This window comes from Vigna unguiculata, chromosome 1 (assembly GCF_037176805.1).
Source record: "Vigna unguiculata cultivar grain cowpea cultivar isolate G323 ecotype 2 chromosome 1, ASM3717680v1, whole genome shotgun sequence".
Taxonomy (NCBI): domain Eukaryota; kingdom Viridiplantae; phylum Streptophyta; class Magnoliopsida; order Fabales; family Fabaceae; genus Vigna; species Vigna unguiculata.
Genome location: NC_140792.1, coordinates 46,846,040 through 46,906,987, shown reverse-complemented (window position 1 = coordinate 46,906,987; position 60,948 = coordinate 46,846,040). Strand labels below are relative to the sequence as shown.

Sequence of the window (60,948 nt, the reverse complement as noted above, 5' to 3'; positions counted from 1 at the left end):
GTATCTCATTCCTAATATTTATTATTCTTTCTTTCTCATTTTATTAATAACACTTAAATTGAATTTTTTTTTTACACGACTTCGTCCAATATATTTTTGTATTAATTATTTCAACTGAGATATTGATAACGAAAAAAAGAGAGGCAAACTTACATAAAAGAATAATTACAAATTTTTTGACAATAAAGGTAATTTAAAAAATATAAATTTATTATTGTAAACTGAATTAATTGTTTTTTAATTATAAAGAGTAATGGGAAAGAATATTATTATTTGCAATAGAAATGCATTCATTTTCTCTACTCAATGGATTTTCATTATGATTACCAAGATATGATCTGTTATCAATCAATATAAATTGAATGACATTCATTTTCCAGAGTTCTAACCTGAGTTGTGTCTCAACTTCGTCTTCTTGTTCTCTTATTCACTGTCGCCCTCAGAATTTCTCACTCTATCTTTATCTTCAGCTTTTCAGTTCAAAGTTTCAGATCACAACCGATCCACCATTCGCCACTTTATCTCGCAAGGTATGCTGAAAATGAAATACTCACTTTGACTGCGTTAACTCTATACTATTTCGTTTCTCTCAACCATACCAAACAGATTCATTCATGCGAGGATTTTTTAAAGCTTTCAAAATTTGTTTTTTCTTCTTTGGTTTGCTCGAACTTTTTGTGCTCATTGTTGTTAATGTTTTTGGTTGACACGAGTAGCTCAGGTTATTGTCATAGGCAAATCTAACACTAAAAGTAGTCACTGAAGCCGATCCAGTGCCTTGCGAATTTGGAATTGGTGGTGAATTTAGATCTAAAAGCCACAACAATGTCTTTTATCGGAACCCAGCAAAAGTGCAAGGCTTGTGAGAAAACGGTTTATCCCGTTGATCAGCTTTCTGCAGATGGCACTGCTTATCACAAAGCTTGCTTCAGGTGCTCCCACTGCAAAGGAACATTAAAGGTATTTCTTTTGGCGTTATTAATATGATTTGTATTTTGTTTGTTTTTGTTAGTTGCATTATTTATTTGATGGCTTATTAATACTGTTGTTTATTGATATTTGTTAAATTCTGCTAAAGATTCTTGCTTTTTGTTTGACGCTGCCTTGCATCCATGTAAAATTTCGACGGGATTTTCAGCTGATTAATAAAAAGATATTGTGAGTTTATGATTTTATCAGAAAAAGAATTGGGATACTACCCTCATTATCTTTTTAGAATTTGATGAAGCTAAGAATTTTTGGAGTCTAAAATCTTCACTTGCTTCTTGTAATGGCACAGATCTGCTCCTTTTACTTCGCGTCTGAAGAAATAAACTTTTCTATAGATACTTACAGGTGAAAAATATAAGGAAGTAAAATGCACTGAACATTTCCTATAAGCTAAAATCAACTTATGCACCTTAACGGGAGGAAGCAGTTATATGATGAAAAACTTCTCTAAAAAGTGAAGTGCTTAAATTGATTTTAACTTATGAGAGAAACTCAATTCGTTTTACCTTTTTATTTTCTTTCCATATGAGTGTTTATGAAGTTTATTCAAACATGGCTTTAGTGATGTTGGACACTAATTGAGTTAGCATTAGTGTATTTCAGTTTAAAACTTTCATACGAATTATTTGATGACTCTTTTTGTTTCAGCTGAGCAACTATTCCTCAATGGAAGGTGTTCTTTACTGTAAACCTCACTATGAGCAGCTCTTCAAGGAGACTGGCACCTTCAGCAAGAACTTCCAGTCACGTATGTGTTATTCTTTTTCTTTTTGAGGTGAACCTGTGTTTGTGTGATTTTTGAATCAGATGTCGCTTTAATTGGCCACATTTTCATTTTGAACAGCTGCAAAGTTAGCTGATAAGACTACTCCTGAGCTGGTAAAAAGCTTTCTTTTGCAATTTTCAAACTTCATTGTGATAAACAGGTCTGCAGCATTTGGTATTATTGAATAACTATTGGCATCTTTTGTTTTTTCCAGACAAGGTCACCTAGTAAAGCTGCGAGCATGTTTTCTGGCACACAAGAAAAGTGTGCTACATGTGGGAAAACCGCTTATCCATTGGAGAAGGTAGGATTCAAAAATCTTAAGCAAAAATACTTGATGATTGTCAATATTCATGATGAAATTGCAAAATATTTTGTTACAAATTGGGCATATGGATGTTCAAGTGTTAGGAGTCTTATATCGAGTAGAATAAACTACTTGATGTAGTTGTCAAGCCTTGAGACTCTTTTATCTAATGGACTAGTATTTTAGGTTTGGACTCCCCTTTTGTTCTGGTAAACTTGATTCTGTGAAATCAAGTGTGTTTACTGCCTCAAAATAATACTGTGCAAAAGAGGAGTTTGGACTTCATTTTCTTTTCGGACCACAGCTAGACTCTGTATGGCTTCCTTATCGATAATTGTGTGGAGATAAATTTTCATACTTTATTTCTGTGCTTAAGATGATGAAACATATATCCTGATTTAGTTCATAATTCTACAGGTCAAGAAAACAAATATATATTTGCTTGTGAATAATTGTGGAGCTTCTTCCTCCACCCTCAAATAATATAAAATTTCCATCTAACGAAATCCATGCTGATAGGGACATATATACCCGGCAATTTGTGTTTGTGGTAATGTCAAGCTCTTGTATCAGTTTCTTCTAGTTTTCTGTCAATAGGAGTGGAGAGTAGATTGGCATTTGTTTTGGAAACTTTTCAAAATTCATAGATTTTGAATGAGAATTGATTGTTGTGTAGTATGACATTGTTTTAGAAAACTGTTTTAAAGCCAAAAGGTAAGAAGGGAATCAAACATGACCTTATTCATTACCCCCTGAAATTCATACTGGGGGTAGCTCTCTTAGAAAACTTGTCCCATTGGTCCTGTTTAGATAAATTTCTCCACAAATACTTATAAAAAAAGGAAAATGAGAATTTTTTACTTGAGAGAACTAGCTCCGCTGGAATGAAAGTAGATAGTACATAACCAAACTGAAAAATCTACCGACTTTATCTTGAATCAGTAAAATGTAAGTGTAATCATTATAAATCTGCAGTTCTGCTCTTAACCAGAACTAGAACTTGAACTTGGTTTTCTTGTTACTATTATAAACGTGTGTATCTTTTTGTTTGATTTTAGGTAACAGTGGAAGGGCAGGCCTATCACAAATCATGTTTCAAGTGTTCACATGGTGGTTGTCCCATAACCCCATCGAATTATGCAGCCCTTGAGGGCATTCTGTATTGCAAGCACCATTTCTCCCAGCTCTTCAAAGAGAAAGGGAGCTATAATCATCTGACAAAGTCTGCATCAATCAAACGGGCGGCGGCAGCAGCAGCAGCCACTGTTCCAGAATCTTGAGTGTTGGTTCCTTCTTCTATTGCCTTTTCTTTAACAATACATTTTGGTCTATCAAGCAAGTGTTTGTATGTGTGGCTTTTTTTTCTTTCTTCATCGTTCTCTCGCGACTTCATCATTTCTGATATTTTTTACCTACACATGCGTGGCGTGCAAATCTTGTGTGGTTTATTTATATAATGGACATTACGTAATGACTAATGAGTGCGTGATTTGCGAGATTATCATTCCAATTTGATGATATTATTGCCTCCATTACATTTTCTATCTAGTTCTATCTTATACTCTATATTTGTATTCTTGTTGGAGGTTTTGGTATTTTTCTGACTTGGGTCTCATAATGGCAAAGAGTTGGATATTTTGGGAATCCAACCTAAGTTGAGATCATTTGGGAAAAGATACACTAAAAATATTTAGTAGAGTCATGGAAAAGTTTATATTAAAAATAGCTATATCAGTCTTTTTGTATGTTATTCAATTTTTTTGGTTTTTATTTAATGTGAGGATCAAACTCGCCCTTACCAAGTCTCATTGTTAACAAGTACCCACGTCGTCGAGCTGCATAAATATTCCGAGAGGGAATTTTTGGCCTTGCATGTGTTTCATTTTGCTGGAGTAAGATATTCATGGATTTAGAGAAAAACAATTATGAAGGAATATATAAATTTTGGACCATTTGATTAGGAAAAGGACAAGGTTAATAATGACCATGGTTTTAATTATGTACCTATGTAGCTTAACTTACAATTCAAACTGCACTAAAAAACCTTGGTCCATTTACTGACCATAGGTTTAATAAATTAATACATACGGAGCACTTAATGCAGCCTCTAAAAATGGCTAAAAAAAATTTGAACTTAGAAAGATTTCAGTCAATTTGAATGACCTTACAAATAAATGATTGACAAAAATAATTAAACTTATTTAATATGATATTGTTCATTCTTAAATTTATATAAATGTAAATTATAAAATAAAGAGGTCAATGTTAACCTTATCCACTATATTAAAGGATTAAATTAGATTTAAGTTAAACTGCAACGGTGTACCACTTTTGATAAGTCACATCTAACCATTTAACAACTCATTTCTAATTAAGTAAACGTATTATCAATGTTAGAACATCTCCAATACGGTTTCCAAAGTTTTAAATTTAAAATTGATATCTTATAAGAAATTGATATTGAAATATGTCAACATGATATGACAAGAATATTGAGAATAATAACATTAAATTTTAATAATTAAATTAACTTTTAAAGATAACGAACTGAAATACCAATAAAAATATGAATTTTATAACATATCACCATTAAAACAAAACTGGTAAGACAGTCTTATAACCTCATTCTTATAAGTTTTAATGATCAGTTGAACTATAAAATTAATTTAGTCGACCAGATTCAGAACTAATAATGCATTTCAATAAATAATTGATAAAATAAAAAAAAAAATTCTTTCTAAAAGACTTTTTAATTCATATATTGAATTTAATCTTTATATTTTATTTTATGTTCTTAGACATGTTTATAAAGAAAAGTTACCTTACCAAAGTATAATATTGTATTTTCAACATTTCAAATTTTATTTTTCATCTTCACTATTTTCATAAATTTTTAAAAGAGAATATAAATATATTTAACTAAAATTAAATTAAATATATTTAAAAATAATATATAAATTTATTTTCTTTCAATCTTATTCATTAGTATTTGAATGAAAAAAAATTGAACAGTACGGAAATGATTTAGTTTTTTTGGTTAATTCACAGTACATAGTGGCTTATTACGATGTCGTTTATAGAAGACAGGCGGTGTTGCCGTTAGCGGCGGAACCAAACCCTAATCGGTACCAAATGTTGGAAGCACCACCATCTTCCCCGCTCCGAGACCTTCTTCTCCGTTCATCGACCCGACTATCGGAGTCTCTGGCCACTGTCCCCTACACTCCACACCGAGCCTCCAATGTCTCTGTGAAAGCCTTTCTCGAACCCCTCCTACTACCCACAGCCTCCGTCAAAGACCTCGCTCTCGCCTGCGCTCTCCTTTGCTCTTCCGCCTTTGATTATTCCGGCATTCTATCATGGATCCCCAGCCACCTCTCCTCTCTCGCAACCTCGTCCTTCTCCGAGCTCTCCTGCGCTTATCACGCCGAACTCGGCAACGGAAATCGTGATGTCGTTGTTCCACCGGAGAAGAGGTTGGTACTGGAACTGTTGCCCGAGGTTTTGCCACTTTTGAAAGAGAGAATTCAGGAGAGCTCCATAAATAAGTCTGATGAGAGCGACGAGTTCTCCGCGGCATCGGCGAGAGTTCCCGTTGGGTTTGCCATTCTCGCTGCTTTTCAGTTTAGATGGTTTATTACACAGGTTAGATATCGGTACTTTGGTTGTATGATATCACAACAATAAAATGAAGATAACAATTTAATAGTTCAATTTTTATATACTCTTAGTAGAAAATATATTCTACATTTCCAACGAACTAGAAATTTCGAGGGAATGCCTTTGAAAGTAGTTAAGAGGTTACTGTAGAAGTCAACCGATTATCAGGTTGTGACTGGATGGTTTGTAAAAAGAACTCATGCAGTGGATGCATGCATTAGTTGTCCATGCTGAGACATAAGACAATGATTGGATTTATGACAGGTTGATTATCCTCATTTGGGTAAATTGTGTGGATTGGTGATTCCTTGTGCACTGACTGCTGTTGATCATTGGTCCGCCGTAGTGAAGGTATGTGCTGTGCTGTAATTGCAATAGAAGTTCAAATATAATCTAGTGAATCTTGAAATAGTTCTGTTCGTAGTGAGTGAGTATTGTTATCTTGTGTGACTTCAGGGTCAGGGCATGATTAGCCTCGCACATATTGGGAGAAATGTGGATGGAGCTGAGCTTGGTGGGTATGTGGACGCTGTTCTAGATGCCTGCTGCCAGAACACGGCTTCTGATGACGATATATGGCATCATGTGGTTGAGGCGTCGGTAGTTCTTGTGACTCTTACTCAGAGAAGTAATCCCCGTAGTCCTTGGTATATTCATCCATCTCCTTTCTATTATCTTTCAATTGTAGATGTTATAGCTTCACGGGAACTTTTTAAAGATTTTCACGTTTGAATTCTGTTGGGAATTCTGTCATTCAAATAATTCGCTATCTGAATAAGCAGGAAAGTGGCTATTACTTTGCCATGTCCTCCATCTTTATGCAGTTGGTTCTTGAATATTGTACAGACTTACTTGAAACGTAGTTTTCACTTCTCAGAAATTTAAAATATCGTAGTACCCGTTGATTTAGTATTGATGCTTTTCTTTTAATTACAATGGAATAACAAATTACAAGCTCTGTTTATATATAGCAAAGGAAGTTTTGGCCTTTAATGGATCAAGGGAGCATGAATTTTTTAATTACTTTTACAAACCTTTACAACGTTTGGTTAAATGATCTCGATCTCATCAAGTAGAGAGTGAATGAATATAGTTTTTATTTACTACTTGCTAGGGTGTTATTTATTTTGGAAAAAGTTATATAACTTCCCTATAGTCCATACTGATATAAGTCAGCAAGTTTCCTCAATCTCTAAGGTGTTGGAGTCCTTTTGTTTAAATTGTTGGCTCTTTGAAGCATATATTACATCTTGTTTTCAATATATCATTATCTTGAATAGGTTTGAGAGGATGCTAAATGAGATGATAAGTCACTTGGAGCGCCAGCCCAGAAATAAAGAGCGACGAATTGCATGGCTTAAATCTGCTGATTCACTATTTGATGGAGTTGGCCTTGTTCTTTTAGCTCACTTCAGGCGCATTTTCCCATTATTTTTTCAGTGGATGCATGCAGATGACAATGAGACTATTATTTTGGTGAGTACTTTTATATCTATTGAAACTCGACACTTTAAAAGTTTATCTTACTGAACAAAAATCATTAGTTGTAACCAGCATTGCTGAAATAGATGTACGTTCAGAATAGTTGAATTGTTTTAACTTGGAAGATGGAAAACGTTTTGACTTTGACTTTCCTTTCGTGTATGGTTTTGGCATTGAGGAACATATATGCTACTTTATTCTTTTAGTAATTGGTAAAAGGAAAAAGAGTACTTTCTGATTAACTCTTTTGTATATTTTCATTCTTCAGGTTCTAAAGTGTACATATATAATTTTGAGACTGACGTGGATAAGGAACTCACCATTTTTTGCAAAGTAAGTTAAAAAAATTACCTTATTCAATATTTATTTAAGATAAATGTGACATTTATGTACTTGAGAAATAGGGATTAACTTCTGTAGCACTATAGCTTATCTTTACTTGACTGTGTCTTCATCCTTATCATAGTCAAAAACATTATTCTGTAATGATCTGATGTAAATATTTTATTGAATTAATGTTATGAATATTTTTTTTTCCTTTTACAAGATGAGGCCATAACTTATGTTTCTGTTTGATGTTTATGACATCAATGAATGCTGTTTCTTGACATAATTTTCAACGGTTCTTGATCTCCAATTCTAGACAAGGGTTGCCTTAGAAGTTAATTTTACTGAATCCATCCATCAATACACTAGAGATTTAGAGTACATCAGCAGCAGTCCTTTTCTTCCTATCCTCTTTCTACGATAATTTTGAAGATACTGAAATTAATCTTGGTTCCCACTTATGTGGCCAAATCCTGGGTCCGTGAGTTCATGGATATAAACATCTTTATTTCTATGCTATATGTACCTTGTTAATATAATTCATTTCGAGCACATAACTTCATTTTCACTTCAGATTGGTAGATGAACTTGCTGTTGTGTATAAGGAGGCAGCATTGAGAACAGCTCGGGAAGATATTAGAGCAAATATATATCAGATACTAATCCTACTTCAAGAGTAAGGCTTTATTTTTTGATTGATTTCTTTGTACGAGTGATATATTCATACCCTCATTTAGTTCATGTCCTTCTGTGTATCCAGAAGCAAAGGCCTGCATTTTGAGGCGGCTTGGGACAAGCATCGATTGGATCCAGACTTGACCACTCTTAATCTGTCATTAAGTGGAAGAAGTAATACTAAGACTGTGCCTTCAGAGGATTGTCTTCAGCAGGTTTCGGTACCCGTTCAATGATAAGTTTATATTATTTCAATGTTACTGCAATTTGAGTTCATACGGGTACATGTAATTAATAGTAGATATCTTGGGGGCGAGAATAACAAACATGCAAGTTTAATTTTATTTTATATTTTTTAAACTCGTTTTTTACTATTTTCAATTTCAAAACATCTCAGAAATCATTTATTAAAGAAATTCACTGTAGATTTTATCATATATTAAGAAACAAATATAAATAGTGTTAAACAAATTGTGTAGATATTCAATTTTACAACTCTTGCTTGGAAACGTCATCTGCAGTTTTATGGAGTGAATGGCATTTCATCTTTAATTAATCTGGAATAATATATAATAGGATTTCTTCAATGTGTTTATATAATAGGATTGCTACATTGTTTTCGTATTTTGTCTTTGTTAATATTTTTAAATTATAGTATACAATTCACTAGGGTACTAATTTAAATAAATAAATAAAATTTAAAATATGCACATTGTAAACTTTTCAAATTCTAGAGGAAGAAACTACAGAAGTGGAGAAAGAAATAAACTAAGAAATGTGGTATTCAGTAATGACAACCATGGAAAAACTGTCCTAATACACTTAAACATATTTGAATATCGCTTTCGTATAGTATTTTAATTTATTCCCCATATGCTTTATGCGTGTTCGAATAAACTTTTTATGGTCTCATGTATTTTAGCTCGCTTCAGGCGTATTTTCATGTTATTTCTTCTGTGGATTATGTTTAGGGATGTCAATGGGACGAGTAGGGTACGAGTAATAGTTTTTCTGTACCTTATCCGTTGAATAAATATTCATCCGTATTCGTATTCATACTTGTTGGGTATCTGTTACGTAACTATTTGCATAATTTTTTAATATTTATGAATTTCTACGAGTATCCGCATGTATTTACAAAAAAAAATATATTTAATAACATATTTTAATCGTAAATTCAAATAAAATATAATACATACCATTTATCGATTTTAAACAAAATTCAAATAATATTTAAATAGGGTTGAATGGTTGTTTACAAAGAAATATTTTTTTTTTTAAAAAACTACTTGATAACAAAGTAACTTATTCAAAATCAATATGTTAATATTTCAATTATATTTTTTTTTTAATTTAAATTAGAGTGTAGTGGGTACGAGTATTCACTGGTACAAATACTATTATACCCGTCCGTTAACATACAGATATTAAAAATATCTGTATCCGTTACCTGCATGTATTCATTTACAATAACTATTTTTCTACTCATTACATATTTTATCTGCAAATACCTGCATGTATACATTTTTCTGACATCCCTAATTATGCTCATGACAATAACGCAACTATCACTTTCGTGAGTACATTTTTATGTATTGGAACCTTGAACTACAAATTTTAAAGTTTATCTTACATAAGTAAAATCATTTGCTGTAATCCGCAGAATTGAAATAGATGTACACTAAAAAAATAGTTCTAATTGTTTGAGTTAGCAGCGTTGACTTTTCTTTGATTTTACTCGCTCGACAATGATGACAGCTAATGCAACAACTTTCTTCTTGGATAGAATGAATAAACAAAAATTTCATTTCTGATTTCTACAGGCGAGTTAAGGAATACGGAACTCACCATGTGTTTCATGCAAGGTGTGTATAGAGATTACCATATGTGCGATTAAAAATTAAAAATCATGGAGCGTGAATAATTAATATGTAAAGATTGTTTATATTCTTTGTTACCATTCTCTGGTTCAAAATATCTCAGAAATGATATTAAAGAATTTGGAAGATGAGCAAAAATATCAATTCTATCATTAATAAACGAATGTAAACATATGGAACAATATAAGTGTAGATATCCAATTTTACAACTCTTTTTCCTCCAATAATAAATGACAAAAAGTACTCGATTATTGCAACTTCTGTTCTGTGGATCATTTCTGCATCTTTGCTAATACAATGCGGAAACCTTTCAATGAGGCCTGGCGTGTGGGTAAAAAATGTGTATTAGAGTCAGAAAACTCTGAATTCAGATTACTAGCATGCTAATCAAATTTGCCTCTTGAAATGGTGAGGTTGCCTGTGTAGTAATGAAAAGTAAATGTCGTGGAGTATAGCTAAAGGTTGTCCGTTCAATGCTTGCTGAAAATGAATGATGATGTATTAGATCACTTGCTTCGCTTTTTGGCTTCACTATAGAGTATAACTCCAAACACTGTGAGTGAGTAACCCATCATTCCAGTGACCGAAACTGGGTTTCTGAAGATTAGAATTGAAACTACTACTGCTACAGCTCCTTTAGCATTTCCTAGAACCTGCATGAGGCCAACTCTTACATTATCAATCCAATTCAATTTAAGAATAATCATCAGAAATTAAACAGACAGAAAAACTCAAGCAAAGATAAAATCAAATTTGACGGACAGCATAACAAAGCACACAGGTTTCATCAGACATCCTCATTTGAATCACACAGATTTCATCAATCCAAAAACATTTAGTGGTACACAATTAATCAGAAGGGGGAATACAAAACAAAAGTCAATGAGAACTTTGAAAGAGATATAGATTTGGTTTCTAAATGTACGTTTCCATGAGAAATTCCCAATAACTCACTCGTATCTTCTTGCAAATGTACACATCAATCACCCTAAATTCATCAGGGATAACATGGCAGGAGGTATCAAATAAGATCAAAGTTATATGGGAGTTCAACAGATTATGTTAATACAGTTCTAGCAATGTTTGAATGTACTGGCCTAGTACTAGCTTTAGGGATCCAGCAGAAAGTTCTGATTGACATCCCCTCAATAAGTTTATAATAACTATTTATGAAATCTCCGGTAACCACACAATCTAGAAACTAGGAAAATTGGATATTTATTAATTTTGAGAAACTAGATTGAAAATGAGAAATACTAGACAATGTAAAATATCACACATCTGAAGTGATTTGTTTTCAAAGAATTCCAATTCTTAAACAAAAAACAATCATGGAAACAAGATAACTCAACCACTGATCATTGCAGAAGAACTAAGAAAAAACAAAACAGTGACCAAGACAATGCCGATATGGTGATACATATCCTGTGATTTGACAACAAATTCATTTGACAACCACCAAAATCTGATGTCCCAACTACCAACAGATGAGACAACAGACAGTTTGTTGGAGTGAAAAGTACATTAAGAAAATAGAGGAATGGAAGGCGATTAGATAAATCCGACTTACCTGAAGGGTCAGAGCACTGGTATGTTTCGTGACCAAAAAGTTGGTCAGGTTGACAAAATATGCAAGTGCCGAATTAAACAGCAGATACCAAATGATCTTGGAATCATCTCTAGCAAGAGCCAACGTGATGCCAACCACATTCTCTTCCATTATAAGTGTTGCAGGAAGAAGGAAAACCACAGCCGTTGGAGCCATGTAAAGCAAAAGGTTCATAGAATTCAGCTTCTCTCTGCCACACAAGAAATCTGTCAATACCATTTCAACATAGAACTTGAACACTCTAGAAAAGCATAGGGATAATTTAACCATAATTAAACTATTCATTTGGTGTATATAATTGTCCTATTTTAAGTTTTAGTCCCTAGAAAATTGTAAACACCAGTCCTAACACACAGATAAAAGTTAAGCTTTTGTCCCTAGTTAACATCAAACAGGGACCAAAACTTGCCGTTTAAAGCAAATAGTTAAAACATTAATGGTTAACGAATCACTGTAGAGTTTCTGAATTCTTACCCTTCAGAAGAAAGCAAAATCCCTTGTAGCACTGATTTCAGAGCCCTTGCGCCTGTAGCCGCAACACATATAATAAATCCAAACAGATGGAAACTAGGTTCCCCCTAAGGCCAAATAGAACAAGACACAACACAAACATCAGATAATTAAATATTTTCAATTTCATGTTGAACCAATCTGAACATTAGAAGGATGTGGGATTATGAGACATACCCCACTGGCAATGATGACTCCAGTAACAACAGGAACAAGGGTGAGGTAAGTAAGCCAAGCCTCTCTCTTGAAGGTCATAAGGTAAGCAAAAACGGCAGTGAAGAAGGGCGTGGTGGCGCCAATAGCCTGGTTAAACGATACGGGGAGGTAGCGCAGAGAAATGTTCCCAAACACAACGGAGACACAGAAAACTAGACTGAGAGCAGAGATCTTGAAGAACTGAACCCTGGATCGAATGGTTTGCAACGGCACTAGCTTCATCCACGCGATAGCCACGTAACTGAGCAAGGAACACGCCGTCATGTGGCACATGGTGAGGAAGATCGGGTACTTGAACCCATAGTTGCTGAGCAAATACTTATTCAAGAGAAGCACCCCAATGTTGGAGGAGTACCACGCCGCCACCAGCGCTACAGTGAAGAACCGGTTGGAACCCTTCATTCTGTTGATGCCTTCGATTTGATCTTCAGAGCCCTGCGGTTTCAGAGAAAGGTCAATGGGGATCTGGGCATTGAAGAAGGGTTTAGCTTTGAGTGGGAACAATCAAGACAATGATAAAGGGGTTGACTTTACAAGCCATGGATCTGCAAATCCATGGCTTGGGGTCGGAGAAATTAAGAATAGTGGTAGGTCTTGGTCGGAATTAGAAATCTGGGTCCTGTGGATGACAGATGAAAGAAATGTGTGCGTGGGATGTGCTTGCAACCTCTCTGCAACTCAAACTGGACCCAAACGCGGATACAGGGAGAGAGGAAAAGAAAAACAGCATTTAAAGCTGCACAAGTAAGGTGTAATAATATTACTAAAAAACTATTTGTTATATTATATGATATTATATTATGTTATATTATATTATATTAGAGTATTAATGTTAATTATGATTATTATACCAAGGTTGTAAAACCAAAAAAGGAAGCACAACTATCAGTTATTGGGTAGTTATTTGATTGGGGCAGATTTGCACTGTTTACTAGTTTCCTCTGTAATTATGGTAAGATGTAAGTTGCAAGAAAAATATAAAGAGAAACAGTTAAACTTAGGAATGTTTTATATGGGTTGAAATGAATGCCTTTTACTATTTTTATTGCTAAGATCTTTAAAAATCTGTAATTTTTTAAAATTACTTTCTGTCAGGGTGAGAAATAAACTATCTTTAGTACTTAAATATCTTAATTGGTACCATCTTTTGTTAAGAAATAAGGTAGATGTTGCGTGGTCAACTGTTGAATGGAAATTTTAAAAGATTAAATATATTGTTTGCAAATGAATAAAGGGTAAAGAAGAGAATAAAAGGGTGTGGGCTACGGAATAAAAATATGATTCGAAAAATATATTAGTATTATGTAAAAAGATGGTAATAATATCGTAAGAAACAAAACAGATGAAGGAATCAAATCTGGATTGGGATGATGAAAGGAGTGCACGATCCATGATCCATCAACAATTAAGAGATTTTGTACAACTGGATGCACCGGTGGAGCGCGTGATTTGTGTGTGGTGTTACATAAAATGAAAAAAAATAAAATTATTAACTATTATTAATTAGTAGGACTGAATAAGTCTAACTTAGACGTGAAAATTGGACTAATAATCTAGAATAATATTCGTATTGTTGCTGAACTCAACGCGCTTATTATGGCAGGAACTTGAAGTTTGGCAGAGTTGACCAGAAAAGTTTGGCGTGGGAGGTGTCAAGAAGTGAGTCCAAACACGTCCTTATTTTGTTTTCTACGTTTTTATTTTTTCACTTTTTGTGAATTCAATATACGTTACTCACAAATCACTCTGAGAAAGGGGTTTTGCATGTGAAGTAGCATTATTTTCTCCTGTTTCCCTGCAAAAAGTTTGGGTTTGTTCCGATTGGGATTGTCTGAAAAATGGTGTTGCATGATCGAAGATCCATCAGAAATTGAGAATCATTCTAAGATAGTTTCGGAAAATGAATTTATAATAACTTGTTATTTCACATTGAGAACGTGTAAACACGCACCTTAAACTTGATTTTGGATTCAGGAGAATTTAAAGTCCATTTGAAATCGAAAGCAAGGAAAAAAGTCACTGTTCTCTCTGATTTCCAGGAAATACAAGTCCTCATGGAAGATCACAACATACATTTTCTAACATTAAAATAGAAGTTAAAAAAATTATATTTAGTGGATTGAAATATATTTTTTAATTAATTTAATCTCGTTATCTTAAAATATATTTAAGATGTACATGCAATAAATATATTTCAAATTAATGTATTTTATTAAAAAGTAATAAGTAGCTAAGTAAGATTGTTTCAGAAGATGATATATTTAATGTTGAGGCCTGTCACAATTCATGGAATCGTCTTCCCTCAAACATTTGTTACTTATGTAGTTGCTGCAGATTGGAACAGAAAACAAAACAACATTTTTTCTCGAAATGTCCTCGTCAAACTTGAACAATTGAATTCATTCATGGACTTGGTCTATGCTAAATTCATTATTAGAAAAATTAGTTTTTGTGGGAAAGGAGGAAGGGACCAATTTATTAATAAATAAATGGATGCATAAATATGAAGACTATAAATATAGTTTTAGGACTTTCATTTTGGAGTTATCTAGTATGTCAGAAATAGATGTCAATATTTCATTCGTTTTGGAGAAATAGATGTCAATACTTAGGCTTTTGTATGTCTTTGTCTTTTTGCAATAAAAAAACTTCATTATTATTTATTGTCTATGATAACATACTTCAATCCTTTGTGGGCCATATTTGACATGGGTCCATAATTCAATTACTTGTGGATCATATTTAATGTGGCCCTTTGGGCTATTTAGTTTTGTTTGAGCCTTTTTTTTGTCTCTCCCTTAAAATTTATGCATGCCTTAATTAAGTCGTAGCAAGTTCATTTAATCTTACAAGAACAAGATTGGTAACAAAAGTTTCTCATTTTCGTTTAAAAATGAAGTTGATAAATAGACTTTCTTAGGAAGTAAATTACGTAAAAGTACGGTAAATTTCACTAAAAAAACTACAGTACATAGCCAAAATTCAAATATGATTTTTGTCATTGAAGAGTATTATAAGAAAAGTTGTCTTTTTTTGATATTTGTTGCTTAGGAAAGAAACACAGTATTAACTAGTGAATAAAAACTTGTCCTCCTGCGTTTAAGTATGCAACGCAACGACTTTATTTGTTATTAGTAATGCACCTATAATTAATAGGTAACTTTTTAAATTATTTAAATCTTAAATTTTTATTTATTAATTAGGGTTACATAAATTTTATTTATTGAAAAAAATTGGTAGACTAATATTCGTCTGAGACCTTTAAAAGGAGAATGAATGGAAGAATGGAAAGGGCAGAAGGAAAAGAAGGTGAAATATAATAAAAAAATAAAGATAAAAAGGGGAATATGTGAAAAATAATATAAAAAGTCATATGTAATAATATTTTTTTAAAATAACATTTAACTTCACTAATATGTTTGGTAAGAAACTAATATTTAGCTCATAATGTAAATGTATAATACTTTTATATTTATTTATTTTAGGCTAAAATCTTATTTTGTTTCTCTAATTTTAAAAAAAAAATCAATTAGATTTCTAATTTTTTATTTGCTTTAATTTAATTCTTTAACTTTTAAAATGATTTAATTAAATCGTGATTCATTTTAAATTTTTGTTTTGATTTATATATCAAATCACTTCTGACCAATAAAAATTAATTTAAATATTTAGATTTTTTAGATAGAATGACTTAATATATAAATTATAATTAAAATTTGAAGTCAATATAAAAAAAATCTAATTGAATATTTTTTAAAAATACGTAACTAAATTAAACCAAATAAGAACTATGATTCTAATTAAATTTCTTATAAAAATTAAAGGATAAAATTAAAATTTTAACCTTTATTTTAATATTTTTAATAAAACTCAAGTTTTTAAAGTAGGTTACCGAGGAAGGCCGAAACATAAGTTAAAATTGGATTATTCACAATTTACTAATTTTCGTAATTTAAAATTGAATTATTCACTATTTAATCTTTAAAGCTCTCTTTTGTAATTTTTCTATTTTTTCAGTTTGTGTATAAATTATCTTCAACTCATGTACAAATTCTTTCCACTTTTAGTTTTGTTTTTCTTTGAAAATGTTTATAAAAAATAACATCTGAAATTTCAAATAAATTAGAATTATTGTATCATTACCGGATATCTTTCATTTTATCTAAAAAAAACATCATATTTAATAAACTTATTATTTCCATTCCGTCTCATGCACCACACACGACTTATAATACATTTTAAATAGTTCACGATATAAATATAAATATAAATATATATATATATATATTTTTATAACAACGTATAAATATGATGTCCTATTTTTTTTTAAATCATAAGAAAAATTATCGCGGTAAATACCAACTAATTCTTCTCCTAAAATAGAAAAATTAATTTATAGTTGATTATGTATTCTGTCAACATCTAGTGATTGTGTTGTGATAGTATAAAATCTATGAATTTAATCATTTAAAGGTAAACTCGGTGCTAATTTATTCGTTAAAATATTTATACGGACAGTATTTAAAAAAAAAAACTTTAAAAAGAATCCCCATTTTGATTTATAATAACTCGACAAATAACCAATTAGTGTTAAGACTTTGAATAGGAAGATTGGTGTTAAGTTGTTAGTAAAGTATTGGATAAAGAATGGGATATATTTTTAATAATTGATTTGTTGAAGTATTATGATAAGAAAAGTTTCCTTAATTATACTTACCTTTTGTGGTGGCCAAGGTTGAGGGAGAGAGATGGCTCCTCCTTCTGAAACTTTCACCGCCACACTTCTACTCCTTTCACCACCGGAATTTGAAGAAACAAACAATGAAGCCTTCTCCATCTTCCTACTCGGAACAACTGATGCTAAATTCACCTTCTTTCTTGCATATGAGAGTTCATGTTTTCCCCTACCTGTTCAAATCAAATGATCATTTCACTTTGTTGAACACAAAACAAATCAGGAAAAAGAAAAAAAAAAAAAGAGATAAGAGGTTGGATGGTGAATTTGATAGCATGGAGAGTGGTACATGCCGGTGGTGATAGCTATGAAAGTTGGTGGAGCAATAAGAGCAATTTGAGCCATTGAAGAAGCAAGTCCACGAATCTGGGTAAGCTTGCTAACTGTTAGAGAGTATAGAGAGGGAAAATGAAGAGTTTCAGTAGAGAGAAAAGCAACAAGAAACCGAACAAGGGCTCTTTTTCAGTACTGATTCATGGGTGACAATGATGTGTTCCTCCCTCTATCAAAAACCACATGAATCAATCAACACTTTAACATGTACAATTTTATATATATTATAATTAATGAAATGAATTTTCTTACATAGATTCTTTATTATATTATTTTTATAATAGATGGATTCGACATTTTTCTCTTTTTTCCTGGTTTAGTGGTTTTTAGTTTAATTAGTAGAATGAATCTTATTTCTGTTTAGATATTTTAGTTTGATTTTCAGTTCTTTAATTAGTTTATTTTTTAAGAGAATATTTTAATTATTTTTTAAAATAAAATAAAATTATTAATACCGTTAATTTTATTTATAACTTTTTTATTAAATTTTAATTTAAATATTAATACTTAATTTTTTAAATTATTTTAATATTAATAATTTTTTTTTTCAAAAAAATTAATTAAAATACTTTTGAAAAAGTTAAAATTTAACATATTTTAAAAAACAAAAATTTAACATATTTTTATTTTTAGAAGCGAATACCTAGATATTTGAAACGAAATTAAGTAACATTCCACCGATTAAATCTTATTTTTACTGCCGTTGCTCAGCATTGTTCAGTGATGAATATCTAAATTGTAATGAATGGAAAGATTATGTGAAACTGTTCTCAGACCAGAATTTTTCAGGGAAAAAGTTATTGAGAGAAAAGAATTCGAGATTAATGAAGAATAAGAATAACCATTTTAAATTACTGGAATGGATTGATGGGACCAATCAGAATTCTGAAAGATATTTTCTTTTGGTTGGAATTCACCTGAAAGGAGGGTTTTGGTCCATGAGAATGAAAACCTGAAGTTATTTAGAACAATAATGAATAATGCTGACATGACATCTTACAAATGGGGTCATCTTTGCAAATGGATATTCGAATATCCTAGGTACCATATTATTATTATTTTTATTAAATATTTAATACGATGATAAAATTTACTTTTTATTAAACTTTGATATATTTTAATTTAATTACGGTAAAAAAATTACGTGTTAAATATATTTTTCAACTAATATTAAAATTAAATATTTTTCAACTAATATTAAAATAAAAAGTATGAAAAACTGAAAAAATCTTAAACGATAATACAATCAATTTTGTTTCACGAAAAAGAAAATTAAAGTAATTGAATTGAAAAAAATATATTTGTTCATTATAAATTTCATGACCAAAATATATTAAATTTTTTAATAAAATTGAATTTTAATTTTTCGTCAAAAGTTTAATATCTAAATTTATATTTAATTTTTTTTATTAAGAAAATGAATATAATTATTTTTATTATATATGAATAAATAGTTTTATTAATATAGTTATATCTAAGTATTCTAAATATATATAATTTATAGATATAATATTTAAATAAAAAAAATTAAATGATTAATCAGGTATATTGTAATATATATGATATATGTATTTTAGAAACAAATATATTTCATCTATCCTCATCTATTCTCTTAAACAATATACCTAGAAACAAACACAACATAAATACTTTATATACTTAAATCATTCATAATCTCTGGCTGACTTAAACATATAAAGCAATTTACAAGTGAATTTTCCTCTTTCTTTAAACTTTGTCCTCTTTTGCTGAATCATACATCAGGCTACTTCGAATGTGAAATTTTCGTTGGTGTCAGGTAAAAACACCAATCATATAAATGTACTAATATCAAATTTAATATCTCATCAAGATGGTTACACTTTTTTTTATTTTATTTTATTAAAATATGCTCTTTTATCTTCACCTTCTTTAAACTAAAATACAAATGTTGACTTAAGTTCAATACATTGTACAAAGTAGATGGAAGGAATGAGTTTTCGAGGGAATACAAATTACACTTTTATAAAAGTTAACGATAGTTTTGTGATTAAAGTAGAATGTGAAAGACCTTTATACTTTCAGTACATTTAGATTAAATCAAATGATTAAAATGATGTAAAATATGTAAAAAAAAATAGAAAAGAAAGAAAAAATCAGTTACAAGAGAAACTAAAATACTCGGCCCCTCTTTTTTATTGTGTTTGAAAAAACAATTCAGTTACGCGAGAGACTAGAATACTGGACGTGCTTCTTTTTTTTCTTGTGTTTTTGCGAAGTGAGTTTGGTTTGGTTCTTAATTACTGGGCTTGCGGATCCAACATAAATATATGACTATGACCTTTTCTTCCCATCGGTCAAGCTGATTGGGGTGTTGGATTCTCCTTCCTCCGAACTTCATTCACGCATTCAACATCAACATGATCTGATAGATCGTGTTTCATCTCACGTTTCCATATCAGGTTTTCTCAAATTTTCTTTTCAAACTAACTCATTTGAATCTTAACTTGATCCTGTTTTTTATTGAAACAATAAGCATCAACATTTTTTTCTTATTGGTTTTTGTTGGAAAATCTAGGATTTTGTGTCATCCTTAATCGTCTGTTTCATAGCATTGTCTGAATGTTGTTGTGGTTTTGTTATTCAAACATTATTCCTGTTTTTGTATAAATTGGTGCGAGTTAAATGTCTGTCCCGGTTCTGTTCATCCTTTCCCACAAATGTAGATTCATTTACCGCTATTTATTTTCTATCAGGAAATTTGGATTGTGGAATTTTAGTTGGTGCAATGCATTCATGTTCTAGTATTTTTAATTAAAAACAGCAGTTTAATTATGGTAATTGAGTGAGGTGCACCTGGTCTCCAACTGATTGTAAAACAGTAACAAAGAGAAATTTTTTTGTTTTGTACCACCAACCTTCAGTTCAGGGAAAGTGAAGCATTCAATCCTTTGGTAATAGGTTTCTTTTGAGCTGAGCTCTGTGAAAATGAAAGCATACTCTTATTCCCTTTAACATGTCTATGTAAAATGTAAGTTTTGTTTGGACCAGTTACGTGATAATGACATGGTTGGATTTGTTTTCCATGTAGGGAAATGGGTTTGTGGACTTTACTTGAGGGGTTTTTACTTCTTGCAAATGCAATGGCAATTTTAAATGAGGGTCGTTTTCTTGCACCTAGAGGATGGGGTTTCGCAGATTTCTCAGTTGGAAGGACTAAGTCGTTCAAAGGCCAGCTTATAGGTCTCATTTATGCAACTCAGTACCTTAGAGTTCCCCTCATACTTCTCAACTCCATTTGCATCATTCTCAAATTGGTGTCTGGATGATACTTCACAAGGTGAGACTGAGATGTCTATTTCAAGCATTTTATTTATGTTTTTTCAATTATATGTTCATGCATTTGTTGACTGTATGTTTTTTCAAAAGAGATCATTCAAACAAACATTTGTTGTTATGAGAGTGCCTTGAGCTCTTCATCTAGTTCAATAAAATATGTGAAACTGAACTTCCATGTGTCTTTTAAGATGAAATCTACATTTTCCTTAAAGTCATATTTTAGCCATTTGAGTTAGGAAAATGGCGTTTTTACATCATACTACATCATTATGTGTTATTTATTGACTTTAGTTTTCTTAATCTTTTTCATTGTTGCACATAACTGTTAAATAAAGTGTTAGAATTCTTGTTTGGTTTGGAATAATAATAGCCGAGGTTTATAACCATAATCAATCAAGGTTGATGATATGAAACTAACCCTATAGTTCAATGAAATCAAGATAACTGAGTCAACAATCCTTAGCATTTTCTTATATCCATCACTGATGAAGTTTGGAGAGTATATAACTTATCTTCTCATTTAGGTAGAGATATGAAAATGGCATAGTCATGTATATTACATTTGTCATATATATTATTCAAAAAGAGCCTAAAGACCTTAATTTATTGATACAAGTGCCTATTTCTTAAATATTGCAGGTTACGAGTTTTTGTTAGATGATTTCACGAAGGTCTTTAAGATAGCAGGCTTACCAAATTCTTGTATAGAAATATCAACTAAAGTATGTCTCCTATTTGTTTGATATTATTTATTACCACCAAATAACGTTCTTTAATGTATTAACTTAGTTAGGCTAAAATGTGGGACATTATGATTTTAAATTCAGTGTTGTATTCAGTTTATTGAGTATTGATTATCATTTTCTTTATTTTATGTATTGTTGATACTTGCTTACTTGCATGACTGAGTTGATGTTGATAGAGTAACTCCGTCACAAATATGATCAATTTCGTAGCTAACCGCCAAATATGCATATCTTCTGATCTGAGTGACCAGTTTTGATTAAAACTAAAAGGTTTCCTCAACTAAATACATGAATACATTGGTACAGTACAATCTCCTACTAGGAAATTCTATGCTTATCTTTATTGCTAAAACAAAAAGTACCTTAAACACTAAAAACTATGGAGTTGCTATTGCTGAAAGAATAGAAGGAATTTAATCACACATCAGCAAAAACATGGTAATTTTTGGAGTCTACAGCAATAAGTCGTATGGCAGCAATTGTGGCTACAAAAGACATGATGGAAAAGAAACCAATGTTTAACCAGTGCCAGAGCTTTTGCGAGGTTGTTAGTTTGTCCTTCTTTGCCTTAAGGTACATATGGTTTGCAAGAATAAATGTAAGGGGAAATGTGCTTATCGCCCCCGTTAGACTCATGAAATCTCCAAGGAATGGCAAGAAAGCCGACACAAATGTGTTAAAAGCCAGGTAACCACCTCTTACCACGATTCGAAATGACATGTTTTTAACATTCAGTGCGCTTCCTTTGATCCCATATTTAGTATCCAAAAACTCATACATTGGACTTGCAAAGATCTAATAGAAGCAGAACAAGAATTATTATCAAGTCAAGCCAAGGAAAAAATTGATGTAAAACATTCAATAGTAATGAAAAAGTCTAATTTAGATGTATGTACATGCAATGCGATGACCGATTGAAGAAAGGCTGTAATATTGGCAAAAGCCTTCACCCAAACTGGACCATTTACACTGTTAAGCAAATACACCGATGTCTTGGATCCATAAGCCCAATATCCTGTAAACGTAACTAGGTACAACGGTAAAACTCCAACAGTAAACTGAAAGTACAGTGCCCTCATCATGTTCTTCACAACTGGCTGCCTAATTGTTGCCTGCGAGTTATTTTATAACCAAATAAAACTCAATTTCTGGAACATAATATGAAAATTCACAAGCTTTTATCTAACCTGTATCTCAGGAAGCATGCCTGTATTAAATGCAAACACAAGGTTTGCAGATGCCCCAATTATGGTGAATACTTTGCTGAAACCATCTCCTAGAAGGTTGTAATCACGAGGCGGTGAGTGTAATCCTGGTAACGTTCTACTGGTTAGTGCATAGTCTTACAGGACAAGTCTTTCACAGTATATTCGACACGACAAAGTAAGCATAAGACACTAGTCATGAGTTTTATATTGTTTGTTTCACTAGTCATGAGTTTTATATTTGAGATGTCACTGTCAGAGACTAATAGTTATAATTTTTGTCTCAAACATGATTCCATTGTGTGTTGCTTTTTACATTAAAAAAAAAAGTAGTAAGAAGCCAGTTGACAAGTGATCGTGAGATTAACTTGCGGGGATAAAACATTTGAGACACGAGATATTACCATCCTTAAGCGACAACAAAAATGCTATGATAATGTATACTAGACTGAAGATAGTTGAAAATCCAAGCCAAATTCCGAGAGCTGAAAGATGAGGAATGCAGATGGCAAACATTGCACACACGAGTCCAGCTATGGCAATACAATAAGGAAGTTTCAATAGACCATCATCCCTGAATAGAACATAAGTAGCCTGTACCACAATAAAACAAAATTTGGTTCAGGATAAAAAAAACTTCAATAGATATCAGTTTCAACAAAGCAAAAAAGAAAAAAAAAATGAAATAAGTTCAATGCAATCTATAAATGACTGCAAGAGACTTATCAGTTGTGGAATAAGTTATTAAGGAGAAGAATCCAAATCTAATTAAATGGCAAGAAAATATATACTTTGCTCAAACAATCTCTCTTACTTTCAAGGCTGAACCGGCCAAAATGATGTAGCCAGTATTTATCATAAAAAGATTGACATACTGCAGAGCCCATGTGAGAGAATAGGCCTTCTTACCTGCAATAATGAAATGAACATAAGCCTCAGGAAATAACACGGAAAGCAAAGTGAAGTGATGAAAAAGTAGGTAATGTGTCTTACCATACACAAATCCAGCAAGATCTCTATACCTAATATGCCTTTGTCCTCCATGTTCATGGAGTTGAGCAATTAAAGCATTTGCATAGAGTGATATTATGGTAGCAAGAACTAGACCAACCACACCTCCAATCCATCCCAATGGAACCATAACAGTCCCTGAATATCCAAGCACATAGGCACTGTTGATTCCAGTCGTGAGGATAAAACCCACTTGAAACCATGAATCTGCACACATAAACGGAACAGAAATTGAATAAATATATATTAAAGGGGAAGAATCAAATCAAACAGTTAATGGCAGAAGTAATTCCTATTGTTTTCTTCCTATGCCATTCAAAAGAAAAGACAAATAGAAGATTAGAGTATTGGGCAATTGAGCAAAGTCAAAATCCAGACTTAAAAATCATAGATGTAATGTAAAACCCAAGTCGAAACATAAGCGAAATGAATTGGTGAAAACAAAAGGGTATAGTTTTGAAGAATTCCTAATCTGCCTTCACAACTTCGTTGTTGGAAATAGAGCACGTGTTAAATATGTTCTTGCTACATCATTTTGATTCAAACTCAAAACCTTGGAGTGTTTCTGTAGAGAGAAATGTTGGAAATGCAATGAATGGATGGAAAAGTGAAAAGCAATGAGATTGATTACAAACCGCTGCTAATTTGATGAGCGGTACTTGGAACTTCAACGTCTGGTGCACCATGGTGGTCATAGACCTTGTTTGGTTCGAGTTCAATGTCTCCTCTTCCCATTGTTTGAGGTGGTGACAGTGTTTGTTGTTTCGTTGTCGTGGAGAGCAGCGTGAGGGTAAGATGCTGCTCCTTCCAAACAAGGCCTTACCGCCAGCCTGAGAAGATGAACCAACACCCTTCTCTGATATATTCAACCAAGACCAACAATAACTGGTCATCACACTTCCTTTTATAGACAAAAATTAATGAGGTAAATACTATGTTACTGATACTTACAATTCCTTATTCAAAGGGATTTCAACTTCGGAAAGATGTGACCTTGGGATCCAGCTTTTAATACTCTAGATTAAATTAAAGGAAAGTGTTAAACGTGTTTTAAAAACAAATTAAAAACAAATTATTCGCTTATCAAATGAATATCATTTATTTTTAGTAATTTAATTTTTCATTTTTCATGCAGTGTTTTGTCCGTGTGCTTTAATACGAACAGACAGAACGCGTAAAGATAAATCGGTTCTCCACATTTATTCAGTGCGTCCATCTTGTGAGACCTATCACTTGACTCTATTTTTCCTTCTAATATTTGCATAAGCTTCAATGTGATGCAAAAATTCTAATTGTGTGAGAGACATAGTGTTTTTAATGTGAAGGACTGTATTTTAAAATTTATTCTGTTAGGATTGTGAATTTTCATTAATTTTAAATTAAGTAAAACTAAAAGTAAGTTTCTATGTTAAATTTGAACTTTATAAATTCTGTCTGCGTTTATAGTATTGTCATATTAAGTTTTTTATTTTTTAATGATTGTTAAATTGGTTTTGAAATTTAAATGCTGTAGTAATTCCTTCTGAAAAGAAGCCATAGTAGTTAAACATTTAAAAACAAATATATCTGATTAATAAGTAAAGTTTCATGAAAATTTGTATTTTAAGGAATGATTAAAACACGTGTTTAGTTAATGTTAATTTTTTTTTTGAACTATATGTTATACCTATCAAAATGCTCCTATTATGTAAAATATATTACTTTTGACTGTAATGAGAAATATAGAAAACATCCAAGGTATTAGATGAACTATTTTCAATGTTATTTATGATTATAAATTAAAACTATAATTAAATGTAAATTATTACTGTCTTTTTTTCAACAATTAAGCTTGAAAATAATATTCTTCTGCTTGGAAAAGGCAAGAATACTACGCGTTTTATTTTATTTTCTTTATAATTAATGCTTTAACTTAATTTTTCTTTAAAGGGACAATATTGCTATTAGGAAAATCCCAATCAAAAGTGTTATAGCAACAATAGATAGAGCCAAAAAAAAAAAAAAAAACAATTTCTTTTATTGGTGCCTTCAAACGAAAACAAAGCTGACCCAAAGGAGATATGCATTAAATAGAATAATAAAAGAAAGCGGAAATGAAGGCGTGAGAATCAAACACAAACACAAACACTTTGAACATGGAAGAAGGAGAAGTCACTACACAAACGTTGGGAAGAAAGCTGGGGCGAAGAAATCAAGAATTATTTATATTTGTTGTTTTAATTTTATTCCTACTAAATATTTTACTGATAATAATAAAAGCAAGTGTCTTTTTTCTTCTTTTCTCTATAGTCCAAATCTCATCTTTAATATTTATTACACAACTGAAACAGATGTAAATATACATACACCACTGGAATTCAATATCTAGATAAGAATGTCATTTATTATATGTGATGGTCCATTCAACGTGTCATTTTATAAATATTTGTTTTAATTGACTTTTTTTAAATATACATCATTTTTCGTCTAAAATGTATTAACATTCTGAATTTTTTTTATAACGTCATCACCTCATCATAAATTATCAGTTAAATTATTAAACTACAATTATTTTTTAGAGTTATACGAAGCTAATTTTTCATTAGTCAGTAAATAATATAAAAATATTCACAACAATAAATAATCAAAATTATACTCATAAAATAATAGTAATAATTTGAATATCTATATTAGTCGTGAAAGTTCAACTCACCGATCCATTAATCATAAAGTTAGGTTGCCTACTCGTTGACACCAAATAAACATCTTTTTATTAAAAAAATAATTAAATAAATAAAATTACATAACTAAAAAAAATAGAGAGAGAAAAATAAATATTTTAGATATAAAAACTGGTCCAATAAGATGAAAGAACCAAAAGTTCATAAGTCATGTGGGCTTGGTGTTTCTTTCTCAACAAATACCCATTTATAGCACAAATATATGACTTTTACCGCTATTGTAAAAGAAACAAATATGATAACACTTGAAAAGAAAAACCTTAACATCTCTTCAGAGGAAACTCTCTGTTTTCTAAATCAAACTAAACATTACCCTATTGTGTCAACAGATTTTTATAGCTACGAAATATGCATTTTCTGGCTCCATATCTAATTTCTTCCTTCCTTATCAAAGGAACAGATTTCGAAGACGAAGAAAGATGATAACTATCAGAAATTTCATATCGATTAAAGATAAAAGTCAATTCACACTATATAAATGGATGTAATCTTTACTTTATACATCAATTTTGTCGATTTTGTGAGATTGAGTTAGGTTTAAAGTCCACTTCTAACCGTAACAATATTGATAATAAAAAACAAAAGAAAACGCTTTCTTTTCTTCTTAGGTTCATGGAGACATAAACAGGGTCTCACATTCTTAGGCAAATAGAGATCAATAAGATGTAGTATTAAGTCAAACACGAAGAAAAAGAAAAATAGTATAATTAAACATCTGAGACAGAGTTAACTCATTCAAAAATTGTCACTTTCGTTGCGTACCTGTTGACTGAAGTTAACGAACGAGAATCCAGTGAAAGGTTGGTTGATGAATTATGAATGGAGGTGGTGCGAGTTCATACCAGAATGAAAGAAAGATAGTGTTGCATGTGATGGTGGGTGCTATCCCAATTCATTTCAAATGAAAGGTTGCCCCCAATTCCTCCTATTGGGTATGGTCGAAGGGTAATCCCATATTTATATATAAATACCAAATTTTTATTGCTTAAATTACACTTGGAACTAAAGACTACTTGTTTTTCACACTTCGCCTTTTTTTTTCTTATGTTTTTTACATGAAAATGACACAATATTCACTACACAACAAAAATAAAGGTGGAAAGATTCTGACAAGATTTTTATAGAAAGTGATATCGTTTTGAATTGTTTCCAATGCTTAGTTACCATTTCGACCACATTAATAATTAATAGAATTTATGCTTTTACTTTGGCAATGTCAATTTCTCTATTTTAAATAAAAAAAATCAAAAAATGTACTAAAGAAATTGTAGACCATTTTGGAAGTAACATATTATGATAAAGATTAATTTACAATATATAAATACTTACCGTAAATGGACATATTTGACTTAATAAATATATTATACGTATTTGACTTAATAAATATATTAAATAATATGAGTCAATAAGACTCATTTAATATTATGAATAAATAATATTTTAAAATATATTTTTTTTGGTGTAATTATAACTTAAATATTGAAGAATTATTTTGTAGATAGATTTTGTCCATACGAACGAGGAATGTGATTGCAGTCACTTTTAAAACCACAAGTTCGTGGTAATTTATATGTTTTTTAGTTTTTGTATCTAAAATTTTTTGATGGGTCAATTTAAGAAAGATTAATATTCCTTCAACTTTTTATAGCATTCTTTTCCTATTTTTTTTCTTTTTGAAATTATATAAGTGGAAGTGGTTGATTTTGAATGCAAATTAATATGGAATGAGAGAGAATTGATTTGGTGTATTTTGGGTAATTAAGATAACCTAATTAACATGGTATTATTGGGGAAAAGTAGATTTGTAAAAGGGTTGAAGGAAGGAAGTGGTGGTGGTGTTGATAATCTTTTGCTAACAATGATTGAGGAGGTGTCTGCTTAGTGGTGCATCTTTACTTTTCTTTTCTTTTTCTCGTTGAATAACTTTCTATAGATGCTTTTCAAGATTATTGGTGCTAACCTAAAGCAAAACTCTTTTTGATGTTGCTACCAAACGTGGGGTGGAAAATGCAAGTGTGTTGCCCACAAACCTTTCGTGTCAGAAACTACCTTCTGTTCAATCAGTGCCTGCAAAAGTGTTGGTGGTTTTAAATTTTAAAGGCAAGAATTATGTTAGAACCAAACTTGAAAATCAATTGTCTAAATCTTAGGCTAAATAGAAAGGAAAGACAATTTTACTGTAACAGTTGCCATTTTCTGACTATAAGGGTGATATTGTTTTCAATCTTGTTTGTTTCTCACATATAATAGTGGTTAATATGTAACTCTAATGTTAAATTTGAACTAAATGGAAAACAAGTTATCACATCTTTTTCAACATGGTTCTAATATAATAGTCATCGAAAGACATTCTAGATAACAAAAAAGTGTACCAATGTCTCTTTAAATTATTAATAAGTGATTTTTCTACAACATTTTTACGTTTGAAATTATAATATAACTTTTATGGACAAAGTTTATCAGAAAAAAGTTATGCTTGTACTTGAATCTCTGAACTTTATTATACAAATTGAAAACCTTTGAACTTTATTACACGAGTTTACTTTATGGATTGCATGTGAAATATAATTGCATATTTATATTACAAAATAACAACAAAAGTAACTAAACTGACATTAACTTCTAAACATATTTCCTAAATCCAAGACTAGTGAGTAAATGTGAAGTTTGACATATAAAGTTCTATATGTTCTCGAAAGTAATGAATGTATATGCCGAATTTTGTCAACTTCAAAGATCAGATTCTCAAAACCAGTGGTCTTAAATCACATATCATAGAATTACTTGGTGGCACACATATAAGCAACCCTTCTCAGCTTAAATACAAACAAAACAACCAAAAGGGTGATAAAATCCTATTATTTTGATTTTCATGTGAATACTATACAGTAAATACCCTTCTCAAGTCTGTTATCTATGCACTACCCTACTCAGACTTATGCTTAATGTAAGAGTTAAAATATTTACAAAATAACTATCTCTACAGTGAGCATAATCATTCGGAGTCAACATTGTTTTGTCACTTGAGCAACAATAGTATATGTTATTTTATTATAGAAGAAAGTTCTATCTTCATATAGTTTTTTTTTTCAAGGAGCACATTTTTCACAGCATTCTTCAGAAGAGAACAACCTACAAATTTAACCTTATTGGTTGTGTTGGCTCAAAAAAGTTAGCGAATCTTAATAGCACAAACTATTAGTACGACAGAAAAAAGATTTGCCAAAAGGCATGGTGAATGGAATGACTCTAACCACTCCCATTGATTGTTTTTCCCTCTCTCTCCCAACTTTTTGATTCACTATCGTTTGCTATTATTATTTTGGGATACAATTTTCAGTATACTAATTAATATATTAAAAATAAAGTTTACTTCAATCAGATTATAATTTTGTTTATATTTGAAATGAATTTATATTAAGCAACAATTGTTTTCCAATGACGAAAACATAAATAAAGAAAAAATGTGTAGAAAGTACACTTATCAAAGAAAATGTACATAAAAAGTAAGTTTTTTTTTAACTTTCTCTTTAAATATATATATATATATATATATATATATGTATGAAAAAAATGTATTAAATATTTATATTAGTTATCTATATTATCTTATAATCAATTTTGATTTTATTTTTCTTTTTATCTCTCTATGATTTTTATTATCTTTCCTTGTTTTCTTCTTTAATCTTTTTGTCACTTTTATTATACTTATTGTTTTCATTTGTTCTTAAGGTAGAGTTATTTTTTGAGATCTTTTACACGTTTCATTCTTTAAATTTCATGTTGTTTCTTATATTAATTTTTTTATCCTCATATTTATTTTTCTCTTTCTATTTGTGTTAATTCTATTTGTGCTGATGTTACTTTTATTCTATATTTTTATTAAAATTATAAATATATATTTTTTTCGGTTTTGTTTTTTGATATTTTTCGATTTATGAATTTCGGGAGTTTTTTTATCTAATCTAACATGAAAATAATTTGTTTGATAATGATAAAAGGGATTTATTTTCAGAATTGAATATATTTACGAAAATTACTAATTTAGAAAATGATAAACAAATTATTCTTAATTATATCAAAACAATAAATTATTTTCTAAAGTTAAAAACATTTCTCAAAATTAAAAATAATAAAAAATTATTTAAAATTAAATAGATTAACTTTATTATTTATTAAATAAAATTAATTATAATAATTTAATAAATAGTTTTGTATAAAAAAATTTAAAAAAAATAAATTTTAAATAAAAAAAACCTCGCTTTTTTAAATTTGATTTAAGCTCTGAAACCTTTAAAGTCCTCCTGAAATTCATGATTAGTGATTGATTGAACAATTATGATTATGAATGATGTATTTGGTTTGATGATGGCCCACCACCATTGCTGGATATTTTTCCCATATGATTCCAAACCAAAGGTTGCCCATCTTTCTTTCCTACTATTGGATATATCCAAAGACAAACTCTATATATTGGATTGCTTTAATTTTGGTGACTGCTCAAAAGAAAGTTAACTAAAACTTGGCATTTTTTTTCTTTTGAATTTTCTTAATACAAAAAATGACACATAATTCACTACCGAGCAAATTTAAAGTGGGAAAGATTCTAACAAGATTTTTAAAGAGAGTGATATCATTTCGAATTCATTCAAAAGGTCTCTTACCCCTTTTTGACCATAATAATAATAATATATAATAATGCTTGAGCTTTTAGCATGTTGGAACTATTTAATAACGAGTCCATTTAAACTAGCTAGGTTAGAATTATTCCTTTCAAATGTTCACTGCATTATTTCTTTATTATTTTCGTTCCTTGTGAAATTATAGGTGAAAGCGGTTAACTTTGAATGCTTATCACAGTTAATTTTGGGATTAAAGGAGACCGATAAAACTATCTGTAGAATTAGTAAGATAATCTAATTAATAATGTTAACTTTGGAAACAAATACTATTAAAAAGGTTACTGGAGTAGTGCTGTTACCTTTTCCTATCGAACATCTACGTTGATGTCTCCTTCACGCTGCATCTTTGCTTTCTTTTTCTCTATATCACTTTTTTTGTTAAGTAGTACACTTATTTTATATTTTCACATATTTATTAAATTTATTTGTGCTCTTTTGACTTGTCTTTTTTAATATGTAAAAGTCTGACCGGGTCGAATTTAAATTTTTTATTGAATTTTTTTGTGTGTTATTTTTTCACTGTGCCTTATAATACATTGATTATTATTAATGTTGACATTTTAAAATATATTAGAAAGATATTTAAAGTATTAATATAATATATTTTCAATAATCAACCGAGGATAACATCCAAAAAATCTATAGAGAATCTTGACTCGACCATATACTAGCTACCTCATTCTGTAATTGACTTGTATTAAAAAAATTTCTAAAATCTTATAATTATAATCATCATCGACCATCAACTTTGTGATAACGTAAAAATAATTAATTATCACTTGATTATAATGAAGACAATACAACTTTTTTTTACTAAATTAGTACAATTGTGGATAAAGTCTAAATAAGTAGTTTCTTGGTATATGTAATTTTAACAAATTACATTTGTTAGCACTCTTATCGGCGCAACTAAAGCAAAGTATAATATCTAATCCTACTTAATACTATATTCAATATTATAATAGATATTTTTAGGGAAAACTCTACCGCTTATAAAATGTGTGTTCCCTTGAACAAAATTATGTATACTGAAACGTGATTTGAATAGAAACCATATATAACTCTTGAGTGGTACTAAAGCTGAGGTGGACAATGCAACTGTTGCGGGAAAAAGACCTTTTGTGTGAAAGAGTGTATTCTTTTAATAAATAAGTTATGCGTTTAAGGTGTATACATAGTAAAGAAGAGGATATAGTGACCTAAGTGTCTTCTATTTAGGGTTTCAACCACCATGATTATACATCTGAAATGATCAAATCCATACGCAGTGTCCATCGTGTGACATGTTATCTGGATCCTCTATGGGTTATAAGTTGTTGATGGTTCAAAATGTTAATGTCATATATGACACATAATAGTAAACGTCTTGGTACCTATTTAGACGAAGTTTTTGACAAATATTTTTGGAAAAATATATATGAAAAACCTCGCTAAAAGATAATCTTATTAAAGTGAGTTTGTTTTACAGATGAAAGTTTCTTCCGGAGAATATAAACTAGAGAATGTAATATTTTAATATTTGTTTGGAGTTTAAAAGAGAATGTTTGTAAGCATCGTTCATTTCTAAGAAAGAAGTTACAACATGCAATGACAGAGGTAGAATATCGCATGATTTACTTTGCTTTCACTTTTGGGATGAAGAAGTCGTGCTTCTACCAGAATGAATATTATAAGTTAAGGAGTGTTTGGATAATTTTCCAGTCAGAAGTCGTGAAATCTCCTTCTATATCTATCTTGAAGGGTACAATTACCGTAAGGCACAAAAACTGATTTAGAAAGCATCATTGGTTGTACCTCAAAGTCTATGATTCTAATTGCGTGGAAAACAATAGAAGATTGTTCGATAAGGACAAAGCTTGAAGGAAAGAAGAAAACATAGATAAATATGAATAGTTCCAACGCATATTGGTGTTATCCATCATGTCACCACTTGACTGCATCAAAGCACCCAAAAAAAGCAGACGCTGAAAACAAACAGGAATTTTTCAATCTGTGTTGCATTAAGTTAATTCCTTTCTTTCCTCATCGAACCAGGAAATACAACGCTAGTGCATCCTTTTTTCAATCCCTTTTGGAGGATATCACAACCCCTTGAATTTAGTTAGGAAACACGACATCCTCTAGTTTCTGTTGCTATAAAATCTCAAACGTATCTGTTAAATCTTAATGAAATTTAGCTCAAAAAAAAAAAACACAGAATGAAGAAGTAAACATATAGTATCGATATAGGGTACATCACAAGTGCAGCTGCAATAAGCTGCAAACAATCTGCCAACAATCATGTCACAGAGTTAAAATCAAAGTGCTTCCCAAGCAGGGAGCCGTCATACTTTACATATTACAGACATATTTACAGTATCAACACCTCTCCTACAATAGTCCTTCAGGGGACATAAATACACAACACAGTGACGACAAAAGTTACAAACATGATAGTCTTCACCTAGTCTCTAACTCTCATCATCCTGCGCATTCTTGTCGACAGCCACATCAATTCTTTCATACCTGATATCCGAAGAGTGATCAGGGATTCTCGCAAGAGACTCCTCCGCACTCTTTTGGAAGAAAATCACCCACATAAACAGCACCACAAACGTCATCAACGCAAGACACCCAGTTCCAAAAATCACCCCAGCAAGAACCGTCAGAGGACAAACTCTCCTATGCTCATCCTCCGATAAACCATTCGGATCCACAGGATGAGAATGCAACCCATTTGGATCTTTCTTCAATCTAAGCTTCCACGAATAGATACTCACAACCTGCAGCGAGTGGCCACCATTGGAAGAAGTTATACCCGCGAACACAGAATTCCCACCCCACATTTTAGAAAAGTCAATCTTATGAGAAACAATGGGATCGGAAGGCTTTTGTTCACCCCATTTGCTTAACCTAACCTCCATCACCTTAGAACCACCTTCATAATCAACCCAAGCATTCAACTTTTCCCCATTATTCAGAACCAGACCCACGTCGGAAGCATTCGCGACAGCCAGGGACACGTGTGTTCCGACGTCGATGCCAACGTGGTTCGAGTTGGGGTCTCCTACATTTTCATCCTTGGACGTGTCGAACTCGACGGCGACGGTATCCGAACCGTTGCCGGAAGCGGCGGTGAGGAGGAACAGGACGCCGTCGCCATTGCCGGAGATGGAGAAGGAGAATTCGGTGGAGAGGGTGGTATTGGCGTCGGCGAAGACGAGGGGCTCGGGGCGGCGGAGGAGACCGGAGGAAGAGAGGGAGGGGTTGGTGAGGCGCACGTGGGGGGCGGCGTCGTTGTTGGTGACAACGTGGGCGTCGCCGAAGAGGTTGATGCTGTCAGGGTCGAGATTGGGGGGCTGCGTGGAGGAAAAAGACGGCTGGACGAGGATGATTAAGGAACAGAGGATGAAGAGGGAGAATGCAACCATGCCGCTACGTTTTTTCGGTGGGATAATGATTCTCTCTGTGTCTCCCTCTCTCTCTTCAATCTTTTATTCTTCGACGCATGTTTCTGTTTTTGGTTTCAACAGCTCAAAACTGCTGCTTCTTTTGCTGCCCACGTCTCCACCGCTCAATCCACCCTTTTTTTCTTAGTTTCATTTTATGATTTCTTCTATTCTTGATATATACTATCTCACAAATTAAAAACCATACATATTTTTGTCTTAAAGAATACCCTTTTCTATCTTTAAATTGCTGTATAACATGAACATTTTCATCTACTGTCGTGTGTTTGTGTTTCTATCCGTGCAACTCCTTCAGAAATTAATGATTTACTACTTTCTGATTTTTTTTAATATTAGTCTAAAAAGGGATGTGATTTGCATGAGGAAAATTTTCTTTATTATTAGAAATCATATGGATTAGTATTTGTCATTGTTTTTATTCAATTCAATTTACGATGAAAGTTTACAGAAATTGCAATTATATTTCTTTACCTAGACGGGTTTTTTTTATGTTTTGGTCTAGGGTGACGACAAGTTAGAAATAATGAATGTAGGCTCATCATAGTTGGACTATATTTGGGGTTGGGCCCATTGCAGCGCCGGAACCTGGGTTTGTTAAAGTCTAAGCCCAAGATTCGCCACTCAGAAAAATAAAGCTGAATAGATGAAATGACAAGGCAGGTGCACATTTGTTTGAGAGAAACAGTACAAATTTTTTTTATATAGTTTTTATTAAACATAATTTTCGTATTTAATTAGAAAATTATTAAAAAGTATAAAATGAGATGAGTGTTCATCTTTACATCGGAGTATTGTCCCGCAAAATCAGATTATAAGGTAAGACTGAGTTCGTGTAAATAAAATTTAAATCTAATTCACTCTCATATAATCAATTTGTAAGATTAAGTTTATACCTTGTTTAAATATTATAAAATCAATTTTTTTTAAAAGATGTGGAACAATAAGTTATTATAAAACGAAAGTCAAGAAAATTGTTGTGAGCCAAAGATGGAAACAGATGGAGTTGAAATGAAGATCGAACTCCACCGAAGATTAATTTCCACATACTAGAGCATTCATTATTTTGCACACTAAACAGTGAATCCGTAGCCGCATTCATTGTTTTGTTCTGCCCCCACACTAGGGCGCATTAGTTGCTGCACCTATGTGGGCCTCTCCACACTCCACAACTCGTCTATGGACTTTCATTACTTTCAGATTCGTGAATGCACAGGGAAGACACTGCTTTTACTCAAATTCACCATTGCATTACAGGGTATTCCATCTAAATTTCTGCTTTGCCTTCTAATAAATGCATTATTATTGTTGTTTATTGCCTAAAGCTTTGTGCAACTGGGGTGTTGAAACTCCCTAAAATGAGGGATTTTGGTTTAGTCATACAAAGTTACAAAATCTCCAACTCACAATTATACGGACTGCGCATCGTGGCTAGAGCTGGGTGCAGTACTTCATCAAAATGGATTTGCAATCTTGAATTTAATTTTATTGAAGACCTTTCCACCTCAAAATGGATTTGAAAATAGGATTCATAATTACCCTTAGCTGTTATGCATAGACATAGGAGAAAGAAGCTTCCGTGAGAGTTAAACTTATGCCTATGTAGTTAATTTTATTCACAGGAGGGGCCACCATACTGAAAAAACAAATCCACAAATTTTTAAAAGGAAACACAATCTTAATTTCTCCATTTCTCATGCTCCATTTGGCAGAACAAATTCAATAACTTCATACCTAAAATATTACGTTGCTGAATTTGGCTAATAACAATATGTTGAAGTTGACCTTGATTTTGGTACCCCGTTATGTAACCAAAATTAAATTGATGTACCATTGTATATGTTTCACTGTTACTTTAGCTAAATTCTACAACTTGTATATCCCATTCCGGAAATTGGATGATCTATTTTACTAATCATCTTAGGTTATCCTCATTAAAATAATCGTATTTGGATTTCACCGATGAAAGATACATAAGTTATATGAAAAAGTAAAGAAATCTCACGTATACGATCATATCGTTAGAAATTTAAATGAGTCTAAATTCTAAATTAGTTACATATAAAAAGTTGAGTACATAAAGACTTATAAATTTATTATTTTAAATTTAAGATTAAAAATTATATCAATGCTTTGTATGGGTAAACAATTTCTGAAATTTAACAAAAGATAATTACCAATTCATTTAACAACAACTATGTAATGCTTAAAAAAAAAAGAACAATGTAGTGTTGTGGTGGTTTTGTAATGAGTGTTCACCAAAGTTTTATATCAAATAATATAAAAAAGATAAAAATAAAAAATTATTTTTGAAGTTGTCATCATAATTCAATAAGTTTCTTGACTATACAAGAACTTAGGTAATACCAGTTTTCAACTTTTATCTATGTTACTTGCTTTTGGTTTTAGTATTAATCTTTTTTAATACCACAATTTCGGTTGTTTTACATAACCAAAGTTTCTTTATTTTTATTAATTTTTTATTATTTTGAATTTCGATTTTAGAGACAACTAAACCTTAATATCAAAGTTTATACTTCGATTTAGAATCCAAGTTAAAAGACCACCTTATTTTATGTTGCCTTAATATGTTTTGCTTCGAAAATCAAAATAAAATTACAAAAATAATCGGTGTTAAAACTCTGCGCTTCATTAATGATAATATTTCCTTCATTTGCATGAAGCTTAACCGAAAGATCAACAAGGGTAAGGGATGGTTTGCATCAAGCACACCTACTTCTGAAATGAGTTCTAAAGAGTATTTGAAGTAAAGTGAAGTAGAGTGTGTTTCCAACCAAATCCAATATTATAATAAAAAAAAGTTTTCTCATTCAATTTTAACGTGAGAATTGATCCATGCATGATTTAAGGTTAAGAGTGCTCCATACATTTAGAACAGTAACAGGCAATTCATATGTTACTGTGCGATAATGGCAAAACAACTTTTGTTGTTATCCATGCATTATTATGGTCGACCGGGTGAATGTTATTTCTTGTCAACAAAACAAAACCAACAGTGTTGTTGTTGTCTTATGCTACCTAGACTTACATTTACTTTTAAAATTTACCTATGAGGGTGAAAAATAAAGGAGATGAAGAATTATAGTTAAGTAATTAATACATATCTTATAACATTATGAATTCACACATCTCAATCAACTGATCCCACCCACAAGGAAAAGAAATCAAATCCTTAGATCCTCAATTTGTGGCACCAACTTCTTACAAAGAACAATAATACTAAAGAATGAGAAGAAATTGAGGAAATGAGAGTTTGAATTTGGAGACAGGTCAAGGGATTATGGGGCCAAATGTGTGTCCTACACATAGTCAATCTTTCCTCCAAAGGACCAAAGCAAAGAGGTTTTTAGATTAGTGTAATTTTTTGCCAAGGTATGATGACTAGAACTTCAAACCGACAATTATTGTAGGAAGGATGGTGTACAACAAAAATCTCTAGGAAATAGTTTATTAAACATACTCTATTATTTTTCCCCCTAATTTCATGAAAGAAACATGGTCTATTTCTCTTTTGGCAGCTTATGTCTTCTATATATAAAGTTTGTGTAGTCCGAGAGGGAGACATTTGAACTATACACATTTCATATTTGAAGACAATCTTTACACTCTTTATGCCCAAAAATCTTCACCTCAACCTGGACCCATCCTTGCGTACAATTTCAATTCAATGTCATTTCATTACAACTATGAACTAAATACACCTCTATAATTTAAGGAAAGCCCACACACGTGTTCTACGTACCTTCTAGAACCGCTCTTGTTCCCACCTTTCACTTTTAATTGATTTTTCGTCCAACACTACTCATGTTAATTCAAGCTCGATTAATTCAGGTGAAGTTAGGTGGCCACATTAGGGTGACAAAATTTCTCCTCTAAAGTGTAATTTCCAACGTTTTACAAGTATATAAAAATAGGATGTGTTTAAATTTTTGTACTATTTTAGAGTGTTTTGTTTTGTTTCAACTATCAAACAATGATCGATATTCTCTATATTTCAAGAAATCCTGACCGTCCAAAATAAATTACACTCTATGTTTTAATAAGAAACAACAAAAAGATTAGCATTTTCAGAGTTTCATCAGACACTCAAAACTCCAATCTCCGTCACCGTCACCGGGACTCCGTCCGTCGTAAAAAAGTGGCTCTTTGTGACGGTCAACACTCACCCCACAATGTGTAATCGAGAAAGCCTTGTCCAATGAACTCTGAACGCGTCAGATTGTCCGTTGACACAATGCAACTCTGCATAGGTCAAACTGCGCCTAATCTTCTAGCTCGATTGTCGATTAAACTCCGCATATTCCTCCTTCATCATTCAGACATCTTTGTCGGATTCTGGAACAACTCGGACTAGTAGAAGCTCTTGCATTGAAGACAACGTTTGGAAATGTCAACGGATCCTTTGCATCTGATATGGAACGTGAGACTATGGACACCTGACAATTCAACGTGCTTTAACGACGGAAAAGTTTCAAAATCTTCCGTAAGCCACTCCCACGATCTTCGTAAAACTGCCACACTTTGGAGACCACGTTTTTGTGTGACCGTGATTTCAAATTGGATCAGCGTTAGGAGCTGTAACTGCTAAATTTCATATTGGTTTATAATTACTGTACCTTCCATGGTCGTTCACGTTCAAGAATCCAGATGTTCACAAAGGTGAGATGCATAAAAACATAATTTATAACAACATCCTTCTTTAGTATAAAGATTAAAAACCATAACATATATTATATTGCATATGAAACTAAACTTTATATATATATATATATATATATATATATATAAGTGCTCTCATCCATCTTTAAAGAAAAAACACAAAATCTTTTAAAGTAAAAAAAAAAATCAAATTTAAGGAGTTAGTGCCAATAGTTGTGAATTAATCTAAAAACATATGAGTAATATTATCCCTAATTTGTCAATTGGCATAAGGTAAATTTAGAAGTTTTTTTAGGAGTTGTCTTGGTTTGACTTCATGACATGAGTTGATATTTTTAGAGGAAGTCAAGGTGAACATATGAATAGTTTTTCCGCTTCTTTAGGGGTATATTTATGCTGATTTTATAAGAGTCATTTACGATTTTGAGCATGCTTGGAGGAAGGATTTTCAAAAGCTTTGGTTGAGAAGTGATTATTCTTTAGTTTGCTATGTTTTTTTGAATCAACTACTAGTTCTTGAATCCAGATTCTCTACTATTTTTTTTTTTGTGTTGTTCTCTGTTGAATATTAAAAATACAGCGTGTTGACATTTTAAATATCTTTTTAATATATTTTAAAACCTCAAAATTTGTGGTAATCAGTATATTATTGAGACATAGTAGAGAAATACCACAAAGAAATCCAATAGAGAATCCATCCAAAACCCTAGTTCTTGGAATCTTACATGGAGACGACGTCGGTGCTTGTATTTTTGTAAGATATGCAGTTTAAAGTTACTAAAGTGTTTTGTGAAGGAAATCATTATGTTGATAAATTAGCTAAGTTAGCTTTGATTCATAGAGAATAATATAATAATATAAGTAGTTTAATGTTTACTTCATGTATTTATTTATGTATTTATTTAGATTTCTTTTCATAATAGGTATAATTTGCCTATGTTTGGTGAAACGTAATTTTTATTAATTTAGTTCATTTTTTTTAAAAAAATAAAATTTTTTATTCTTTACCAAATTTAATTTTTATATAAGTTATAATCATGCTTTTATTAATATTCAAATTTTAATTAAATATTTTTCATTTAGGGCTACAATTAGTTTAAAATTTTAGATCAATAATATTATTTCTCATTTTTAAAGTTTTCGTTCTAATTTTAAACTAATTGTAACCCTAAAAATAAATTAATAAAAATGTGAATTTTAATAAAAACATTATTTATAACATCTATACAAAAATTAAATTTAGTATCAATTTATAAAGAGAAAAAATGGTTCCATTTTAAAAAATTTTGGATTAAATTGAACAAAAATAACAAATATGACATGTGACAGTCGTTGGATTGAAACATGGACATTTCTTCATAAATTAAAACAAATAAAAAAATTACAAAAAAGAACCACGAAATGACATGTGGCAGTCATTGTTCATTACAAAAAAAAATTAGATTAAATTGAACAAAAATAACAAATATAACACGTGACAGTAATTGGATTGAAATGTGGACATTTCTTCATAAATTAAAAAAAATAAAAAATTACAAAAAAAAACCACGAAGGACGTGTGACAGTTACTATTCATTATCACTAATCATTAAATATTTAAATGGAGTTAGTAAAAAATTATCAAATTGAACAAAATTAACGATAATTAAGACCTTATTGAAAATAAAAATTATTAGAACTGAATTAACAAAATTGAAGGAAAATGAGGACCAAATATATAATTTACACACACCAGCATTAGTTAAAATAAATTTTATCATAAACCGGTTAGCATGTTATAACTGATTATTGTAGATCAATTACAATAGGTGGGTAAATAGTAATATTCAGAACAATATTATTTTTTTCATGTAGCTTTCGCTTGTTTTAGTATTTTTTATGGTGTGAGTTTTACAATAAATATATATATATATATATATATATATATAATTTTTTATATTCTTTTTATTATTTATATTTAATTAATATTAGTTTTTCAATATATTTTGTTATAACTTATATATCTGTGTGTATGTATTGCAAATTTTAATTTCCTCTTTGTGCTAATGTTTTAAAATTTATGCTTAATAAGGTACATTTGCATATCATACCAAAATTTAATCTCAAATTTATTTAGGTTATAAATGACTTGATCTTATTTGTGTATCACATATATGAATGTCAACGGAACGCGTATGGTAAGGGTAGTAGCTCCTCTGTACTATATCCGTTGGATAAACATTTGTCTTGTACTTATATCCGTCAGATATATGTTATGTGGATACCCGTGGGTATTTACTAAAAAATAAAAATAAATATTTAACAACATATTTTAATCATAAATTCAAATAAAATACAATAATGTTGAATAATAATTTACAAAGAAATCATTTTTTTAAAACTAAATGATAAAAAAACAACTCATTCAAAATTAATATGTTAATATTTTAATCATTTTTTTTTTAATTTAAATTAGAGTATAATGGGTATGGATATCCATATTACAGATGATATTGAAGTTCAAGATCAAACTTACTAAGGTATTAAATGGTTAGAAGAAAAGGAAGGGAGGGGAAGGTTTGATCCCTCTTTTTAAAATAGAAGTTTCAGATAAATTAGATGACAAATATATATCTGCATGAGTTTCATTTTTATATATATATATATATATATATATAAAATTATAATTTTAAGCAAAATATATTATTATATAGTTACAATTTTAGATTTTCTTAGTACTTTTATTTAATTTTTAAAATTTGTATATGTTTTTTATATTTGAAGTTGTTTCATTTAGACGAGTTTATATAATGAGTATCAATCAACTTTAATTTTATTTAATTTTTAAAACTATTTATTTCTCAATTTAAATTAATTTTACGTATAATTTTTTTACAATTGTTATTTGTATAATTTTTACATATCCGCATGTAATGAAATTTTGTTACTTCAATTCATAATGTTAACTTTTGTAATTTGAACTTCATAAAAATAAAAAATCAATAAATCAATAAATACTAAAAACAATGGAATAATTAATTATCTCCATTGAAATGTATGAAAACATGAAAGATAATAATGAAAAAAAATAAATAAATAAACCATCAACTACAAACTAGGTGAAATAGCTTGTAGTTTGTAAACTACAGAATTAGAAAATATGTTACTTTCATGTATTCATTAAACATATACTCACCAAATTCTTATGTAAAATAAGTCACAAGTTAGTTTATAGGGGTCTTACAGAACACACTTTCTGCATGTTTTATCATAGAAGTGTTTTTATCTTCAAAAGAAATTCAAGAATTAAATACAAATATTTGATAATTTAACATGGAATCGTGAATGTGCCTATAACAAATGAAATTACGAATATAGCTATACATTTGAAGGAAAAAAAAAAAGCATCAGCAAATGATCCCGTTGTCAATTTATTTTATTACATACTAATTGTTGACCATGCTTTGTAGAAACTAAATTAAGGTCTTACAATAATTGTAAAAGACAAATACTGAATAATTTGCTTCCTTGAATAGTTCCATTTTTCGAACTGATATCAGTTGGTTGAAGGCCATAAACAGCCATATGCCACGATTAATTAAGAAAGAGAGGAAACAGTTTGAACCACATTAGAGGCTCTATTCAACTTTGGTTTATATTGAATAAATAATTATAATTATTGCTTTTTAAATCATAATGATAATGATCTTTTTATCATTATGCTCAACCAAGAATATTATATTATACAATATTACATTTTTTAACTCCCAAGTATAGCTGCATAGATCCAAGTTCAAGAAGGCCCCACTTGAGCCTCTTTTTAGTCTTTCAAATAGTTCAAATCAGCAACTGAGCACATTTTAGGTGATACGCAAATTGAGTAAATAGGATTGGAATATTAAAATAAACTAAATGGGATAATGGTTCATGAAACAAGTGGCGAAACCCTTCATTCTAGCCTTTACCTACATTACTATATTATTATTCTGAAAAGCTTTTGCCATTTCAGGGAAACTGATAGAGATTCAACGACTAATTTTGTTGACAGAAATGGAAAAAGTATACAAAAAAAAAGTGGAAGAGGAGAGAAGAATATGGAGGCATGTGATTAAAGGGATAATGAAGAATAGGTGGGTTTATGCTAGAATGTTGGGTACATGTGCCAAGAATAGGAAAAAGGAAAAAAAAATGATCCTTTTATTTAAAAAATAAACAACGTTTGCAAGACTTTTTCTTCACTTTTAATTCTTAACTTGTCTCAGCACATGTATCAGTGACGGTTTGAACTTTGAACACGAGTTGTGAGGCCCAAAGTTACAAGTGTAATTGACTTCTAATGCCTTGGATTCTAATTTAAAGTCCATAAAAGCAAGAGTTTTTGGAGTATAATTGACGCAGGTGAGGGCCACCACTATGCTACTGCGTGGCCATGGAAACTATTCCAACATTTTCATCTCAACACAAACACAACTAACTGTGACCAGAAAACCTCATCAAGTTAGGTGTAATATATACAGAAAAGATTTGATTTCGTTGGAAACCAAAAAAAGCCACTTTATCAAAAGGTAAAATCAATCTGTTGGATACATGTAATCATCAAAAGCTTCCAAAATGGGGTAGATATGATTTTTACCAAGCCAAAATACATAGAATCATTTCCTTCCCATCAATCATTTGGTACTGTTTTATTCGTAGTACTGATTGCTAAATAGCTTGCTCCCACTTTCTTATTGTACTTAATCATGATTTCTATTTTTCTAACAGTGCCACCCTCTACTTCTTAAAGCCAGAATATGCGCATCTGTAGCACTTGCAGATAACATAAATTAGATTTTTCTTTCTCTTATTCTAACAATAACATAAGCCCTTAAAGGATGCTGATTGATTAAGATGAGGCAAGAAACTATGAAGAGTGGTGCATCATAGAAAAGAAACATCCCAATGGTTCTTAATCTTAACACAAAAACTGCAAAAGGGTCTCCCCATGTGTACTTCACCTATAAAAGCTAAGTTAGGTTGTAATTTTAACTTTTAAGCGTATAATATATGTCTGGCTTCAGAGAGTGACCTCACTCTGAGATATATTCATGTACTTAGTATGTGTATATGACACTTTCACACATAAACTGACACATAACTAACATTCATGGAAAACAATACATCGCGAAAACATAAAGCAACTACTGTATGAAAAAAAAAAAGGAAGATGACAGAAAAAACTTGCAAAACTAATTACCTGGAGGGTCGGATCGATCCGGTGGCTCTTTTCAGAAAAGGAATACAGATTCAAGAAAGCTTAGAAACGTGAAACAATTAAGGCAATCAAAGACCTGGTTTTTACAAACAGTATATGATTGGGTTCTGATAAAAAAATATATATTTCAAGAATTGAAAAAGAGCATAAGCATGGAAATTGAGAAGGAAAGTGTTAGAGACAAGAGGGTTTGGAAAGGAAAAGAAAACATACTTACAGAAATGAAATGAATTGTGCGATTGTGTTTGAGGCAGAGAATGGATGATAAGTTGTGGTGCAGGAAAAAGCATGGGGTTATAGAAGCCACTGAAGGAGAAATCCAAAAGGATAGCATGATCCCAAATATTGTGAGTGGGAAAGAGAGAATATGAAAGGTTGGATTTTGGATCAATGCGATCCCTTTGGATGCCTCCTCCAGTTGCAGTGGAATAACCAAACCCTTCTTCTTCTTCTGAATTGTTGGGTGTGTTGAGGGTTTAACACTATATAGTCCTCTCTCTTGGTGCTGTTATGTGAGAGAAAGTGGGTAGGTTTGAGTTTGAGGGAGAGACTTTTTGGTGAGAGGAGAAAGTGGTGCTTGTAATAACAAGGAGTACTGTTTCCATTACCATTTTTTTTTTTTCTTTCAATTTATTTTCATAAATTATTTATTATTGTTGTGAACGTAGATTTGGGAATGATGGAAAATGATATTCAGAAAATTAAGATATTTTGTGGAATGTAGAGCCCATTCCCTATCAATTCAAACACACGGAAATTAATTTCACCCCCTTGTGGGCCACCTATCCATTATTGGAAATTCCCAATTAGTTCATAATATTATATTTGCTATATATATCTTAATTATATTCTCACCATTGTTTATTATTAAACGACGAGTTGAATCTCGCCACAACAAATTTTACTTTTTCTGCTTAACAAATAATTGAATGAGTAAATAGAAGAGTAATTAAGAGGACATTGAAGGAGTATTTTTAAAGTTGTTTTTAGAGAATTGCTTGTCTGTGAGTTCCAAGTTCAATTTTTCATTAATACAAAATTTAGAAGGTAATAAACTGGATTTGATCTAATTAAACTGATTAAATGGTCATATAATTTTCTCCTGTTGGCAGGGTTTTGTTTATTTTCTTCTAGTGTTTTGAATCGTAAATTCCTTAATTAAATGCAATAATAAAGTATTTCATTTCAATATCTCACTCTTATGAAAAATCATTCCATCTTTGTAGTCCCAGAAAACTGTTTCTGAGAATGAAAATAACTGCAATTAGTATTACTAATATAAACAGAGAAGAAAATAATTGTAATATTTCTTTGATTTTGTAATGTAATGTAGCTTTAAATTTTGTAATTGGTTCCAGTAAACAACAAGAGAAGAAAATAAAATAAATTGATCGGATATGTGTACAACTAATCAAAACTAAAACTACTATCGTTTTATATATAAAAAAATTAATCTAATTTCATTGGACGTGCGATCTCAATTACAACCATTAAAAGAATGACTTTTTTTTATGTAATATTACTTGTTTGGAATAAAATTAATCTAATTTGGAATTTTTTTTGTTAAATTCTTATTGGATTTTTATGATTTATTGAGTTTTCAAAATTTTTAAGACTTTTTAATTAAATTTTGTTATTAAATTTATTTGTCATTTATATGACGTTATCTTATATTATTATCATACTTAATTACGGTCACATAATATATTATTGTAAACTACCATCATTACTAATATCTCTCCCAAAAATTTATTTTTGTATTTATCTAAAATTATTTTTAAAACTAATAAAAATAATAAATTTATAAAATATAAAATAAAAATTATAATATTAAAAAACATAAATTATAAATTATAAATTTATAAAATTATAAAATTATGAAATATAAAATATAAAATTATATTTTATAAAATAATATAATTTTATAGTTTTTAATTTTGTAATTTTGTAATTTTATAAACCATAAAATTTATTAGAAAGTTAACTGAAAGTTTTCAAATTTATCAAAAATTAAAAAATATAATTAAACCTTTAATTTGGAGCAAATAGAAAAACAAAACCTTGAGATTTCTATCACACATAGTTTAATATGTAGAATATAAAAATTAAGTAAACCATTACTTTTTCATCTTGAAATTGATACTAATTGAAACTAGAAAATCATAAATATATTCTTAAAATTGAAAAATAAATTCAAGCTAGTTTCTACTATTAGCCATCCACTCATTCCATTAGAAAACATGTGAGGAACACATTATTTACTATTTTGGCAACCATGTGTTCTCCACATGGCTACTTAGAATTGCACACTTCAGCATCAAGTGAATATTTCCTTTCAAATGTTATTTACTTGATTTCGAATAACATTGTTTTTCTTCTACGAAATTGTATTTCTTATTTCAAAGCGAATTTACTAAAGGTATATATGTTCATTGCATGTGAGATGAGTTTGCATGAAAGGCCATTAGAAATGTGTGGTTATTAGAAGAGAAGGTGAAGCATAGTGTTAGCATAGGAGAAGAAAACAGTAGTCTCCAAAAGTTGGTCGATGAGCAAGACTTCACATAATGGTCACAAGTGATCTTACTCTTACGCTTCTATTAATCAGTTGATGGCTCCAAATTATGATAGATGGTGCTAGATCTTGTCCACACTAATGTGCAAAACATCACTACTCACCAATGCCCACATCCAATTGGGTCAAAAACGAATCATGATGCCTCATAGACCTCACCACTAACTTAACATTTTATAATGCTTTATATGCGATCTCAGTATATACACACAAATTCAGGACGATGGTGTCTCGTGTGATTTGAAAGTGGAAGATTTTTAGTTCAGCTCTGTGACCTCTGAGGGAGAATACATTATGCATATGTGTCTGTTATTTGAAGGACACAAATGTTACTTCCACCCATCCTTTCTCAATACTCACTAATCACTGCTACACATTGCTTTCAAACATGCACTGCACCCATATTTCATGGCCAACCCTCATTTTTTTCTTTTCTTTTTCTCCTTTTGTACATCTCCCACTAACGTACAATTTCTGCTCAGTGTCAACTTCCATTCACATTTCAATCTTTTCTTGTATATGTTCCACTTTGAGGGTTCAATCAGGATTGGGGTATGAAAAAAGTTTTATGGTACGTACCTATCAGCTCCTGGTGATGTAGCAGAAGCTGGTTTTTCAACTAAATTTAAATAGCAGAAATGATATCTAGAATTTGGAATTGGGTTGTGTTGTGTTAATAAAGTATTGGTGCGATCCTCGGACAGTGGTCACTAGAAAGTGTTTCTCTGAGCCTGTATTTGTGCAGTGTCCTAGTCACAGTCAATGAGATATTGTTTTGCACAACAAATTTAAGTCCATTTGTTTGTTACGGCATGTCATCTTACTCACTCCTTCATTAACCCTAATCATACTAGATAACTTTTTTTGTCTACTTTTAGATCAAAACAACGACAATATTTGAACCAACGAAAGATAATGTTTATGCAGAAGGAATGAAAAGTAAATTAATGAGATTGTTGTGAGAGGCTGGGGCTATATGGGTACATGCCAATGTGGGATACAGGGGGGACCATTTCACCACCAAGAGTGTACAGAAAAAGGAAACACACTATGAAAAAATATATCTTCTGCCTACCTTAGCTTCCTACCATTGAAAATTTTAATTCTATTGTTTTCAGGAAGATTGGAGTTTAAATTTATTGAATGAAAAAATATGATTATCTTTTATATTAATAAATTAAATTCTCAAAAAAAAAAAATCCTTTAAAGTAAAGTTGATTTGATACTTCTAAAAAATACAGTCATTTAAAGCTTCAATGATAGTTTATTATTCATATTCTGTTGTGGAATCTCTATTTGGAACAAATACATAATTTCCATAATTGTTAATAAAAAAAGTTAAGTTAATTATATTTTCGAAAAATTTGATAATTGCGATCTAATTAATTTATTTACTTCAATTTGAAAAGTGATTTATTTTCTTTATTTTTGTTCTCTAAAATATTTTATGGTTTATTTAATGATGAATTATTTAATTCTTTATTTTAAATGATCGAATTTGTAAGAAATAAATAGTTAACGTCGATTAATTTTACGGAATTATCATGTCATCACATTAGAATAAATTAACTATGTGATTAAAATCGGCCATTTAAAAAATTTATAAAGTAAAAATATACAATTATAACTGATCTTTATTTTAAATGTGTAAATCTATATATTGTGAAAAATAAGTTACTGGCGCGGCTGAAGAAATTTAAAAACTATTGACACCCTATGAGAAGATCAAGATATAACATATATAAGCAGTTGTATTGTATCACTGTTCCAATCAACATCACGCTCGGCACTTAGTGTGAGTGAGAGCGTTCGCTGGAACTAGATGTGGGCCAGGGGAGATTTGGCCCACCCGCATTGCATTCCACTGTTTTTTGTTGTTCTTGTGGTCGATGGTTAAACATTTGGTTGGAGTCCACGAACGAACTCCAAATCAACAACAAAATGGGCTATTGCTTCCTGCACCACCATAATTAAGAAAAAAGACTTAAACACCCTTCATCACCACCGTAATCACCACGATCGCTGTCGTTACCACTTCCATCGTCACCATAGTTGCAGACGAACAAGAAAAAAAGGGAAAACACCGCATAGGAATAAAAAGAGAGAAAATGTGAAAAATAACAGTTTTGAAAAGCTCTATTGGGAACATATTTTATATGTTCCTGAAAGTTTAATTTGAAACATCCAAAACTTATCTTATATATCTGTTTTGGAAAATTAATTTCGGAAGGTATTATATGTGTTTTGGAAAATTTATTTCGGAAAACTCATTCTGGAAAATCAATTCCAAAATACATTTGATATGTTTTTAAAACATTGTTTCGTAAAATAAATTTCTGAAAATTTTATTCCGAAAATCTTATTCCAGAAATTCTGGAAAACACATTCCAGAATTCAAAATATTGTTCCGGAAATCATATTCACAAAGGACAAAATGATCAATTTGAGGGGGTGTGTGAAGTAATATACGCGGTACAGGAAGTGAAAGCCCAAAAAGTGAGATTTGGCCCAGAGAAGGCCGAAACGAAAGCTTGAATAAAGAAGATAAAACTGTGATCCAAATAAAAATTCCAAAGAAGAAAGGATGAGAAATACATCATATGGTGTTATTTTTTAGATCATACATTCTAACCTCAGTAAAGTTGAAATGTATCTTGATCTCTTACTTTGGTTATTGTTTACATATTTCCCCATCAGTCAAATTATGAAGAAAAGAAAAAGTGTATTACTAAAACTGATACTGTTTGTGTATGATGTGATGAAATAAAATTATGTCGTTTGACGGTGAGAGTGCGTTTGGAAGAGAGATTTAAATAATTTAAAAAAATTATTCTGTAGCTAAATTCTGTTTAAGATGTTTTTTCTTCCAGAAAGTAATTTAAATCTTTTTTATTTTTATTTTATTGTTTGATAAAGAAATTGAATTTTTTTATTTCGGGTAACATTTTTGTTTAAAACACAAAAATTTAATATTAAACTTTGCTAAAAGTATAGATGAATCAATTTTAAGTATTCAAATAATGTTTAATATTGAATAATATTTATTAATTAAAAATAAAAAATATTAATAATTTTTATATCAATATTAATCACTTTTACAAAAGAATATAATATTTTAATAATTATTTTATTTGATAACAATTTCTTTTATCAGAATTAAACAAATATAAATTAAAAATATGTACATCACCATTGACATAGATATTTTAAAAGATAATATAAAAAGAGGAGTATATCGTTAAGAGATATAGGTCAATCCACAATTACAACATAATTATGTTATGTGCCTAACTTATAATCATAATTAAAGTACACCTTCTGATTGTATTTGATTTACAAAAAATGGACTCCATATAAAATGTTGTATTAGAGTTTATCATATTTGATGTATATCTCAAAGGCAATAATTCCCATGATGAGAATATTTAGTAGTGTTACTATAATATTAGTATCTGTTCATCAACATCTCCTTTATACGGTGACAAACCAAGTTAAACTTAACATATCTTGTTCTAGTACTTAGTTTATTAAAATTTAAAATAAAAAATAATTTAATTGATTAAATTATTTTATTGTATTAATTAAGGATATTTACATTAATAGATTTTTTTAATTTTGTGAGAATTTTTCTAACATATTTTGTGTTGTATAATATCAAAACAATGTTGTCAGTTCAAACGACATCATCTAAAATTCTTATATTTCATAGGAACTTTTTACAAATTTGTTAAAATAATTTACAAGAAAAAATTTTTTTCTGTTATTTTTTTAAAAAATATTAATTGATAGATAATTCTTTAGTGGGTTTCAGCCTTATAAACATGATACAAGTGTATTTCAGCCTTGTAAGAACATATTTTTCACAAAACATTATTGGAAATGTATTTTTTATGAATTTTTTCTGAAAATTTTAAAATTTTACTGAATACTATCTATAAGAAAGGTTTAACGAAATATGAAATATTAATAGAATATATACACTTGGGGAGGATAAACTTTAAGATCAAGTGTTGATAATTAAATCAAACATTTCTTCAAGTTGAACAGAACAGGGTTTTGTCTTCATGCTCTTTTGTACATTATCTCTTCTTAATTTTAGTAATGACAATCATAGTTGTCGCATTAAAAAAAGTGTTCATATTTTTTTCATAATTTATGTGCTGTTATTCATTCTCATCCAAACAGACGTGATGGGTTGAAAGTTGATTGAAATGTGAATGGCGTACATTTGTGGAAGTTGTGTACCAGAAAATAGAGAACACAAACAAATATAAGCCTCATTTCAAGGCAAAGGGGCAAACAAAGAAGAAAAGACATCATGTGGAAAATTCCCATGTGATTGGTCGGTCACCATGCTGCGTACGTCAACACATAAACCTAAACTTTAATTAACTTCAGGGAAACAAATAAATAACAAAGATGGATAAACTTTAAGTGTGAACATTGTATTCTAACATGTTCCATCCCAAACTAATTTTATTATATGGGTCGAAGAGAAAATGTAATCAGTAAAATTAATTTAAATACTAAAGAGTGTATAATACGACAAAAATGGTATATGTCTTAAGTGAACAATTAGAATCTTATGATTAATAGCACCGAAAAAGAATCATATGATTAATTATTAATTGCATGAATTTAAATTAGATAGTGCACGGTTGCTCACGTTATCTGCGGGAATTAGTTTGAATCTCAACTCGACAAATTCATTAAGTTTTTGTTAACTATAATAAGATTCCCACATTGATGCTGCTTATCGATCGGCATCAATTTTCTTACTGGTAATTGTGTTAACAATTGCAGCATTAAATGTTTACATAAAAAACTAATTTTGATAATGCTCTTAAAATGCTTTAATTATTTTTATTGAATTATTCTGAGCTGAATTAATTTATATATACTTGAGTAATGTCATATATACATGGTTTGCACTTTTGGAGTCTGATTTTTGTCACCATACTAAATATAAGACAACGAGATTATAATATATTTGTACGAAGCATTTTGTTGATATGTTCATAACAAAGTGAGATTCAATTCATTTTATTCTTGCGTACACCAAGATTGTAGGCGCCTTCTCTGTCTGTTTTGTTATTATATATAAACTTATATCTATATTAAACTAAGTAAATATAATTTTTTTAATTATGTATGGTCGGTTGCTTAACATTATGAAATGCATTTTTTTTCCTCCTGTTGAGGCTGTCTTAATTAAGATATTCTAAATTACTTTGAGTGCAATGTTTGATGTGTATGGATAATAATGCTTTCTTCCAATCATAATTTATACCTTCCTTAGCGTTTTTTTTTTCTTGCTAGGATCAAGTATAATTTAAGGAGTAATCATGATCTATGTGTCGACAACATTTATGTTTGATTGCATGAAAATAATTTGGAGAAACTAAATCAGACCATTTTTATTAATCGGTAGTATTATGAGGTACAATATCCTTAATTTTTCATAAAATGAAGTTCAATTTAATGAAGAAGGCAAAAACTGTAATATACTTGAAATTATCTACTATGGTCTAGCCATATTTTTAATTAAGCGGTTATATACAATGTTAAATAATTATATTTATGACTTCTGCTCTTTTTTATTTATTGTCTAGTCAAGTAATGGTGTTTATAGAAATCGAATGAGGTGAACATGAATTATGTTTTCATAACATTAATTTAAGGTATCCCGCAAAAACTTTTGAAATGATATATTTATGACTTTCTCAACAATTTATTTCGTTTACACATCATCAAAATCGAACCTGTTAGCTTTGGTTGGATGAATGTGATGTTGTTTGAATAAGAAAAAAATATTGCGATTTGTGAAAATTTGTGTATAATATGATAAATTTGATAAATTTAAAAATATTTTAATTAAAATATAAATTGTTGTTATAACTAATTATTAATTTCATTATTATATTTAATTTATTATTATTATTTAATTACTAATATTATTATAAAAATATAATAAAACCTAATTATATAAAAATAATTCGCATTCATGCGAAGAAAGTTTTCAAAAACGATTTACATAAATGTTTTTTGAGTGAGTGGTGGCTGATTTGGAGCTTTAAACTCAAATTCGCTCTTGCTCACTTTCTTTCGTCAAAACAAACATATTATTAAAGATTTTGACATCTATATACCGTGGTTGATTTTCTTAATAGTTTAGGCACTATTTGCCTCTTAATTTATTTATATTTTTGTTAGTATTAAAAAGAATTGTGAAAAATTACAAAAATATGTTGATAAATTACAAAATTACATATAAATATTTAAATTTAACGTATCATTGATAAAATTGGTAAATAATTCCCATATAACATAAGGAATACATAAATATATAAATATGTGGTGAATGCATGTTTCTAGATATCATATCTTTTTTCTATTTCATTACTCTGCGGATTTTACTTTAATTAGATAATTGTAATATTGTTTATGAATCTTACAACTTGTGTAACTCTATTTTTGTTTTCTCTAGTTTACTACAAAGGTTTTGTCAAGCATTAAATTAATTAAAGTAATTAAGTTCGATATTCGTATTTTACGCAATTGAAGCTATATTTAGTTAATTACTAATTCTAAAATGCAACTTCCCATTTACACCTTAAAATCAATGGCACTGAAAAAAATAATAGTTATGATTGATAGGAATATACAATTATATAATATTTGGTTCGTGTGTTGCGCAATCTAGGGAGATTTGAGAGGGGAGATGAGAAGCTTAAGAAAAGAATGTAATTTAGTAGTTTAAGAAGTAAATAAAAAATAAAATAAAAAACAATAGAATAGCAGTTGTTGTGACGGGAAGATTGTTACGTCGTCGCCAGCTCCAACAGACAATAAAGATTATGAAGAGAACGTGCATGGCATGATTGGAAACGACAACAACTTCTTTTGTCGGTTAATACATCCTCGTCGGCTAAACCCGATGTGTTGCTTCTCCAATGGACCACTTTATTCATTTTCAGGTTCAATCATCTCAAATATCAACAAGCTACACCTCACATGCCTCTGCCCCCTACCCATTTCACTCCACTCCAATAATAATACTCACATTCATTTCTTCTTATTATCCTCTCTTCTCCTCGATCACTTCAATTACAATTTTCAATCTTCTTTCTGCCATTTTACCTACATACACTGTGTGCTTCTAGGGTCTGTATAAACATTTCATTGGTCTACGTACGTGGATAACCATCATCTTACTTAATATCGACTTCGGGGGGATGCATGTTTACAAAATATATATTATGTACTATTTTATGTCAGGTAGCAACATTTGGTTCCCTGTGCTTTGCTTTGGATCAGCTTGTTTACATGTTAATCAAACTCGATAACATTACAACAAAAGAAAATGTTTGTTTTTAACAATTGTATGTAAAAATTGGTTGAGTGTCGAAAAACAAATGTTTATCCCAGTCAAGGGAATTCATCCAAATATTCCTTTGATTTCATCAAGGCTAATTAATGGATTTCTTCTGTCATCTTCACTAGTCATGAGCCTTCAAAAACAAATTATTTGTACACATATTGTCGAAAGAGAAAGTATCTAACTATTGATTGATTAACAAATTTGGTGTATATTTACTCTCACTCAATTAATACAGAAAAATAATAGAGAATATCAATTTGTGTATAGTTGTGTTGAATAGTTTTGTGAAGAAGACATGGTATGATACTATTAAGCTTTGAATCATAATATATAAGTGCAATAATTAGCAAGACTAGGAAAAGAAAATAGAATTTATTTTCATTTATGGTTCTGGCACCTCTCAAATTCTCATATGATTCGATATTCATAAATTATTTGGAATGAGAGGTTGAAAATTGAAATGGAGGCCCTCGGATTGAGTGATTAAGAAGAGTCGCAACAATCACTCAAACTTTATGAAGTCCTCGTTACTCTCAAGTTACGATGTATCATATTCTACTGGGAAGCCATCAGATATATTTGATCCTATTTCGTTACTCAACAAATTGATAACGAATTTGACTCGTCGTTACTGGAGACAGAAATTGAGTCGAACGGTAAGTTAAAACATTGATGTGAAACTCTACCAACGTACCAAACTATGGATCTGTGGAGTTTCACTTTTTTTCTCCACCTTTCTACCATGTGAAAGAAAAAATGAAGACCGGTACAAAGACAGTGACAGTACATCTAAAATGTAACATAACCTTGTAACAGTTCAAAATCGACAACCTAACTTAACATGCTCCCTTGAGAGAAAAAAAAAAAAAAAAGGACTAACGTGAGATTAATGAAACCATACATAGATGTCAGCATCAGCAATAATTTTATATTAGAAGTTAATAATAAGCTTAATTAATGAATCTCCTATTTAAGTTTGTATGAAAGTGTGAATTATAGAGGCGTGCAGACACGACACAGACACAGCGGACCACGTTGCAAACTAGGGGGACCCTCCAAGGTTTGGTTGGCAATCTTTTCCAAAGTCTCATACTCAATACTACTCATACTACAACTTCCTATCATTCTTCTTCAATCTTTCTATTCAACTTCCCTCTCTCGTTAACCTTCGCTACCTCAGTTATCTCTAAACTATCTATCTATCGATAATCTACCTCACTCGCTTTTGGTTTTGGAATCACAAGTACAAGCACACAAACACGTTCAGTTAGCTCTCTGATATGAAGAAGCTTTGTCCCAATCTTGATCGCGAGGATGGGCTCGAAACCGTCCTTGAGGTCCCTATTCCGGAGGAGATTCTCACCCACAAGAGTGGAACCACCAAAGCTTGGCACAACATGAAGAACTGGATGAAGCCTCACGCTGAGTCCAGATCAAATTCGACATCCATGGCAGCAGTTTTTGGAGGGAAAAACACAGAGATTCAGCTTTTGTTAGGTGTCGTTGGAGCGCCATTAATCCCTTCACCTACCGCCTCTGACAACCAACCCATCACTCGCAGCATTAAAGACCAACACATTGTCAGTAACTTTTCCTTCACTTTTTGTCAGCAGATAAGAATTCAAGAATTACTGAAATGGAATTGTAGTTGTGATTCTGATTGCAGAGAAATTGTAAATTTTTGGCAAGGCAATGATGAATGGGTTTATGTGTTGTGCAGGAGGTTTCGATGGCTAAATACATAGTGAAGCAGTATGTGGCGGCGGTGGGGGGAGAACGTTGTTTGAATTGTGTGGACAGCATGTATGCGATGGGGCAGGTGAAGATGGCAACAACAGAGTTTTGTGGTGGAGAAGGTAGTGTGAACAGTAAGAAGGTGGTGAAAGTGAAGAATCTGCAGATGAAGGGAGAGATGGGGGGGTTCGTGGTTTGGCAGAAGAGGCCAGAGTTGTGGTGCTTAGAGCTTGTTGTTTCTGGGTACAAGATCAGTGCAGGGAGTGATGGTAAAGTGGCATGGAGGCAAACCCCTTGGCACCATTCTCATGCTTCTCGTGGCCCACCAAGACCTCTTAGACGTTTCTTACAGGTAACCATAAAACATTTTTTTTCAAAAGGAGCATGCTTAATTATGATTCTTTGTACTGGACACCATAGAGCATGCTTAATTATGATTACTGTACGGGGTAGAGTAAAAAATTGAATCATTCTACTACAGGAGTTATTCTTCACTGATTTTGATGGACATGACAAAATTGCCTCTCTAGGTTCCTATAATTTCAATACCCAAAAGGATCCTTCAAGTCTAAATAAATCATGCTTAAGTGCTACTTTTTTTCTTTCCGTGTTTTGGTTTGTTTCTCATGAGCTCTTTTCCCGGTTTTCAAGTACTATTTTTCAAACTCCTCAAATAGTTTTGGCCCCTTTAACATTTGAAGAAAAGTGGAGTTGGTTGTTGTCAGCATCCGAAATGAAAACATGCCAGCAAGGAAGAAAAGAAGTCCACGTAACAAAGTGCTTCCCACTTTCTAACGGAATGCCAAAGCTGATTTTCTTTCCTTATGCTTTTCCGTATCCCCTCCCAGAACCAGAAGCTCTATACTTTAAATTTAAATGAAAAAAAAGTCAACACTCTAGAAAGGGAACACGGGAAAATCCTCCCTTTAAAAGTCAAATACAGATTTTCTCCAAGTTAGTAGTTGCGACCAGGACAAGTCAACAATATCCAAGCTTTTCCTCCGTGTGTGTGTGTGTGTGACAACCTGTCCTCATCCGTTCCGAAGCTGTTTTATTCTTCTGCCGGGAACCCTTTCAGTCTTGAACCAGATGTATTTGTTATTTACTAATACTTTACTAAGATAAAATAATGTGACCACCGATTGAAAAGTTGGTTGTTTTTAACAGTATAATTTTCCCGTATATTTTTTATCATTCACTGAATTTTTAAGTTGACTCTGCATAAATTACATGACAGGATTTACGTGAAATTCACAAATAATAGAATATTGTAAAGAGAAAAGCATAAAAGTTGAGATATGTGATTTTAAAGTTGTTTTGAGTGTAATGTAAGAAAATCAGGAAATATCAGTGCTATTATATACTAAAGACAAATGTACACACTGATAAGGACAGCTACTAGAACAGCCTTGTTGTATAAAACTAAAATGGTGCGCATGCTTGGATTCTCTTATTAGATATAGAAAAAGTGCATTGCAGCAAATTCACATTTTGATTATGAATCATAGGGAGAAATGAGGAGGTTCTAATATACTTGATCTGAACAGGGTCTTGATCCAAGGTCGACGGCCAATTTGTTCAGCAACTCTATCTGCATTGGAGAGAAGACAGTGAACAACGAAGATTGTTTCATATTGAAACTGGAAACCGAGACGTCGACACTGAGAGCAAGGAGCAACAGCAACGTAGAGATAGTTCGGCACACGGTGTGGGGCTATTTCAGCCAAAGAACAGGTTTATTAGTTCAACTAGAAGACTCTCACTTGCTGAAACTCAAGTCTCACGAACACGAGAGCATATACTGGGAAACCAACATGGAGTCTCTGTTAGAAGACTACAGAAGCGTGGATGGCATTCAAATAGCACACGGTGGCAAGACCTGGGTGTCCTTGTTGAGGTTCGGTGGGGGCCCCGAGACACATTCGAGGACACGAATGGAAGAGGTTTGGCAAGTTGAGGAAGTGGACTTTAACATCAAAGGGTTGTCCATAGATTGCTTTTTGCCTCCTAGTGATTTGAAGAGAGAGGAAGAGAAGGAAGAGGAAGCGGAGTGTGGTGGTGGGGTGGTTGCAAGCAATAATGCCAAGTTACCCTACAAGATTCGTTCGGCTTCTTTTAGGATCAGTGCTTCAAAAGTAGCAGCTGTGAACCTGGATGATTCCTGTACCAGCGAGAGCGATGAAGATTTGTAAATCTTTGCTTTCCTTACATATTTTTTTTGTAAATAGTGGGTACATGTTCGAGTTTGTAGTTGAGCATTGAATCTGTGATTTTAGTTTAATCCTTCCGTCTATTCTCACTACAAACTGCCAAGAATAGAACGGAAACAATTTTCAATACTCAATACAAACTTCTACTTTTACCTTTTCTTTTCTTTTCTTTTTTTCCATCCAAAGGAAATATCTGCAATGTGAATAACTTACAGACAGTATTCTAAAGAATTCATAAAATAAATTTCTGATATCGGTTTCCAATTGGGTGTAGATAAGACATCTCTGTGATTGTGTTAAATTTTCTGTCTACTTAGTGTTTTTATACACAATTATATCTATCTAAAGAGTTTTTTTTCATGGCACTGGGCCACAATATGATACATTGGTAACTTTATATGATATTGATTGATGAGAGGAATTGAGCTTATGATTATTTAGTTTTTTCTGCAGAACGAAAGAAGAGGAATAAATAAGACTTATGGAGACTATATGTTATATTATTTTAGTTGATTGTATTGATAGGATACCTAGGATTCCTTTCAGTCTATTTTCTTTACTTCTGGTGAATAGAGCTAGTTTTATAGTCCTTAGATATCATTTAGATTTATTTCTGACACAAGCATGCGTATGTTGTTTGTTGATTTTTTGAACCTCTGGATCTTTTCGCTTTGATGCTTTCTCTTTTTACCGATGTTTTATATTAATATTTTCAGATGTTTCCAGACGAGAACGATACTTTTTGTTCCTGCATCTAAATGCACACGTCTTCGCAAAAATAATGCCTTGTGTGTTGATGTTTCGAAGGTAAAAAAAACAAACAAAAATGAATTCATTTCCTTTGAACAAACGAGGCAACGATTGGACCACCCAGTATTGGTTAGTCCCAAGTTATCTCCAAAAATTCAGCTTTACTTTCTTGCAAGAGGGCAATTTGCCTTTCTTCCTGGGAAATGCAACTCATGCAAATAGGTTCATTTAAGATGGTAAATATTCAATCTTTTTAAATACAGAATGAAGCCGAGAATTTTATATTTACTATTTCTCTCTTATTTCGAATTCTTGATTAAATTATAATTCGTTAAACAATTTTAAAAGCTTATTTTTATTACATTTTTTGGTTTTTTTTTCTAAAATTTTTACCCACTCTCTCAGTATTCAAATTATCATATATCCACTTCAATGAGATCCTTCAGATTATTTTTTTTTTATCACAACTTCAATTACATATATTTATTTTCTTTTTAGTTGTTTTATTCAAATGTATTGTATTTCAAAAAAATATAAATCTAACTTCTACCAGTTTAAATTGTTTATGAAACATGCATTAAATAATTGATATTATCATTTTCTTTTACTTATTTATTTATAATAAAATATCTAATCAATACTTCTGACAATTCCACCCAATAAGACAGACAAGACAAAAAAAAAATTATATCCAATCAAAATAAAGATATAAATATATGTGAACTTTTACTTTATAAAGAAGACAAGTGTAAGAAACTCACCATCTTTCTCACACAATTATATCATCTGCTCACCCCTTCATAAAATATTTGACGGACGTTAATTAATAAAAAGATAAAAAATATATATTTAATTTTAAAAATACTAAAAAATATATCAAATTGAAATAGAATTATTAAATGTATAAAACTGTGAAACTCCATTTACAAAATATACAATAAATAAAATACATTCATACTTTTTAATTTTAAATGAAGGGTTTATCTATGCATATTTGTCTTTTGTCTTACGTCGTCGTCACGGCATTAAATATTTAACGATCCTAAAACCAGGTAAAATAAGCTTAATTTTAAAATAGTAGTAGTAAAATTTATGACAAATGGAACCTCGTTCCTAAAGTATGCTGCGATTAATTAACTGAATTGAAATTTGACTATTAGTTCTTCCTTCTATCTATCTGCTACATATATGGTTACATTCTGCAAAGAATGTGATTTAATTGTTATTAGTAAAGAAATCAGTGAGGTCTAGATGCAGAAGATGCCACTGATAATATGTGACTAACCAAGCTATCAAGGAAACAGTGAGATGAACCACCTTCTCTCAAGCAAGCACTTGCCTTTTCCTTCAAATTCAAAGCATTCTCTTTAATCTCCTTCGCTCCATCCCCAACCATTATTTTTTTGATAGTCTTTTCTACCTCTCCTCTCTCTAGCTTATTCTCTATTTGCACTCCAACCTTCCAAACACTGCTTGCAAATTTGGCATTCACCTTTTGATCTGCAAAACATGGCATACAAATCATGGGAACCCCTTCACATATGCTCTCCAAGGTTGAGTTCCAACCATTATGAGTCCAAAATGCTCCCACTGCAGGATGGCTCAGAACTTGTTCTTGAGGAGCCCATTTCACAATGTACCCTCTTCCTCCCAAATTCTCTAGGAACCCACTTGGCAATGCTTCAAGCCATTCTGAGTCACGGATTAACCCAGGTCGAATCACCCACAAGAACGGTTGCTGGCTGTTGGCTAACCCCCAAGCTATCT

The 60,948-nt window shown here is 31.0% G+C and overlaps 8 protein-coding genes and 1 long non-coding RNA gene across 12 annotated transcripts in view; 5 read left to right on the top strand and 4 right to left on the bottom strand.

Annotated features, from left to right (window-relative positions):
* The first annotated feature begins 301 nt into the window (after positions 1 to 301).
* LOC114188892 (LIM domain-containing protein WLIM2b-like) lies at positions 302 to 3,595 on the top strand. Of its 2 annotated transcripts, none has more exons than XM_028077594.2 (6): positions 302 to 530; positions 717 to 960; positions 1,639 to 1,738; positions 1,835 to 1,869; positions 1,971 to 2,060; positions 3,122 to 3,595. In XM_028077594.2, the coding sequence occupies exons 2-6, from the start codon at positions 826 to 828 to the stop codon at positions 3,341 to 3,343; spliced, it is 582 nt and encodes a 193-aa protein (XP_027933395.1). In that variant the 5' UTR covers positions 302 to 530; positions 717 to 825; the 3' UTR covers positions 3,344 to 3,595. The 2 variants fall into 2 exon arrangements, with proteins under 2 accessions (XP_027933395.1, XP_027933447.1); XM_028077646.2 differs by having other exon boundaries at positions 323 to 530; positions 722 to 960.
* Positions 3,596 to 5,091: 1,496 nt separating this feature from the next.
* LOC114173629 (ARM repeat superfamily protein) lies at positions 5,092 to 8,567 on the top strand. Of its 2 annotated transcripts, none has more exons than XM_085675255.1 (7): positions 5,092 to 5,708; positions 5,988 to 6,074; positions 6,180 to 6,370; positions 7,004 to 7,199; positions 7,474 to 7,538; positions 8,107 to 8,208; positions 8,270 to 8,567. In XM_085675255.1, exons 1-7 carry the CDS (start codon positions 5,196 to 5,198, stop codon positions 8,349 to 8,351), a joined length of 1,236 nt encoding a protein of 411 aa, XP_085531381.1. In that variant the 5' UTR covers positions 5,092 to 5,195; the 3' UTR covers positions 8,352 to 8,567. The 2 variants fall into 2 exon arrangements, with proteins under 2 accessions (XP_085531381.1, XP_027913925.1); XM_028058124.2 differs by having other exon boundaries at positions 5,095 to 5,708; positions 8,293 to 8,567.
* A 1,648-nt stretch (positions 8,568 to 10,215) lies between these two features.
* LOC114185439 (putative sugar phosphate/phosphate translocator At3g11320) lies at positions 10,216 to 17,655 on the bottom strand. The gene is made up of 6 exons (XM_085675250.1): positions 17,447 to 17,655; positions 17,140 to 17,326; positions 12,384 to 12,857; positions 12,171 to 12,274; positions 11,658 to 11,886; positions 10,216 to 10,740 (listed from the first exon to the last, which is right to left on the bottom strand). Exons 1-6 carry the CDS (start codon positions 17,500 to 17,502, stop codon positions 10,594 to 10,596), a joined length of 1,197 nt encoding a protein of 398 aa, XP_085531376.1. The 5' UTR covers positions 17,503 to 17,655; the 3' UTR covers positions 10,216 to 10,593.
* A 2,030-nt stretch (positions 17,656 to 19,685) lies between these two features.
* LOC114186974 (uncharacterized) lies at positions 19,686 to 21,677 on the top strand. Of its 2 annotated transcripts, XR_003605178.2 has the most exons (3): positions 19,686 to 19,931; positions 20,561 to 20,809; positions 21,448 to 21,677. XR_003605178.2 is itself a non-coding variant. In XM_028075066.2 (2 exons), exon 1 carries the CDS (start codon positions 20,565 to 20,567, stop codon positions 20,796 to 20,798), a length of 234 nt encoding a protein of 77 aa, XP_027930867.1. In that variant the 3' UTR covers positions 20,799 to 20,809; positions 21,448 to 21,677. The 2 variants fall into 2 exon arrangements, 1 of the variants encoding a protein (XP_027930867.1); XM_028075066.2 differs by lacking the exon at positions 19,686 to 19,931 and having other exon boundaries at positions 20,565 to 20,809.
* Positions 21,678 to 21,756: 79 nt separating this feature from the next.
* On the bottom strand, positions 21,757 to 27,456 carry LOC114186963 (proline transporter 2). The gene is made up of 9 exons (XM_028075054.2): positions 27,253 to 27,456; positions 24,722 to 24,786; positions 24,406 to 24,626; positions 23,753 to 23,977; positions 23,574 to 23,668; positions 23,164 to 23,353; positions 22,742 to 22,866; positions 22,451 to 22,666; positions 21,757 to 22,349 (listed from the first exon to the last, which is right to left on the bottom strand). Exons 3-9 carry the CDS (start codon positions 24,503 to 24,505, stop codon positions 21,972 to 21,974), a joined length of 1,329 nt encoding a protein of 442 aa, XP_027930855.1. The 5' UTR covers positions 24,506 to 24,626; positions 24,722 to 24,786; positions 27,253 to 27,456; the 3' UTR covers positions 21,757 to 21,971.
* LOC146889019 (uncharacterized) lies at positions 22,530 to 23,157 on the top strand. The gene is made up of 2 exons (XR_014995971.1): positions 22,530 to 22,661; positions 22,757 to 23,157. It is a non-coding gene; the product is annotated as an uncharacterized LOC146889019 (long non-coding RNA).
* A 5,915-nt stretch (positions 27,457 to 33,371) lies between the features above and the next one.
* On the bottom strand, positions 33,372 to 34,844 carry LOC114174779 (L-type lectin-domain containing receptor kinase VIII.2-like). Its single transcript, XM_028059594.2, has one exon. It carries the CDS (start codon positions 34,580 to 34,582, stop codon positions 33,623 to 33,625), a length of 960 nt encoding a protein of 319 aa, XP_027915395.2. The 5' UTR covers positions 34,583 to 34,844; the 3' UTR covers positions 33,372 to 33,622.
* Positions 34,845 to 55,505: 20,661 nt separating this feature from the next.
* On the top strand, positions 55,506 to 58,590 carry LOC114173596 (replication factor C subunit, putative (DUF620)). The gene is made up of 3 exons (XM_028058108.2): positions 55,506 to 56,067; positions 56,208 to 56,573; positions 57,769 to 58,590. Exons 1-3 carry the CDS (start codon positions 55,768 to 55,770, stop codon positions 58,411 to 58,413), a joined length of 1,311 nt encoding a protein of 436 aa, XP_027913909.1. The 5' UTR covers positions 55,506 to 55,767; the 3' UTR covers positions 58,414 to 58,590.
* Positions 58,591 to 60,314: 1,724 nt separating this feature from the next.
* The window catches only part of LOC114193265 (UDP-glycosyltransferase 76B1-like), a 2,492-nt gene continuing 1,858 nt past the window's right edge, over positions 60,315 to 60,948 (bottom strand). The window contains exon 2 of the mRNA XM_028082997.2: positions 60,315 to 60,948. This exon is cut by the window's right edge and continues 381 nt beyond it. Within this exon, the coding sequence (XP_027938798.1) occupies positions 60,419 to 60,948 (530 nt within the window). The 3' untranslated portion in view covers positions 60,315 to 60,418.

Coding starts and splice junctions, on each gene's coding strand:
- LOC114188892 (XM_028077594.2), top strand. CDS start 826: ATGTCTTTTATCGGAACCCAGCAAAAGTGCAAGGCTTGTGAGAAAACG. Junction 1,739..1,834: donor CAGCAAGAACTTCCAGTCAC/GTATGTGTTATT, acceptor CATTTTGAACAG/CTGCAAAGTTAGCTGATAAG. Junction 2,061..3,121: donor CCGCTTATCCATTGGAGAAG/GTAGGATTCAAA, acceptor GTTTGATTTTAG/GTAACAGTGGAAGGGCAGGC.
- LOC114173629 (XM_028058124.2), top strand. CDS start 5,196: ATGTTGGAAGCACCACCATCTTCCCCGCTCCGAGACCTTCTTCTCCGT. Junction 6,371..7,003: donor AGTAATCCCCGTAGTCCTTG/GTATATTCATCC, acceptor TATCTTGAATAG/GTTTGAGAGGATGCTAAATG. Junction 8,209..8,292: donor ATACTAATCCTACTTCAAGA/GTAAGGCTTTAT, acceptor CTGTGTATCCAG/AAGCAAAGGCCTGCATTTTG.
- LOC114185439 (XM_085675250.1), bottom strand. CDS start 17,502: ATGGCTCAAATTGCTCTTATTGCTCCACCAACTTTCATAGCTATCACC. Junction 11,887..12,170: donor ATTTTGCTTTCTTCTGAAGG/GTAAGAATTCAG, acceptor CTTGTGTGGCAG/AGAGAAGCTGAATTCTATGA. Junction 10,741..11,657: donor CCAGTGCTCTGACCCTTCAG/GTAAGTCGGATT, acceptor GGCCTCATGCAG/GTTCTAGGAAATGCTAAAGG.
- LOC114186974 (XM_028075066.2), top strand. CDS start 20,565: ATGGGTTTGTGGACTTTACTTGAGGGGTTTTTACTTCTTGCAAATGCA.
- LOC114186963 (XM_028075054.2), bottom strand. CDS start 24,505: ATGGGAAGAGGAGACATTGAACTCGAACCAAACAAGGTCTATGACCAC. Junction 23,978..24,405: donor CGCTCATCAAATTAGCAGCG/GTTTGTAATCAA, acceptor TTATGTGTGCAG/ATTCATGGTTTCAAGTGGGT. Junction 23,354..23,573: donor TGGCCGGTTCAGCCTTGAAA/GTAAGAGAGATT, acceptor ATTGTGGTACAG/GCTACTTATGTTCTATTCAG.
- LOC114174779 (XM_028059594.2), bottom strand. CDS start 34,582: ATGGTTGCATTCTCCCTCTTCATCCTCTGTTCCTTAATCATCCTCGTC.
- LOC114173596 (XM_028058108.2), top strand. CDS start 55,768: ATGAAGAAGCTTTGTCCCAATCTTGATCGCGAGGATGGGCTCGAAACC. Junction 56,068..56,207: donor GCATTAAAGACCAACACATT/GTCAGTAACTTT, acceptor TGTGTTGTGCAG/GAGGTTTCGATGGCTAAATA. Junction 56,574..57,768: donor CTCTTAGACGTTTCTTACAG/GTAACCATAAAA, acceptor TGATCTGAACAG/GGTCTTGATCCAAGGTCGAC.